This window comes from Neomonachus schauinslandi, chromosome X (assembly GCF_002201575.2).
Source record: "Neomonachus schauinslandi chromosome X, ASM220157v2, whole genome shotgun sequence".
Lineage (NCBI taxonomy): Eukaryota > Metazoa > Chordata > Mammalia > Carnivora > Phocidae > Neomonachus > Neomonachus schauinslandi.
Window position 1 is genome coordinate 72114095 of NC_058419.1, and position 70952 is coordinate 72185046.

A 70952-nucleotide genomic window follows, 5' to 3' on the forward strand; every position below is an offset into this window, starting at 1 on the left:
GTGCTAGAAGGATGGTCAGAGATCATCTAGTCCCCTCTACACTCTCGTCAACTCCCACCCATATTCAGATAAAGAGACTGAAGCCCGGAGAGGTTATTAACCCCATGTATACATATACACATCTATAGAGCAGACGAAGCTCTTTAGCACATGTTTCCACATGGAGTACTTGGAATAATCCTGAAGTAAGGGATACTTACTCTGCCCAGCTGAGAGAAGAGGAGATTGAGGGTCAGAGCTGCTTAAGAACTTGTCCAAGATCTCGGAGCAAAGATGTGGCTGAGGAGGACTCTAACCCAAGCCTTCTCTCAAAAGCACTTTCAGGCTTTGGAGCCAGAGACCTGGGATTGAATCCCAGTTACACCACCTCCTAGTGGGCAGCCTAGAACTTTCAGTGAGCTCCCTAAGGCTCAGCTTCCTGCTCTGAAAGCTGGGGGTGATAAAAACCACTCTCGCGGTGTTGCTGTCGGGATGAAGGCAGCTGACGCATTATAAAGTGCTTGTTGATTCGCTCCACAAATACCTGGTGAGCATCTACTATGTGCCAGGCACTGTTCTAGGCCACAGGGATCCGGCAGTAAATAAACACAGATGACAACGCTTGTCTTCATGGAACTTGCAGTTTGGCATAGTGGGGAAGCATGTAAATAAGTAAGTGAACAAGACGGCTTCAGCAAGTGATGAGTGCAGGGAAGGAAATGAAATAGGGTGTGAGATGGAGCATGCCTGGGGTGAGAGGCAATGTTTGAGCTGCGACATAAATGAGGACAGTGTTAGACAGAGGGAAGAACAAGTTCAAAGGCCCCAGGTAAAAACTCTGATCACTTCCACCTTTATACCTCTTGCCCTGACCATTCCCCTGGGCTCCAGACAATTGCCCATTTAACACCCCCACTTGGATGTCGAATAGGATCTTGAAGTTAACATAGCCAAAGCAGAGTTCTTGAGTTTCCCCCAAACCTTCCTTCTCCCCATGTTCCCCGGCTCCATAGATGGTATCACCATCTAGCCAGTTGCTCCAGCCCCAGATGCTTGAATCTTTTCTTTTTCTCACCTCCTACACCCACTCCATCAGCCAGTCTAGCCGCCCTACCCCCAGAATATATCTTAATCCATCCACTCTTCAGCACCTCTCCTCTCACCAGCCTGACTCAAGCCACCACCCTCACTCACCCCAGTGGACCTCCTCTCACCTCCCATGTATTCTCAACACAGAGACCAGAATGAGTCTTTTAAAAATGCAAAGTAGATCAAGTCACTCTCATGCTCACAACCCCCCACTGGCCTTCTCATTTGCCTTGGAACAAAGCCCCAAGTCCTCCCCATGGCCTACAGGGCCCTGCGGGCTCTGGCCCTGCCTGGCTCTCCCACTCAGTCCTCACCATTCTTCCCCATGCTCACTCACCTCCGATGCCACCAACCTCCTCCTTGCTGAGCCCTCCAACATGACAAAGCTCTTAGAACGTAGTGAGCACTCAGAAGATGTTAGGTGGTGGGTAAGAAAGAAAGAGAAGAAAGGTGGACAGGGCAGGGAGGAAAGAGAGGGGGAGGAGGATTACTGGAAACTCAGATACAGCAGTTCACTGACATCACAGACTCCAGCCTGGAGGAGCTCAGAGTCGGTCTCCTCTTCAGCACTCATCTCTCCTTCCTGAGGCGACAGGACTCCCCTTCCTGGTCCAGCCTCACATGCCCAATCTTCCTCTGTCAGGGGAGACAGTTGAGGCCAAAGGAATAGATGAGTCTCCCAAGGTAAGATATTAGAGGAAGAGAAGGAATCCAAGGGAAAGCATGCAGAATCCTGAGGAGGACTAGGAGAGAGAAAGGAGGATTCAGAGAGCACAGTCCCATAGAAAGCCGGGAAAGGACAACAGCAAGGAGAGGCTGCACAACGGTGTCAAAAACGAACGGGTGTTGTCGAGGCCAAGTTGGGAGGAGATGACCTCGAGTCCTACAGACATCAATGGCTTTTGCGGTGAGAGTAGAGTGGAAGGCCGTCCAGGCCAGGAAACAGTGCAGGTAGATGCTTGGCTACCACCGGGTAGACAAGCAGGAGCGTGGGAGCTTGAGGGGGTATATAGCATGGAGGAGAGCATATTTTCAGGTGGGAAAAACTGGAATGTATTTGCAGGCTGGGGGGCAGGGAAGCAGCAGAGGGGAGAAAATGACTGGAGCGTGGTCCCCTAAGGGATGGGTTAGTCGGACTTCGGAGGAGAAGGGCCAGTCCTTTCTTTCAGGAGGGTAGGGGTAAGGAACGGAGGAGGGCCACTGAGAAGAGGGACGAGGGGAAAGAGGAATCAAGCCCGTGACCATCGGCCTCCTGCTTTGTTTCCCTGTTCTGCTATGTCTTACCCACCAAGGACAATGTCAGCAGCTCTTCCTCAGCTCTGGCCTTCACATTTAAGGGATGACTTGGGGGTGCAGGCGGGAAGAACAATGAAATGGGGTTTTGCAACCACCCCTTTGATCTGCCCTGGGGCCTATGGGAGCCTCCCAACATTGGGCTCAGGTGAACGGGACAAGTGGAGCTCATACCTGGTATGGCCTCTCTCCCTGGCTCCCTTGCCAGATTTCCTCAAGACCCAGACCAGCTCCCTCAACGACCAATTCCCATGCCCACCACCTGAACTCACACTCCAGCCTCAATGTGCAAGGGGAGCTAAGCACGGCGGGACTGGGACCACTGTCAGCGATGCTACCCTAAGGCCCGGCCCAATGGCCTCACGCTGCTCTCAGCCCACAGGCTCTGGGTCAGGACTTCGGTACACATGGGCACCCACGGTTAATGCCTCCAAAGATCTTCTGAGGAAGGTAGTTTTATTATGCCCTCTTTACAGTTGAGGAGATGAAGCGTAAAGAGATGCCGAGATGCCATCAAATTGCCTAAGGCTGCCCAGAGCCATGGGCCAAGGGAAAAATTCCCCAGGAATTGTCAGCACTGGGATCTTACAGCATCTGTCCAAAGGCAAGAACAGTGACTGAAGCAGGAAAGACCCTCTGAGTCCATCACAGGGCATCCAGTCCCAGTATAAATGGGAAAACAAAGGATCTGGCAGGGACAGTGGCAAGGTCACATGGGGAATGTCAGGTTCTGTGTCTTCTGGCTCCCTGGCTTGTCAAGCTACCAAAGTGAACTGCCGATGCAAGGGTTGGCCACCTGCCTCTCGGAGCCATGAAGGAGGCAACCTATGTGAAGTCATGGAGAAGTATGGCTAAGAATGCACTAGATTCCATGGTCTTGGGGGCAAGGACCTATCTGCCTGATCAATGTCCTGACAAAATCCCTGGCAACAAGAGGCAAGGCTCAGTGAATAAGTGTTGAATGGATGGATGGAAGAATGGCTAGGTGGACACATGTTTGGAGCAAACCCAGAAGGAGGCCCAGGCAGGATACCCAACACTGGTCCTAAATTCTCTCCCAGATCCAGGACCTCACTCCTTACCCCAGCCACCTGGAGGCTGGGCCCTGGGGACCTGACTCCTGCTGGGGCAGAGAAGAGTGGAGAAGAAACTCTGCCAAAATTGGCCTGGGTCTCTTATTGAAAGCTGGAGCCCCAAACCCATAGAGGCACCATCAATCAGCCTCTCATTCTCTTCCCCAACCCTCACTCCAGGAACGTCCCCTGAAGCCCTCCTTGACCATGCTAACGAAACTCCTGCTCTTTGTACAAACGCACATGCACACAATCTCTTGCCCTCCTGAGTCGGAGACACTAAGGGAGCAAACTCCTTCTCGGTTCCCAGGGCCCGCAGGGAACAGCTTTGTGGCTGGGGCTTGCTTCTAGGGCCCAGAGCCTGCTCAGTTCCCTGGGGCCTGCTCTCCTTTCCATGCTTCCCATTTCCCTCTTACCCGCCTTCGCTGTTGCGCTTGCCCTTTGGCACGCACTCGGGAAGGGCTTGTTTTTGTTCAGAAGCAGGGAGTGGTAGGAACAAGGACTGTCACCCATGGGCACCATCCCACATCCTGCTCTGTCTCTCACACACACACACCCTGGTTATGGACACTCACGCACATGGCACTATTACACACTGGTACGTGTAGACACGCACACACAGAGATGTGTGCCAGAGATAGACCAGATTACACGGAGGCACACATCTCTCCTGCCAGGGCCAGTCTCTGAGGTCTCTTTGCTGGGCGGACCTGTCTTTGCTGAGGTGGGACTGGTAAGAAAAGGTGGAGGGGCGCCTGGGTGGCTCAGTCGTTAAGCGTCTGCCTTCGGCTCAGGTCATGATCCCAGGGTCCTGGGATCGAGCCCCGCATCGGGCTCCCTGCTCCGCGGGAAGCCTGCTTCTCCCTCTCCCACTCCCCCTGCTTGTGTTCCCTCTCTCGCTGTCTCTCTCTGTCAAATAAATAAAATCTTAAAAAAAAAAAAAAAGAAAAGAAAAGAAAAGGTGGAGGCTAAGCCGGCCAGTGAATGCAATTGTGTCTCTTTTATGTGGAAAAGGGTCTAGGGTCCAAAGAACATGAGCCAGGGTTTGGACCTCATTCCCCCAGGCCCCCCAGGCCCCAACCTCCCTGTTGTACTTCTTCCCAAAACTCAGCCCTCTGCCCAGTGACCAGCCTGGTGGTCTGGCCTGGCCAGTCCTCTGGGTGCCAAATACGTGGCCAGGGCTCAAGTAACAGGCCTCGTCTTGCCCAACCTGGGAAGCTGCTGAGTGGTGGAAGAGGGCCCCCTGGGCCAGAGGTTATCTACTGCTCCCACTCCTCTGAGGGAATGCAGCCCAGGTCCTCTGAGGCCTTCTCCAAAGAGAAGGCAGGAGGCTTCCTCAGAGGGGAAGCCATCTTTCTCAGTATTGACAGGCCTGGCATGGATCCTGCTAAGAGGAAGTGGGAAAAGAAGAGGGCGCTGGGGCCATCAGAGCTTCGGGTAAGGGGGAGGCGGCCCTTCCTGACTCCTGCTCTGCTGAGCCCCCATGAGGGATTTCCCCAAGCCCTTCACTGCCCACTGTCCCCACCCCCTCTTGTCTCCCCCATCCTGCCTCTCCTCTCTGCACCATCCTTCTCCTGATCCCCTCATGAAAAATGGATAGAGCTTTTATTAAACTGTTTTCTCTTCAAAGGAGCTTTCAATTTTTAATGCTTTGCTGGGGTTGGGGAGACAGACTGGCCCAGACAGACTGTCAGGGAGGGGGCTAAAGAGGTCTTCCCTGGACTGGGGGAGGGGGCAGGGAGAAGAGGGGCTCTAGACCTGCCTGAGGGTCAAGGGAGCTGAAGGCAAGAGAAGAGATACCTGCCTAGACAGGTCGTTAGTCTTTGGGGTGGAAATACTTTCCTGCCTTAAATGGTGCGGTCCTATCCCAACTGGGTCTCTGTGTACTATGTGTCCCCTTACATTAATCACTTCACTCCCCTGGTGACAGAGACCTGAGTACCCTACCTCCTTCCTTGGCTCTCTTGGCAGATGAAGCCACCGTGGAGGTTTGAGAGGAGCCCAGTTACTAGCTGAGAGAGTAAGCCTCCAGTAGGACCAGTCGGCACAGGACAGGGACCCACAGTCCCAATCCCAAAGTACCCATCACAGTGTTTGGTACGTGGTTTGGTTCTGCACTTTGAATATGTGCGTTCAGCTTCTTATTGTGGGATTTATGTTTGTTCGTTACAAAAGTAATACATGGTCATTGTAGGAAATTCAGAAAACACAGAAAAACCCGTTAAAAAAAGGAAGAAATCTACTTTGAATCCGTACTAGCTATAGGGTTGATTTAACCTCGATTTGTCCACATGCATCTCTTCTCTGAATTCTGAGGCCAGAGGATCTACTTCAAGACAGATATTGCAGTGCAAGAGTGTAGAAAAAGGAGGCATGAGGCCCAACTGAATGCAATTCAAGCATGGGCCCAGTGGTGCTCTAGGCAACTCCAGGGAGAACGAGATGAGGACTTTTGTTCCAACCCGTCTGGTCTGGTTCCAAGTGAAATGATGAAAAAAAAAAAAATTGGTTCTGAACGATAAACTAGAGAAAAAAAGATCATACTCCTTTAGTGATTGTTTTTCCAGTTATTGGTCATTTTGACATACTGTGCAATGCTTCAGCAAATTTTCTGACAATTTTAAGAATTTTTAGGGCATTGTTCACTTCAAAGGGAGGGGCTCGTTCTTTACTTGTGGGGCATTATTTCTAATTCACTGAAACTCCCATTCTTCCTGGTCAGATGCACTGAAGGGTATTTGTTTCATTTCGGTGGAAGGATCAACACGTGCAAGGCCAGTGGGGCAACCACTCCGAGCCTAGACTCCGCTCTGCTGCTACCCGGGAGAGGGGCCCAGCTCAGTTTTTGAGGGAGAGCCAGGGTTGGGAGCACCGAGGCTCAGACAATGTGGATCAACACTGAGGCAGCGGTACGTGGGCCACAATGAACCCCACGCCCTGATCCTTTTCACTGCCTTCCGATGCTTCCCTCACCTCACACCCCGCCTGGTGTGCTGTGTGTGTGGACAATGTGCCCGCTGGCATTTTCCTTGCCAATACTTTCAAGCACCATTACACCAACAAAGCTCAGCCCAAGTCTGTCCCTGTCCCAGAAACCATACAGCACTTCAATCCTGACAGCAAGCAGCATTCCCAGTGGGAACAAATGATTGCCGTGGCGCAGTTGAAAAGATGCTAAGCAAAAGCCGCTTAGGTTGAAAAGGGGTGTATGTTGAAACCAGTGAGAGCGTAGGTTAAAGATAAAGAAGGTGGGCATCACCTGTTAAAAAAAAAAAAAATTCAATTTGCAAAACTTAAAGGCAAATCACTTGAAAAGCAGATTGTGTTGCATTGAAAGGTTGTATATTCATCCTAGCTTACACAAACTTCTGGAAGCTGGGACTAGCAGATGGAAACATTTCAGTTTCAACTTACTTGCTTTTGGGGCGATTTATTTAGAATCTGAGGTACAATTTCAAAGTTTGTGCAAATCTTGTTGAACGACCAGAGCAGGAAGAATGAGTTGAAAATGAATCCCCGAATTACTCTCCCCTAAAAAATAAAAACTGAAAAATTCAGAAAATAGGCCAACACGCTCCAAGTGCAAAAAAACAACAAACAAACAAACAAAAACTTCCCCATAGTGCCTAGAAATTATTATTACATGGGAAAACCTTTGGCTAGACAGATCTATTTTCAACCAATTTATGATCTTAATGAATTTGCGGTCGCCACCGGTTTTTTACTGGTTTGTTTCTGACATGCCACCAGATCCGCAAAGATCTCACCGTCTCGGGTCTCCGATGGGACAGCCTAAGGCTAGTGAGCAGATACTACATCAGGAAGCAGACCGAATAGTTCCTAGCTTCATACCCTGGGGCCCAACCGTTCCCCCTCTCTGAGCCGCAGATTCCTCTTCTGTGAAATGGGGAGAAATGACCCACCCAGGCCCATTTCCAGGGCTGTTACAAGGATCACATGAGACAGGGAAAGGTTAAGAAAATGTGCCCAGGAATCGGCCCGCCTGGCTCTGCCACCTAGAAGCAGTTTACTTAACCTTTCGGGATCTCATTTTCCCCATCTACAAAAGGGGGCCACAGCTTCTTCAATGACATCTCAACATCTTATAGGTAAAGAAGTACCTGGCATATGGTAAATGTTCGGTAAGTGTCTGCCGGCCAGAGGGATGGGAGAGTCCGCTTGGAAGAGTTGGAGGCATTGCCGTGATCTTTGCACCTGCCTCCCCAGACCGTGCTGGAGCAGGGAGAAAGCAGGGGCTACATTTGGCCCATCCGTGTGTGCCTCACAGAATGGAGACACCACAGTCACCGTGGCATGAAAATTTGAGTCCTACTTCTCCCCCGTTTGTCCTCTGGCTGGCCGCATCTCTTGAAGAGATCCAAATGGCCATGCAGGTCCCACGAACAGAAGGAGGACCAGACGAATCTTAATGGAACTATCTGAGGCACACACTTCTGCCACCCTGCCTGCCCCTGCCATGGCCTGAGCTACCACCCTACAAGTGTGACAGGAAGAGTTCTGGGCCAGGTTGTGGTCTCAGCCCCGCTCCTGACTTCCTGGAAGACTTCAAGCAAGTGCTCAGCCCTCCATAGGCCTCAGTGTCCTCACCTGAAACATGAAGGGGCTGAACCAAATCAGTGCTTCTCAGCCGTGGAGTGGAATCCACAGCTCTTCCCCTTATTGGATGAACATTCCAGCAGAACCAGCCCCTGAAATGATATCTTTGAACAGCTACAACTCCCACCCCCAGATCTGCATGTCCCTCATTTGAGAAATGTCTTCAGAATTGAACAGAGGCTATGAAAATGTCTTCCAGTGTGAATTATAGCTGTTGTTGTAAGTGTAAGAAAAATCATGTTTAGATTACCATCAAAACAAGAACATAAAAGTTCGATTCTCAAAGAACCCGTGACCCCTGAGAGTAGACCACCACCTCCCCCCTCCTCCCAGAAATCACGCAAATCGCAGGCTGAGAATCACTGGGCCAGATGTTTGCCAACATGCTCTGGACCTATGCCTACTTTTATGGTCTCTTGGCTGTGTATATACCTTAATTCCATGGACCCAGACATGCCCCCTCTCTCCGTCTCTTCTTGTTACCCCCAGCCCCTCTGGCAGACTAGATAAGCTTCTCACTTTCCTGCCAGGGCCCCCAGAGCAGTCGTGTGGTCAGAATGGGAGACGGGCCTGGGCAGAAATCAGCTCGAGGCCCCACCTTTCACCTTCCACTGGGGCTGGGCCAGCTCCAGTGGAGCTCCCATATCCAGAGGAAGAAATGGAGAGCAGACTCTGAGCCCAAACTTTTCTGCTGCCCCCAGATCCACTTTTAGGTACCCCCTAGAAAATAGCCGCTGGGCCCTGGAGCCCCTTTTACTTCTGTGGACACTGTTGTCCTTCCTTGTCAGGTCAAGTCACCTGTGTAAGAGGGAACTTGTTCTATAGGTGCTGCTGACAAGAGGAAGAGGGGGTGGGGCGGGGTGGGCAGAAAGCCAAGGTCGACGATCTCTCTGCTCTCTTTCCTCTGGGAGGTTGCTGTGGGCAGGAAGAGCCCTGGACCAGCATGGGGGGCAAGGGTAGGAGGATCCAAGACTGGCCCTGGGCGAAAGGAGAAGACTGCCATGCTTGGCATCCATCAGGGACTTGCTGCTGCATGACCTCACCTCCCTGGAAGTCAGTTTACTCATCTGGGAAGTGGGCGGGATCCCCGTTGTTAAGAGGATCGGAGGAAGTTATAGGTGAGAAGGCCCTTGGTAAACTGTAAAGTGCTGGGCCCTGGGCACGTGTGTACATGTACGTGGAAGCATGCATCCCAGCAGGCTTTGGGCCCCTCCCGCCTGTATCTAATGCTTACACTTAGGCTGCATCAGAATCACCTGGAGGGCTTATTAAAACACAGATTGCTGGGCCCCACCCCGAGTCTCTGATTCAGTAGGACTGGGGTAGTGCCCAGGAATTTGCATTTCTTTTTTTTTTTTAAGAGTTTATTTATTTATTTATTTATTTATATTTTTTAAAAGATTTTATTTATTTGTCAGAGAGAGAGAGAGAGAGGGAACACAAGCAGGGGGAGCAGCAGGCAGAGGGAGAAGCAGGCTCCCCGTTGAGCAGGGAGCCCGATGCAGGACTCGATCCCAGGACCCTGGGATCATGACCTGAGCCGAAGGCAGACGCTTAACCAACTGAGCCACCCAGGCAATCCAGATTTTATTTATTTATTTGAGAGAGAGAGAGCAGGAGGGAGAGGGAGAGAGAGAACCCGAACAGACTCCATGCTGAGAGCAGAGCCCAATGCAGAGCTCGATCCCACCATGGCAAGATCATGACCCGAGCTGAAACCGAGAGTCAGATGCTTAACCGACCGAGCCACCCAGGTGTCCCAGGAATTAACATTTCTGACAAGTTCCCAGGTGATGCTGATGCTGCTGGTCCGGGGACCACAGTTTGGAGAACCGCAAGCAAGTGGTTTCACATCCATCATGGTATCTGTGCATGTTCTTGCTAATGTGTGCTGCTCTTATAACAGAGGGTTAGGGGACCCAGACGTCAGGTCACAGCTATCTTGAACCACAGGCCCCCAACCCCCAGGCTTGGTTTGCCCTGTGCGGCAGACAGCCCCTGTGCAGAGCATGACAGAGCAATTGGGAGTTAGCCAAGAACTCCTCCCAACTCACAACCAACCACACACAACCATTATGTGCGCGCACACACACACACACACATACACACACACACAAAATCATCATGCACACACACTCATCTCACACCTGTATACCTAGTGGCCAAGTACAAAGACTCATAAACACAAACGCCAAAATTGTTCAGCTCCCCCATTTCTTTTTTTTTTAGATTTTATTTATTTATTTGAGAGAGAGAGAGAGAGAACAAGCGGGGTGAGGGGCAGAGGGAGAAGCAGACTCCCCGCTGAGCAGAGAGCCCCATATGGGACTCGATCCCAGGACCCCGGGATCATGACCTGAGCCGAAGGCAGACGCTTAACCGACTGAGCCACCCAGCTCCCCCACTTCTAACTTGTAACCTTGGACAAGTCACTCAACTGCTCTGAGCTTTGGCTTCCTCACCAATAAAAATAGGGTTAATACTACTTCATAGGGTTATTGACTCAGTGAGATCATGAATGGAAATCTCTTGGAAGAATGCTAAATGTTAGCTATTCTTCTAATTTTTAGCAGTGGGCTCCAGGTCCCCAAAGGAAGCCTCAGTAGAAGAAAAAAAGAAAAAAAAAGCAGGGGCAGGCCCTCACTATTAACAAATTCACTCAGGTCACAGGAGCCTCCCAGCTCAGCCATGACCCACTTGGGAGGCAGGAGACCTAGAGCCCAGCTCCAGGTGTTTCTGACTTACTCACCGTGTGCCCGTGGGTCAGTCCCTTGCCGGCCCTGGGCTCAGCACCCCCATCGATCCCGTAGGGGCTGAGCTGGATTGGTTGGCAGGGCTTTCTTCCAGCTCTGCCACATGGCGGGTTCATGCCCAGTGGTGCATGGCCCAGCCCGTGGCCCAGCTTCATCCTGACTGGAGCTGAGAGAAGCGGCTCCCCGTCCCCTGAGCAAGAGGCTGTCAGCAAGTCTCCCACGGCCTTCTCTCTCACTGGCTCCTCAGGCGCAAAGAGCCTTGGGGCTGCCAGAGGCCTGGAAAGGGATGCCAGAGAAGATTCGTAATAACCCCTTTACCCTGGGCTCTGCCTGTCAGATTAGAAAGCACCGTTGTGTTCAGGCTCTTCCCGCAGCCTCACAAGGCAGGATGCACAGGAGAAATAGAGGCTCGGAGGGGCGGTTTCCTGCCCAAGGTGCTAGGACTTGAACCCAGGCCTCTCAGATCCCAAGTCCCCTGGCCTGGGCTGCGAACGTCTGTTGGAACCAGACATGGAAAGAGTCCTTCATATGGCCTCTGCTTTCTTCACATTTTTGACTTAAATGTCACCTTCTCGAAAAGGTCTCAGGCCAGCCCCGACCTCACAATTCCAATTCTCCATATTGTGCTCTATTTTGTCTTTTTCTGTAGCTCTTCCTCACCTTCTCACGTCATATAGAAATTTCCTGTTTATTACGTCTATTGTTTATTGTGTGTCCCCGAGGGCAAGGAGCTTGGTCCATGTTGTTTCTTGCCGTGTCTCCAGTGCCGACCACCGTGCCTGGTGCTTAATAGTTGCTCAATAGATACTTGTTGAAGCAGGGACACATACAGTAGCAGGCTCAGAACTGGGTGGCGGAAACTGCCTCTTACCTGGTCTCCTTGCCTCCACACTCCACGCTGCTCTGACTACGTGGCTGACTTCTCAAACCCAGGTCCCTGCCCTGCCTTCGACATTGCCAGGACTCCCCATCTGCTGTATGATGAACTCCAAATGCCTTTGGCCCTTCAGGAATTGGCGTCCTTACCCGTCCAGCTTCATCTCTTAGGCCACCCAACACATCCCCTGCCTTTCAACCAGAACAGATTATTTGCAGCTTCTCCAACGTGCCCTGGTCTCCCCCGCCTTTGTGCTTTTGCCCATGTGATTCCGCCTGTCCTCCGCCGGCCTAGCAAACCCGTAATCGTCCTCTACTCTTTGCTCAACTCCCCCTCTTGGAAGCATTTCCCAATGAGATGATGACTTAAAGCATTTCCTGATCCTCGCTGACCTTCTGCTCCCCACCCCTGGCTGCCTCTGTGTTTCCCAAACACCCTGAAGAGGCCCAAGTTCCAGCATCTGCACTGTGATCTCTAGTCCTCATGCATGTCTCACTCAGTGAGTCAGGAGCCCCTCGAGGGTGGGGACACATCATGTCTTAGTTATCTCTGTGTCCCCCGTGCCCAGCCACATAGTAATTGCATGATGGATGAATGCATGAATGAATAGGGGTCCACAAAGGCATTAATGAACATCCACAAGGATCTCAATTTTCAAAAGCCCTAAGGGAGAATGAACATTTCTTTATGGTAGGATTGTTCAAGCTAAGGCATCAAGTTCTTTCGCCTTGGGCTAGAATTCTATCACCCCTACGAGGCAACTCTGCTTATCTTACGGAAAAACAAATCATATCTTTCATCTCACTGTCCGTCTGCCATCTATGCCTATCATATCTGCCTACATCTATTTATCTAATCTGCCATCTATAGACACGTATCCCCTAGATACCCACCTGTGTACCTACCTTCCATTTATCAGAGGCACACTGTAGAGTGAGGGTACAGCTCTCGAGTCAGATGGCACGGGTCCCTACCCAGATCTACCAAGCCATATGACCTGGCGTGAGTAACTTAGCCTTTCGGAACCTCAACTGCCTCGTCTGTAAAAGTTGAATAATAATAACAGCCCCTGGGGCGCCTGGGTGGCTCAGTCAGTTAAGCGGTTAAGCGGCTGCCTTCAGCTCAGGTCATGATCCCAGGGTCCTGGGATCGAGTCCCACATGGGGTTCCCTGCTCAGCGGGGTGTCTGCTTCTCCCTCTGCCCCTCACCCCGCTCATGCTCTCTCTCAATCTCTCTCTCAAATAAATAAAGAAAAATATTTAAAAAAATAAAAGGTAAAAAAAAATAATAACAACCCCTTTCTCATATGGTTGTTGTGTGATTAAATAGGCTAATTCATGGTGGCTCTTACAACAGTCATTTATATCACAAGTTAGTCATTAAAGGATTTGGGACAACTGAACAAATGCTATAAAATATAAAATGATAAACTATGTACTTGAGTGAAATCAAGATAAAGAAAAACAAGGTCAGGAAAATAATAAAGCCAGAAGTAAGATTCACACACACACACACACACACACACACACACACACACACACGCACACACACACACACACGCACACACAAGGCCTTCTCTAAAGTTCTATACCGATATCGGAGCCTGCTCCTCTGATAGCCTCATAAAAGAGGGAAACATCATCAGTTTTAAGCTTCATGGCATCCGTAACATAAAGATAAAGCAAGTATTCCAGAGAAGCATGGCTTTCCCTAGTCAGAAAAGAAAGCACATCTTTTCCTTGGCCCTTCACAAAGAGAACCCCGGGAGAAATGACCACACAATGTCTTTGACATCCCTGCAGCCAGTGAATTCCAGGCTGACTTTCTCACAATGTTCCCTCTAGCCACCTACCACAAGGACCCAAAGCAATTTTCCCCAGGATAACAATAAATAACGACTGCCGCCATTTACTACGTGCCAGGGATTGAATCCCCCCAAATAAATTCAGGAGGTGAGCAATGTTATTATGCCCATTTTACAGATGAGGCAACTGAGAGTCAGGTGAAATCATTTGTTCAAGGGCACACAGGCAGGACGGTGGGAGGGCTAGACACAAACCCAGACCAGTCTGTCGCTGGAACCCAGATTCGTAATCGCTATACTCTCCTGCCTTCAGAAGGGCCACGGTGCTGTGCTCCAAATACCCAGCCTTCTGATGAGCTGCCTTAAGTTAAGGATAATATGAGACTCCAGGAGATAGGCTGGACACTCTGCTCTGCGGACTGCCCACCATAAATATTGGTTCTCCCAACTGAGCTCTTGATAAGGCTGGGGCATCAGGGGCTTCAAGGCTGAGTTATCTGGAGGAAGATCCTGGAGTGTCACAATTGTGAGTCGCTGACGCAGGGCAGAGCCCCACGCTTGGCTGGAGAGCTAGGCAGAGGGGAGGGCTTACATGGATCAAAAGGGCCTAGGAGCGATTCTCACAGAGAGGCCTGGAGGGGTACCCATGTGCAAGGGCAATGTTCTCCTGAAAACAGTTCTGAATCCCCTCCAACGTGCAAAGTTCTCTGCCATCGAGCCAGGCCTGTAGCCATTTCTGTCTGGAATGCTTTCAAAGCAGGCGTTACCAATTGCCACTGTGGCCATTTAAAAACTCAATAAAACACCCCTAGAACATCTAATTTAGGCAATATAGCTTCCTGGTGAACCCTCCAAGATGAATTAGTTGCAAATTGCACCCCCAGGTAACTAAATGATTTGACCTGCTGTATTAAATTGTTGGAGAGAAACCAGCTGAATGCTGGGGGCTGTCTGCCAACGCTGATGATCTGGGTTTTCGGCTAGTTGATCTTAAGGTCTGCTTTCTGATAATAATTGGGCAGTCGGATCAATTGTCTGTTGCAGTCAGTCCTACAGCATGACAATAAAGCCGTATCAACAGCAGAGCGAAAAATACTGATCTTTCTATTCTCATTTGCAGGGGGCCCAGCCCCGGCCCCGGCTTTGCCCGGAACTCACGTGGACTCATTCAAACTCAAGTTCAGAAGAAGCGGGGTGTGTGGAGAAGGCAAAACCCATACACCTCTCAAAGGTAGTATCTGATTTCCCGGGAGACCTGCCTTCCCCAACCCTGCTTTATATTTTTTAAATGCAGAGGGTTTGGTAGACAAGACCCTTCAAAGCTGTGGTATTGAGGGCAGGGAGAAGAGGCGTGGGGAAGACGAATTCCAAAGGACAGCCCTAGGTGGTGAAATGGTTAAGGACCACAGGCACTGAGCACCCTATATAGCTTCGGGAGGGTGGTCACACCTGAAGTGTCCCTCTAAGTCTCCCCTCCCCCACCCAAAATACTTCCCCAAACCCTGCCTCTCCGGGTGCTTGCTTTGAACCATTAGCTTTGGAGATGGGTTCAGAATAAATACCTGGAAAGACAGGGTTTGTGTTCGTATATGCACGGATCTTTTGCGTGTGTGTGTGGAGGGTGGGGAGAGGGTCATTCCAAGCTGAAGAAACTGACTAAACCAGGGCTGTCAAGCAGGTAAGTGCCCTTGATGTTCTGGAAGCAGTCACTTTGAACCACTCAGCTACTTTCCCTCCCTAGAAACAGTGTATGACTCCCCAGTACCGACAGGATAAAGTCTCAATTCTTTAAGTGGCCACTCAATGCTCTCTTACCCCTCCTTCTCCTCACACCACGGATCACCTATAGGTACTGGGGAGTCATAGACTGTTTCTAGGGAGGGAAGATAGCTGAGTGGTTAAGAGGCCAAACTCTGGAGTCAAACGATGTGGATTCCAATGCTTGATCAGCAGGTTAGTGGCAGCGTGAGGTTTGGCAAGTTGCACAATATTGCTGTGCCTCAGTATACCCATCTGTGAAATGGGAACGATAGCGGGGATTCCATGTAAAACTGTCGTGGAGATTAAAGAAACCATCGCACAGGGAAGCACTTAGAACAGTGCCTGGCACACAGTAACCACTCAGCTGGTGTTAGGCTTCGTCATTATTAGCAGAAGAGATGACAATACGGGGTGCTCCCTCTTCCTCCGGGCATGGAGCTAAGTGCTTTACATCATGCTCTCAGTTCATCCCCACGACCCCACGAGCTAGGTCTGCTTTTTATCCCCACTTCACAGAGGAGGAAGCTGGGGCCTAGCAAAGGAGGGCACATAACCTGGACCTGGAGTTTAAGAAGGTCAGCCTGGCTTCAGTGTGCAGAAGGTGAATTAGAGGGGCCATGGGAAGGCAAAGTGGGACAAGGAAGGATGTGGGGCAGGGGCTCAAGTGAGAGGCTGTGGGGCCGGGGTAACACAAGCAGGAGCAGGAAGACAACATAGGGATGAGGGAGACCTGGGCCTCTGCTCCCCAGGCAGGGATCAAGATCCCACAAGACCTGTGCAGACCTCCATCTTGAGGTAGTTGGGTGCCAGAAGCCTCATGGCTTCCTACAAAGCCCAGTGGGTCTCAGACCTCACCAAAGGGCAGAACACAAGGACTGAGCAGCCCCAGGTTTTAGCCCTTTGGCCAGGACCATCTCAGCCATGAAAGGGCAGGCGTGGGAAGAGCCATTGAAGCCCGGGCCACTGACGGAGTCAAGCCTTAGTCAGTCCCCTCATCTGGGGCCCAGTTGACCCAACTGTGAAGTAAGGAGGTGGTTCCAGGGTGTTTCCGAATAACAATAACGTTGGGCAAAGGAGCACACAAAGGAGGAACGAGCAGGGTGAGAGGCCAAGGAAAGTGCCAGGTGAGAGTGGGAGGGATGGGAGGCACACTCCACGGCCCTGCCCTTCCTTAGCACAATCAAACTGCTGTCTGGCCGTGGGCACTCACAGAGCCTGTGTGCACCCCGCCACTGAGGGGGGAGGGAAAACAGGGGAGAACTGTGCCCCTGACACACGAGGGCCTGCCCCTTCTTCTGGCTACTAAGAATCCTGGTGGGAAAGGAGGGGGCAGCCGCCAGAGGGGCACACAGCCTAGGGGAGAGCTGGTGGAAAGCAACTCCTTTCTGCCCTTCAGTGGCGACCACATCCCCTTGTCCTGTGCTCCTACCGCACTCCAAGCAGAGACTGCTTTCTGCCCAGGCTCGTTGGTGAAGACTGAACAAACACAAGCAGCTATGCCCTTGTCTGGGAGTGTGGGGGTCAGGTCAGAGGATGCTGGCATCTGGGAAACCTCTCTCTCGGAGCCCCCCACAAGACGGCAAATGGAAGGGGCTTTCATCCGCATGTTAGAAGACCTGGGGCCAAGTCCCATATTTACCACACCCTCCCCGCACGAATGAGGGCGAGTCTTTTCTCCTGTCTGGCCTGTGGAATTCGACTGCAAGGTCTCAGCTCATTGTTTCCTGAAAATCCAACTCGAATCCAATGGAAGCCTGGGGGTCTGGTGTCCCGGGCACTGACTCTGTGTCATGTCAGTGGGTCCCATCTTAATCCAAGCATCCAGAGACTGCAACCATCCTCAGCAGATCAGGGCGGGGACTGCAGGGAGAAGAGGAGCCTTGGAAGCAGAAAGCTCTGAGGTTGAAGTCTCAGCTCTGTCAGGTACCGCCTGTGTGATGTGGGCAAGTCCAGAGGCTTCTCAGAGGCACTGTGCCCCTGGCAATAAGCAGGGATAATGTGACCGCCTTGTAGGAGATGGTAATGAGGGTTTGATGACATGAGACATTCAGAGCACCCACGATCACTCAGAAACTGCCCTCCCCGCTCAGCCTGCCACACCCAGCATAAGATGCTCCCTGGCCAAAGAGCCAGACTAGCAAAGCAGGGGTCGATAATGACCAGGGGGCCTGCCCAAGGCTGGGAAGGTGACTTCCGCCTCCACAGAGGGCAGAGGGCAAAGCAGGGAACTTGGATGGGGTTGGAGAGGGGCAGAAAAGGGCTGGGGAAGGGGAGGTAGAAGAAAAGGGGAGCCTCTGAATGGGAAGGAAGGGAAAGGGGGGCAGGATAAAGGAAGTTTATTATTCTTCCTGCAGACCAATCATGGGGCTCCTGGAGTGTCGAATTCCAACTCCTGCAGCCAGATGTGACCTGTTCCTGTTATCATGGAATATTAATCAGAGGGGCCCTTGGGTAATTGGGGAGTTTTGATTAGAGAAATAGCCCTTACAATAATAAGCAGGCAGGAGCCTAGGGAAACCCACCCCCACTCCTGGTTGCCCACCTCTGAAGCTCCATACTTCTGAGGCTCGGAAAGCTGGACTAAGGGGTTGGGGAGCATGGAGAGGGGGATGGTACCAAAGCTGGCATGGGGACCAGGGTCAAACCTGGGTGGGGGGGGTGCAGGGAGAGATGGCTACAAATGGGACTAGAGACTGGGCGTTCCAAGGGCCTGGCGCTGGCCTGGCTTCACTCACCTCCCCATCAATCATCACATTAGCTGTTCCAGGGCCTTCCCCCTTGCTGGGCCCCTCCCAGCCAGCCCTCTGCCTGCACCACTGCCTCAGGCTCTGGCCCTGCTGGGACCCCAGCTCTGTTGCAGGCTGCACATGGCCCCTGGGCTCTGTATATTTAGACGGTTAATGAATCTTCCTGTTTGGCTGGGCCAGGCTAGAGCCTGAGATAGAAAGAATGAGGGCAAGAATGGGGAGGAGAGTCAACACAACTGCCCCCAGCCTTGGAGACTCTCTCAACATAGGCTCCCAGACCCAAAGCATCGAAAGAGCCTGGACAGCTCAGCTCAAGGAATCCAGAAGTTTGCTCCCAACCCCCACCCTCACCCCCAAATCCCCAGGGCACCACAATCTATGGACAGAAGACCCAAGTTCTAGGCCTAACTAACCCTTGACTCGCCCCCTCCTTGGGCCTCAGCTGCCTCTTCTCCACGTTGAGGCCACTGGACTAAATTTCTTCTCTCATCAAACTCCCTCAGCGCCTACTCTGTGCCAAACTCCATACGGGCCCTGTAGATTCAGAGAGTAAAAAGATATATAGTATAGTCTTCACCCTCAAAGACATCGTGGTGTAACTGACAGAGGGAGTCATGCAACTATCTCGCACTGAGATAGTAATCGTCATAATAAAATGAATTGAGTGATGATGGCCCTGCGTTGAGGGCTTGACATGGCATCTCTTTAACAACCCAACACTTTTAGTGGTATCAGCAGTCCCATTTCACAGATGAGAAAACGGAATTACTGAGGGGCAAGAACTCAGTAATTGTGATCCAACGTGTTAGATCCCAGGGACACCCACAGAGCTCAGAAAAAGAACCTGGAAGGTTTCTTAATGGAGACGACAGCTAATATATGCTACCTCAAACCATTTGCATCATTCCCAGAGGGGTGTGTGTGTGTGTGTGTGTGTGTGTGTGTGTGTGTAGATGATGAAAACTTACCAGAGAAGGTGGCTTTTGAAGTTTCTCCAATTTTCCGATTTTAGAAAAACCCTAAAACTATGTACAATTGCAACAAAAATCCTTTGCACAGGCCTTTAATCCACAGTGGAATTGCTAGGTCAGAGGCTCTGCACCTTTTGGGGGGCTTTTGATATGTATATTATTATCTAAGTGACCTCCAGAAAGACTGCACTGGCTTACACTTCACCAGCTGAGTAAGTATAGAAAGAAGCCATCTAGCGTAGCGGCTTTCTTTTCAAGGGTACCCGGAAGCTCCAGTGATCCTGCTGAGGAAGGGAACAAGAAAGTCTCTGGATGTCAGGTTTTGGTCAGTGCGCTTCTCCTGAATAGGGCAGCCTATGCTTCTTGATTTCCCAGAAGCACTGCAGACCACTACCGGAGCACTCCTGCTTTGGAGCTGGACCTCTGGCTGCTGGAGCCTGGTGGGGGGTGGGCACGGAGAGACACTCGCTTACTTATTCATTCATCAGCCCTTTGCTGACTGCCAGGTTCACTGGCCCAAAGGAACCCACGTTCTTTTTTTTTTTTTTTTTTTTAGATTTTATTTTTTTCCATTTGAGAGAGAGAGAGCACAAGTGGGGGAGTGGGAGAAGCAGGCTCTCCGCCGAGCAGGGAGCCGGATGCGGAACTCGATCCCAGGACCCCAGAATCATGACCTGAGCCGAAGGCAGCTGCCTAACCAACTGAGTCACCCAGGCGCCCCAGAAACCCACATTCTGGTGAGAAGTGGTGGCTCCTTACATCGAAGTTCAGTGGATGCTTTTTACCAAGCAGTTTTGCTTACACCATTCCTTTCCCAACCAATGATGAAGAAAGCCAGGCCCCAAGAGATAAATTATTCAAGTATTAGTGGCAGAGTCAGGCCTCAAACGCAGGCCTCCCAACGCTGAGTCCCAGCTCGGGGGCGGGGGGTGGGGCACAACAGACTGGATGTTCTTTCGTCTGGGCCTGAAGTAGCCGGCAGCCTACCACCGCTGGACTCCCACCGGAACCATAGTGACCCAGGCTGAGGCTGAGGCCAGAGATTCTCTGGCTGCTGAGGCCCTGATTCCAGTGGCCACACAGAGACCAGCCTGGAGCAGACCTGGCGGCCTACAGCGGGGTGAGAAGCACCGAAGGCCGCTCCGGGACTCCGGGGCTAGTAAACGGCACGCACCGAGCAGTTACCAGGGCACTGTTCCCAGGGCTTGTTAGGCGGGCCTTCACGTAATCCTCGCTGCAATCTCATGAGGACGGCCGCTACTCTCAGCCCCATCTTCCGGAGCAAAAACCAAAGGCACAGAGGGGTTTCAGGAACTTGCTAGAGAATTCAGAGCCAGAAAGCGGTAGAGCTGGGGTGCCAACCCTGGCAGCCTGACTCCGGAGTCTGGGCTCTGAACTACCACCGGCAACCGGCCTCTGAGGCCACGTGGCTGAACATCAACAGCGCAGGCTGCGGGGCCCAGCTTCACCCTCTCCTCTGGCCGGCACTACCCCCTCACCTCAGCACCGTGGCAAAGTGCCTAAGCATTTGGACTCTGGAGTCAGGCCTCTGGGGTTCAAATCCTTGCTCTGCCACTTCCTAGCCACGTGCTCGCGGACAAGGTACTTTCCCTTTCTGAGCCTCCGCTTCCGTACCTGGGGCACAGTGTTAATCATAGCCCTACCTCAGATAAGGCCCCCTCTGGAACCTCACTGAGACCTGAGGTGTCAAAGGAGGAATGCGCGTCAAGTGTTGAGCACAGTGCCTGGCCCATAGTAAGGGTTCAGTCAATGTTCCCTGTTATTGTAGGGTAATATAATAACATGTCGGCGCTCCAGATTGGCTGGACAGTAATGTAAGCAGGTAGAGGGGCAGGGACAGGGCCCTGGGATGACTGTCCCAGCCCATCCAAGCCCCTTCAATTCGACAAACATTTCAAAAGGGTACTGACACTGCCTCTGTACTAAACTCTGTTCTGGGCCTCAATCTAGGTGAGATACGGAGATGAACTAGACAGGGTTTCCGGCCTCCGGAAGCTCACAGTCTAGTGGGGGAAACAGACACAGGCCACGTAGCGTGAGCAGAAGCGCTGTGAGAGCTGAGAAGAGAACCCTACCCTGGCCTGGATTTGCGGATGAGAACGTTCATGAAGGAGTAATAGGAGTTTGCCAGGCCAAGGGCAAGTGGGTGGGCATTTCTGGCCAATGGAAGGGCATCCGGAAAGGCTCAGAGGCTTAAGGGTGCCTGTCCCGGTCAGGGACCAGAGATTAGGTTTGTGTCGTTAAGGTGAGTATGGCGTGGAAGGATGAAAGGTTCAAAGCTTAAAATACAGGCAGGGATCAGATCACCCAGGGCCCCGATACCCATGCTGAGGAGTTGATGGATGATTGACACATTTGAAAGGTAAACAGAGATTGGCCATATCAGGATTGAGTTTGGGCAAGATCATTTTGGCTGCTGTTTTGCAAGAGAGGGGGACGGGATGGAAGCAGGGAGACCAGGTGGGAGGCTATTGCCATCGTCCAGGCAGGAGATGAAAGGCAGCTTGAACCAGAGCGGTGGTGTTAGGGGTGGTCAGCAATGGGCAGAGTCAAGAGCTGTTTCAGAGGCAGAGACTACAGGATTAATCCTAAAGTTTCTAGCTTAGGCCCATCTGTGCAAGACCACGGCTGAGGTGGGAGCAGACACCTGTGCTCTGTAAACTGGTCTCTTTTTCCCCTTTGGTGTTTATTTTTGTTTCCTTGTAAAGTTCATTGCAGAAAATTCTGATCTTGTTTCAGCTGAACTGAAAGAAAGGGAGATTTTTCCATCCCGCAGCTGGGACCTGGGTTCCCGCACCTCCTAGGGCCCGGGTCTTACCGGTGGCAACTCCAGCAGAGTGATTATACACAAAGCTAGAAAGATCTGGTGAGGCTAGGGCCCAGGAGAAGGTTTGGCGTGGTTTGGCAGGCCTGCTGGGGCGGATTGGGGGGTAGCCGGGGTGGAGGGTAGGGGGTAGGGTAGTGAGAGCAGTTTGGCCTGTATCAGGGGAGGGGGTTGGGGGGGGGGTGCTGTGTAGAGCGAGAAATGTGCAAATCCTGCCTACTGGCTTTTTCAAAGGAGAATGGCTCCCTTCCCTGGGCAATGTCCGTAGGTCATAGATACCTCTGGCCTTTTCTTCTCTGGATTTGACCCTCCCAGGCCCTACTGGGAGGTGCCTCAGTTGAGCATCTGTGCTAGAGGGAGGGATCCCAGAGTACACAGTAAACAACCCGTGGCGGTGGGGGGTGGGGGCGGGAGTATTGGGAGGCTGTGTGGTGGTTTGAAGAGGCAATGGGCTGGAAGTCAGAAGACCTGGGTGAAGGCCAGTCGTGGTGAACTTTCTGTGTGACTCTGGGCAGTTCCTTCTTCCCCTCCCTGGGCCTCAGTTTTCCCAACCATCCAACAAGGGGGCTGGACTAGAAGGTCTCTAAACGCCCTAACAACTTGAAAGATTCCATTCTCTTCTCTGAATCTGCCCAGGGGGAGGCCTTCGGGGCTGGGGCGCCGGCAGGGGCTGAGAATTCCATAGCAATTTGCATGTGAAAGCATGTTACTGCCATGGCTATTAGTGTGTGCAGGGGGGCTGAAGACAGGGCAAGGACAGCTAACTGTCAGGCTGGCCTGAGAGGCCCAGGCTGGCTGCCTGGGTGGGGGAGGGAGGGAGGGAGGGAGGAAGGTCCCGGAGGTGTGCACAGGAGGCTGGACCACCTCACTTGTCTCCCTTTAAGGCCCCGCCCAACGGAGATGCCCAGTTCTGGGTCCGGGCCATGAACCAGCGGGTCTGGCCTCCACAGTCGCTCCCAATCTATTGTACCTAGTGACTTCAGAGCTGTGTGAGGTGCCACAGGAGAGGGGCGGACCCAGGGAACAGGGCAAACTATTAGTGCATTTTCCAAGTCGGCTGTGACCAGGCCTAAACCTCCCAGGGCCATGTTTCCCTCAGCGTTATATATAATGTGTCGTTTTGGTAATTACCTTGTGTAAACTTACATAGTTTGTCAATATAAATACCGTGTATATATGGATTTGTTTGGTTCACTCACAGGCACAGACTTCTGGGGATTCTGAGAGATCAACAATGCATAAGAAAGAGCAGGCGACTGTGGCCTGTGAGGCAAAGGAGCTGGTTCTGAGGCCTGGCTCGGCCGGTCCTCCCTGTGTGTCCTTGGGTAATAAGTCCCTTCTTGTGTCTGGGCCTCAGTTTCCCCCTAAGGGGCTTGGTCTGGAAAGGAGCTCTCGGGAAAGTCCTAGCTCTACCATTTCCTGGCCTCTGGCCTCTCAGATTCTACTGAACAGGCCTGAGGGCAGCCAGGGAAATCTGGCTCATCCCCCTGAGAGCGAGGGCTCTGCCCAGTAGAATCCAGCCGGCGTGAAATCCCCGTGATGCAGGGTGGATTCCAGGATCTCCTTGGCTTCTCCTGGTCATCTGGAAGCTAAGGAGCCACCTGGAGCCTCTCCCTAGGGCCCTGGCCGGAGAAAAGGGGCAGCTCCTCTCTCAGAAGCCAGTTCCTCAAGTGCTGCCCCTAGGGAGGCTGGGAGAGACAAACCCATGGAGCCACGGGGGTAGCAAGGGCTATGGACACACATCTCTTCTACTTTGGCTTTGGAAGAGTTTATTATGGGTATATTGTGCCCAGCCCCCAGCCCAGGAACCTGGGACTGGGGCTAAGGGAGGCAGCCTGGTGACTGGAGCCTCAGGGTAACTTCTGATGGGGATGTTCAGGAACTTTACAAAAGGCCAGCTTTGATCAGTGATGATGGGAACAGCCAGGGGCTTGGGGTCCCCAAGAAGCCCAGCCGAACTGCCCATTCCCCGCCTCATGAGAAAAGCAACAGGTACCATTTATTGGTGCTTACTACGTGCCCAGCATTCGACAATTCATGGGGAAAAAAATGGATGAGCGAATGCATGAAAGGCTACCTTTAGAACCCAAGTTTCTAATCTGTGTACCTTCTATTCTGCCTCTCACATTCCCACGACCCATCACCACACAAACCCTTAAGAGCTAACCAGGCACTTAAGGGCCTTTCTAGAATGTGAGGTCCCTGGTAGCAGGGACCTTGTCTATTCTGTGCATCACTGTACCCCAGTGCCCAGACCACCAGCTGGTATATGGGAGGTGCTCAGTAAATAGTTTCTGAATAGATGACGAAATCTTGTTCTACTCCTCATTACCCAGACAGGGAAACTGAGGCCCAAAGCAACGGGGGCCTGCCTGCCTCTGGTCAAAAAGAGTCAGGCTGGAGCTGGGATGGGCCCTCAGTCTGGAGCCTCTCGGGGCGGGGCTCTTTCCCCTTTATCAAAGGGCCCTCCGGCAAACTACTCCCACCCTCCCCTATCCCTTCACACATTCCTTATTCCCCCCGCCCCCCAGCTTTTCCTCTTTTCTTTCTCTTTGCCAGCTGGGTAATTAACCATTGGAAACAGAACCTATAATTACTGTCTCCCCCATGCCCTTCCATTGCTTTCAGTTTGGGATCCGTGACCCCTGTCCTGGGTGGAGGTTGGTCTCCCCCTCAGCAGCCAACCTAACAAACACCAGCTGGGGCTCCAGGCCCCCCACCCCAGGTCTAATGGCCAGCTGTACAGGAGACCAGCAGCAGATGGGCAAGGAGGGTCCCCAGGCCGGCTGGGGCTGACTCAGCTGGGGTGTCAGAGGGCCTGTGACGTGCCTGGGCAGGACAGGAGGGGAGGCAGGCAAGGCTGGATTTCGGAGAGCGAACGGTGCCAGGTGGCCAAAGGGCCGCTGGCTCAGCAGGGGCAAAGCTAGGATGGTCCCAGTGGGGCCCGTATCTCTCCTTGGGTTCTTTGGCCCACCCTCAGGCCCCTGCCTAGAGTGCGCCAGGCCATCCCCATCCGCGGGGAGGCCTCCTGTGAGCATAAAATGGACCAGAGCAATACATCACCAGAGCCCCGGTTTTCCAGCTCCGCGAGGCCCGTCCCTTCAAGGGAAACTGAGGCCTGGTTAGCACCTGCCCAGCTTGCCTCATTGGTGATCTGGGCTCAGCCTGCAGAGGAAGCCAGGCAGCCGCACCCTCACCTGGAAAGCATCCTCTATCCCTGACTCACCAGGAGCTTGGGCCCAGCTGGGACAGGAAGGAGAGCTGAGGGTGGGGCTGGTCTGGGCCCTACCACGCGAGGCTCACACCTCCTGCCTCCACCTAGCTCAGCTTGGTCTCTCTCTGACCCACACCGCTGGGAAGGCAGGGTGGGGGAGGCCTCCTGTTCTTGAAGGTCCCTAAGGAAGCACGCTTGCTTGGTCTCACGGGAGACAGGGCAAAGGGCAAGGGGGTGGGGAGAAGGAGAATCACCTTCAAGGAACTTCCATTTGCTCACAGCGTAGAAAAAGGCCTGGGCTCCAATCCTAGTGCTCTGGATCCCTTGCTATGTGTTCCTGGGGCAAGTCACTGCCCCTGATAGGGTCTCAGCTTCCTCATCTCAAATATGAGGCAAACGATTGCCCACCGTCCACCCTCACAGGAAGGTTTATGAGACGCGGTGACAACTATGTGCGTAAGGTAAGTGTTTGAAGCAAGCGGCAGGCACTGTCCAAGCGAAGGACACTCTGCCACAGGGAGCTACTGAGCACCACTGTGGGGCCAGCCCAGCTTGGGCACTGAGCCCAAACCAGCACCAGCCGCGGCACCCGGGCCAGGGCAAGTGGGAACGGCCAGTCCCAGATCTGGGCTGTTGGAGAGACGGCCCCACACTTTCCCCTGCTCTCTCCCGCAGATTTTACTTCACACCCCCATAGCTACCCCCAAGGGGCCCCCGGGAACTCGACCCCCCCACCGGTAGGGTGAGGGCAGCTGATGTCATGGGCTGGGCGGGGGACCACCCAAGGACACTGAGTTGCAGGAGTGCATGAAGGGCTCACCCAACCTGGGTCAGGCTCCACCTCAGTTAGAGACATCAACCTGGCCTGAACCAGCCCTGGTTAAAGACCCCCCGACCCAGGCTGGGGGCCCCACTCTGGGCATGCAGTCAAGTAGCAGAGGCCCCATCTGATCCAGGCACTTCCTTTGGTTAATGAGAAACCAAATAAACAGCCTCTGCCCCAGCTGGCTCCAGGAGCACCCCAGCCGGGCCCAGCCCTGCTCCAGCCCTGCTCCAGCCCAGCCTCCCTTCCCTTCACCCTACAGGTCCCGTGGCTCTCCTCCCCCTTCCTTCTCCCAGCGCTTCCCACTTCCCTCACAGCCCTGCCTGCCCCTTGGCTGGTTCTCTGAAGCTTCCTGCTCTGGATCACTAGCTAGCCCTCCCCTTCCTTCCTCCTCCTTCTTCTTTCCTCTAGTGCCTTCTTACCCATTTCTAGCTACTGGGATCTCATTCGCCTCCTCTCCTGACATCTGCCTTGGCCGTCTCTACAGGGAGCTCCCCACCCCCAGACAGGAGCAGGAAGGCCCCGGGCCCTTGCCAGTCTGCCTCTCTGTTGTGGGATTGAGGCCAGACCCTCTTCAGGGCCCCCCGCCACCCTCCTGGACCATCGGCCTGTGGGAGGGAGACCGGGTGCTCACGGCTGCTCACGGCTGCCTAGCTCTAGGGCTTCGCCTGCCAGCCAGAAGCCCCTAAGTATGCCCTGGTGAGGAGTCTGGTGTGGCCCACCTCTGAAGACAAGAGAGGCTAAGAAGTGAACTGGGCGGCCTGAGGCAACCCCAGTACCCAGTGGGCCACAGCTGAGGCCCAGCTCTCGGAAAGTTATTTCTATCCACCTTTAGGTGTCTTGAGGCAGGGCAGGGCCGGGCCTGCCAGCAGGTCCCAGACGTAGCTCCAGCCAGGTGGTGGCAGTGCTGGCGGACACACCCAGGGCCCCATGGGAACACCCCCTCCCCCATCAACTCTCTCTAGCAGAGCCTGATGGCAGACTGGGCAGATGCTCATGGCCTGTGCCACTGAGGTGACAGGATGGGCAGGGAGAAAGGGTCGCAGGCTCCAGCAGAACAAGAGAGCAGAGGCACTTGGGGGCGGGGGGAGAGACGAGGACAGGCATAGAACACCCAGAAACATCTTGCTCCACTAGGAAAGCCACCCTCTTCCCATACTTGCCCAGATCTTCAGTGATTTGGGCACAGGAAATCTCTCTCTCTCTCACACACACACACATGCACACACTCACATACTCACACCTCATTCCCCAACATCATGACACCATTTTACACCCATTTCTCCATGTGGTTAATTTTTTTTTTTTAGTTCTCATTTTTTTTTCTAAGAAAAAAGCAACAAGAAAATAATTCAGAGTTTATACAAAACATCTTTACATTATTTCTTCCAAAAAAGACTAGTATTTACACAAATGGCAACAGAAACAAAACCAAAAAACCCTTCCGACTGCCACCTGGAAGGGGCTGGCTGTTTGGCTCCCTCTCCCACCTGGCAATGGGGTGCGCAGCGGGCCAGGAGCCAGTGTGGAGGTGGGGGGCATAAAGGCCCAGCTCCTTCCATGTCCACTCTGGGAGCGCCTGCAAAGCGCACTCAAGTGGCCGTCTGTACGCAGCCGTGCTGGCAAGGAGCCGGGGTCAAAGTGCACGGCGTGCTGGCCCAGCCCTGGGCAGCCTCTTCCTCTTTCCAGGCCCCGGCCCAAGACTGGAGGGGCCAGTGGAAGCTGGGTTGAGGGGGCACCCACCTGTGCTAGAGCCCAGAAAAGGAGCAGGCCGCCTGGCCTTATACCCGCTTAGGTCTCTGCCCTGGGCCTCCGTTTCCCCACCAGGCCAAAGGATGCCAAAGGTGAGGAGAGAACAGGGCGGGGAGGGGGAGGGGCAACTCCCAGCTCTGCAGGGCAAATAGCCACCTGGGCACCTCACCTCCCTCCACCCCCATGAGGTCATCTGCCTGCAGCAGCTCTCCTGTTCCCCAGGCAACAGCCAATTAAGACGTTAATTACCGTGAGAGTGAGGGAGGCAGGAGATGCCCAAGAATCCCACAAGGAAGAGATTTTTTTTTTTCTTTCTGTTTGTTTGGTGGAAGGGTGGCAGCCACTACCCCATTGCCAAGATCAGCTTTGTAGAAGGAGGGTCAGGAGGGCAGGGCGAGACACTTTGCCCAACGGCCCTCCCGTCTTCCCTCCTGGGCAGGAACAGCTCTGGCCTGCCACCCCTCCCCCAAATACCAAGGCGTTTATAAAAGAAATGCCATCCTATGCTTCCTGGCTGGCCACATCCTGCCCCAGTTCCCTTAAACCGGGCTAGGCCAGGCTCAGAAAGCCGAAGGAGGGGCTGCCTTTTACATTTTTCCATTTTTCTTTAAAAAACAGATGAAAATGAGGTGACAGCTAAAAAATGAACACAAAAACATTAAAAACAGTGATGATAGCGGACAAACAGTCCTGGGGGGGAGGGGGGAGGGGGGGCAGGGCCAGGGGAGCATCTTCCTGCCTGCTGTCCATCAGCGTCCAACCCTGCCCTCCAAGAAGGGGCGCCCCTGCAGAGCCCAGAGGCCTGGCCAGAGGGGGAAGGCACAAGAGCATGGGGGCTGGGGGCACAAGCACCCCCTCCGAAGCCCAGGGGGCAGGGCAAAAGGGGGGTTATAAAAGCCAAGAAACTACAAAACTAAATACAAAGGTGGGCACAGCTGGTCAGGGGAGGGAGCGTGGGGGAGAAAGGAGAGGTGCAGTCCTGGCCGACTGTCCCTCGGGGGCCCGAGGCCGCGCTGGGCCCTCAGACCTTGTAGTAGATGTTCGCTGGGCTCTGGGGCGGCATCTCCTGGACGATGTAGACGGGGTGCCCGTAGTCCCCACTCACCTTCTCGTAGTGGGGGCAGTAGTTGTTCTCTGTAGTCCGTAAGGGGATGATGATGTCGCTGGGCTCGGTGCCCGCCGTGCCACTGCCCCCCTTGGGACTGGCCAGGGTACTGAGCGAGAGGGCGGGCGCCCGCTGCTGGGTGTGCTTCCGGTGCCGCTTGCGCAGCTTGAGCAGCAGAACTGTCAGGAAGATGATGATGAGCAGGAAGATGACACAGCCAGCGCCGACAGCCGCGAACAACGCCACCTTGGAGTTGAAGAAGCTGTCGGGGTCCCCACTGCCACCTCCGCTTGCCCCTGGGCCACTTTTCTCTTCCTGGTTCACAGTCTCTGAGGACAGAGGAGGGAGGGAGACGAGGTCGGCCACGGGTCCCAGGGACACGCTGCCCGCTTCAGGCTGGGCCCCGTGCCGCCGCCCTTCAGAGACCAGGGCCTGAAAAGGCAGCGAGTGCTGGCAAGGAGCCGGGGTCAGCGGAAGCTGGCTTGGGGGGGCACCCACCTGTGCTAGAGCCCAGAAAAGGAGCAGGTCGCCCGGCCTTATACCCGCTTAGGTCTCTGCCCTGGGCCTCCGTTTCCCCACCAGGCCAAAGGATGCCAATGGCTTCCGCCCTTCGGGAGACACCTATAGCACTCACCATGCTTGCCATCGGAGTCACCCAGGGAGCCCCGGCCGCTGGGGGCCTGTGTGGCCATCTTGATGGTGTTGCCTGCCTCCTTGCTGGGCCGGCTGGTGGTCAGCTGCTCAGGCGTCACAGCGTTGGGGTCTGGGGGCGGGGAGAGGACAGGTGAGCGGGGGAGCCCACGAGCATAGGTGCCTCAGTCATCTAGCACGAGCCAACAGTGACCTGTAAGTCAGACCCCAGACACTCTGACCCTCTTGCCCCTCCCCTACTCCCAAGCGCAGCCATACCCAGCCAGGGACATCTGTTGCAAAGGCTCAACTGGGGAGCCCCCACACCGGGCACTCACCTTGCCCAACCTTCATGACGATCTTCATGGTGCGTGTGCGGCACACGCCTCCCTCCCGGTTTTCCAGGCCCTCCAGGCTTCCATTGGATGTAGCTGTATAGCAAGAGGCCAGAGAAATCAGGGGGAGAGAGAAGTCTGCCCATACTACCTAGACATCCTAGTGCTGTCTCAGCCCGTAGGAACAGACCTGGGAGCTGGGACGAGGGGGTGACAAGCAGCTCCCGCCTACCTGCGAACCTTTCCGCTCGGCTCCCTCGTGCTGGGAAGAGAGTAGCCGGCCGGGCCCAGCCCACGTCGGAAACTAGCGCTTCCCCCAAGGGGGCCGCTCCCTTATCATGACCGGGCCTTAGCCCTTCTTTCTCAGTGGACACTGAGGTATCTTCTCTCTGGGCGATGTTGCTCAGAGGCCAAACAATTAGAAGTAGAATCATGGGGGAGGCTCCTATATAGACTGGAAGGAAGCCAGTCAGGTAAACTGGGCTGCAGTCCCAGTGCTATTCCCGGCTCCCCGAGTGACATGGCGCTGGAAGTTCCTTCACCTCTTGGGGCCAGTTTCCCACAAAGAGAAAGGCCCAACAGCCAGCTGAGGCCAAAGGGTTCTGCCAACTCTGCCATTCCCGAGATTAGACCCGAGGTAGGCCAAGAAAATGAGAGAGGGCGCCGCGAATTGGAGTCTCCTCCCACCCAACTCCTAGAGCCAAGGTGAGCGGGCAGCCAGCCCCTTGGCGAACGTTAGGGCCAGAAATCCCAGGCCAGGCTGGAAGGAGAGCATGCCAGTCTTCAGAGGGGACCGGATCAGGACAGGCCGTGTGCGGTGTCAGCGTACTACTTAGAAGCTCCTGCTGCTACCAGATAAGAGAGAGCCCTACGATGGGAAGGGACTCACAGGTAATGTAGTAATCATGGTGCTTCTTAAACTCCAGGCCCATGTAGTTGGGGCTGAACTCCTGGAACTTAATGGTGAAGCGGATCTCGTGCTCCGGCCGATTGCAGGTGACCAGCACGTTGGGGTCCAGCACAGTGCTGCAAGCGGCCGCCTGCTCAGGCCGCACCAGGTATAGCTTGTAGTACTCGTAGGGCCGCCCTGCTTCCGCGCGGGGGCAGATGATGTCCAGCTTGTCGCCGATCTTCGGGTAGATCACCAGGCCCTTCCCACGCAGGAACCTGCCCAGGACGGAAGACACGGTCAGCCTTGGGGGCGGGCGTCCCGGGCCATCCCCCGGATCAGGGGCGCACACGATGAGGGCCACAGGCTGAGCCTACTGGGGGCAGATGGCAAGGACAGGCATTCTGTCCTTCCTCCATCCTCAGGCTGGCGCTGAGGAGAGCCGATCACACTGTGTGTGTGATCCACACACAGCAGGGCGTGGAAGGGGTGGCCCACGGGCAATGCTGCCAGGCTTTGACTGCTCGGCAGGGTGGGGCACTGCCTAGCTGGGGGAGCCCGTTGTCCTAATGTGGCATTTCCGCAGGCGGGCTGACGTGGCCAATGGTGTCAGGCTTGGGCTGCCTGGAGGTGGCAGCCCTGTTCTCCTCCCACCCCCATCACACTCACGTTCCTTCAGAGCCACTGCTGCCATCTCCCCAGCACACATGCGTGTGTGTGTGTGCACACATGCACCCAAATACATGGTGCGCGTGCGCACACACACACACACCAAGCCCACACATGCCTTAGCCACCACCCCTGTGGCTCCCAGGCTACAACTGGGGGAGCTCAACCTGTCTGGGACCCAAGCCTTCTCTCCCATCCTTGCTAATCTTGGGCAGGATGGGGAGATAGGAATAGGCATCGCCTGGAACCAAGGGGTAATGGACACAGTCTCTGGCCAGCTGCGACTCCACACGGCTCTCCCCACTCCCCACACCCACAGCACAGTGTCTTAGAGGGGGGACCCATCCAACCCCCATAACGTGAGAACCTGAGTCCCTAAACTTGACCAGTCTCAGTCCTAAAAAGAGCAGAGGGAGGGGAGAAGGGGCCCAAACACGGACAACAGATCATGTAAGACAGGGCCCCAGGAACCTCACACATCTGTGTTCTAATCCTCCCACCTCCACATCTGCCTTTGTTCCAGATCCTGAGGGAGACGGGCAAATGCCTTCTGAGCCAGGTTCATCTTCTAATCTTGAAGGCCAGACACAGGGAATAGCAGAGGGAGGGCAGCTGCCCAAGCCCATCTATTCATATCACTCTGTCCTTACCTAGGCACACAGTAAAACAGTGCTGCTATCTTGGCCATTTCTGAGCCTGCGCAGGCTGGAGCCAGGAGCAAGGCAATAGCACGGAGGAAGGAGAAAGCAGACAGACTTTGGAACCAGACAGACACGGCCCTTCCTAGCTCCGCAACCTTGGATGAGCTGCCTGATCTCCCTGAGTCTCAGTTTCCTCACTTACAAACAGGCAGTGGTAAGAGCCCTGCGCCCCCGGGATTGGGGACGGGGTGCAATGGCGCATGCAGAGTGCCTAGCGTGCAGTAGGCACTCCCCATGTTTGACTCTCGCTTAGAAACAGTCTAGTCTGCCAAAGAGGCAAGACACTAACAGCAAGTACCTACGAGGCCAGTCTTCGGGGTGGCTGGCTAGGAAGAGAAGCTATGGCCCCATCCTCGAGGATTTTACTGTCTGCTGTGGGTCAGAAAAGTAAAAATGGTCCGTGCTTTAGCAACAGACAGTACCAGGCTATCTGTAGGTTATGTGGGAGGACAATGGTTCAAGCCGCAAGGGCTGGAGGCCGTGAGAGGAAGGAGAGAATTCATCTGACAGGAGATGGTTCCTCAGAAGGAGCAGAATGAAAGTGAGTCCCGGGGGGCGGCGGATAAGAAGTTAACACAGAGCAAGAGTGGACAGGAGTGGCTGGAACACAAACCCCAGGCCAGTGACTGGCCCCACAACGGGTAGAGAGAAGCAGAAGAAGAGGTGGAAAAGCTCAGCTGGGGCCGGACCGAAAGGCCTCAAGGGTCACAACAAGCAGGGTGGCTTTCGTCCCACTGGGGACAGACCTTCTAGCAAGGACAACGAAGGGTTGAAAGCAGTGCTTCAGGAGAACAGAGCTGACAGCAGAAGAGCATGGCTCCACTTCCCGGGGGCCCGTTGCGCACTGGGGACCACAAGGTACAAGGGCCTACCGGGAGCTCAGGGCCCTCACTCGAGGGAGGCAAATGATACCCCAGGAGGTGAGTCTAGACCAAGTAGATGAAGAAAGGCAGCCCTCCCTCCATGTTAAATGAGGCTTCAACAAGCTGAGACCTGCCATCTTGCTGTACAGGAGGGTAAAAACCACAAGAGGGTCTTTCCCTTAGTACCTAGCTTTACTGCACTCCAGAGGGCCATGGGATGAAGGTCCCTACAAACATGTGAGAGCGAACACCCTCACCCCATGCCCCCCATGATTCCCAAGGCAGTTTTCACTTCCCCAGCCTCACACTGGGTCCACCCAGACAGCAGGATTAGATGACTTGTAACTTCTTAGAGCCAGAGGAACCTTCGAGACCCACTGAGTCCAGGCCCCTCATGTGAGGGAGGGAGGGATCAGAGGAACATTTCCTATGGAAGAGAGGTGCTCAAAGCCAACTGGAGGAGGCTACCCTCACCCAGGACGTTAACCCCTAGGGGTCTAAGAAGCCTTGGCTGAATCCTTGCACAGCTGCACTTCAACGAGACCCTCCCTGGAGGGGACGGCAGGGTACACAGAGGGCATGCGAAGGGGCACAGGCCAGCTCACCCCTCGAACCACTCGGCCCGGGCTTCCTCACCGGGGAGGCTTGGCTGTTCTGAGCACATCTACGGCCGCTCAGGCTCTGGAGCTCCGGAACTGAAACACAGGGCTTCCAGCTACTGGGGGCTCTACCTTGAATCCAGAGACATCCAGAAAACATATGTCTACACAGTGGATGGAGGAGGGGGAAGAAAAGAGGACTATTGCCCCTAACACCCCTCAGCCTCTCTTCCACCTCGGCGACGACTTCATAAATATTCATCAGTTCATTTGCATAGCAGCTGGCAGAGGGAAACTCACCTTCCCCTAAAGTGCAGAAGGGAGAGGAGCCTGATGAGACCTGCCTCCCCTGACCCTGATCCCCCATAATGGTGCCTCCTCAGCATCTTCTCCAACCTCAGGAGAACTGCTTCTTGGCCTATGAGAAGCCCAGGAAAGTGGCAAGGGGACAGAAGGGGCAGGTGTGTAGCCAGTGAGAGCGAAGCCTGAAGCCAGGTACAACACTGGTCGTACTATACAGGGGGGACCCTGCAGGTCTTCCCTCATACATGTCAGGTTAGGAGTAGGGGCAAGAGAGGAGGAGGAAGAGATTGTCCCCAAGTTAAACTCTTTATCCCCCACTTTTCAAAAACTACCACTCCCCCATTATGAAGCCAAGCTTTCTTGCCTGGGGCCACCCCCAGACAAAGCCCTTTTCTGGAAAATAAGGGGATTGACAAGGCCCAGCAGGAAGCCTGAAGCAGGTCGCCATGGTAACCCCTGAGGCCTTCCCTCCTTAGCCTCTGATAGCCCCAGGACCCCAGTGAGCCACCCCAGGGAGTAAAGGGACTTGGCGGCAGCCGCAGCCGGAGCATTCCAGCTCCTTCTTATGGCCTGCTTCTTCCCTTCCACCCTAGCCCAAGTCTCCCTCAGCCTTTCTACTGAGTCGAGAAGTGCCACCATGACTGCTAGTAAGAATCCCGGGACACAAGAAGCCTGAAGGGTCTGGGGCAGTAGCCCAGTCAGAGGCCAACTGCCCGCCTGCTTCTGGCGTCCAGCTGAGCCCCTCTCTGCCCAAACACCTACAATCTGCAGGGGGGCCAGCTTGCAGCTGTAGGGGTCATGCCCAGAAAGGTGCCCACACTTGCTTCCCTCTCGCCCTTCCCACAGGCTCTGGGAACCTGTGGTCAGCGAGCGGCTGAAGGGACAGCCCGGTCCCAGGCCGTGCCGGGCCAAGCTTGGCAGAAGACTCCAGCCATGGCCTTGACTCGGGGACCCTGGTGGCACTGCGCCTGCACCCACGGAGTGGCAGGACGAGTGGAGGACAGACCCCAAGCCAGAGCTCAAGTCTGCTCTCATCCCAGCAAGGGTGGGGAGCCCCCAAATTAAAGGCTCCTCTTTCATTCGCCCAGCTCCACCCAGCCCCCGAGGCGGCAGGAGCAGGCCTGGCGTGTCCCAGCAGTGCCCGCCCAGGCGTGGGTGGGCAGGAACAGCAGCTGGGTCCTGGCACACACACACACACAGCACTGTCGGAGACAGGGAAGCCAGGAGAGTCCCAGAGGAAGTCACCCTCCCCACCTACACTGAACTCTGCCCTCCCCTCTACCCCATCAGGCTCATACTTGGGTCCACTGGGGGGCCTAACACCCCTTTTCTTGTTGTCTGCTTTCTGTGGGATCCCTGAGAGGAAGTGAGGTTCCTGGCCTAGAGAGGAACCAAAGGTGCTGTTCAGAGCTCGGGAGGGAGAGTGCCAGGCAGTGAGCTGACTACCTCTAGTTCAGGTCACCCAAGCAGGCAGACCTAGCAAAATCGAACGAGGAAGCCAGGGCACTGCTCATCCCACGCAGGCAGGGCCTGAGTCACAAGGACAGATGCGCACACACCTGTGAGGTAAGAGGGGAACCCAGGGGCAGGGAGCCGGCACCTTTTTCCAAACCCCACCTTGAATTCCTATCTCTCCTAGATTCCAAGGTAGCAGGATGGCATGGAAAGAATGGCACACAGCAAGCTCTACCCCCTGTGAGCTGAGTCTAGACAAGTCACTTCCCTCTTCCAGGCACAGGCCTTCTCATCTGGAAATGGGGGCAATTCCTACTCCCTGGGGCTGTTGGGAACCAGCAATGAACTTACAGATGAGGATGCTTTGTAAGTAGCAAGGTGCCGCCTGATTGTTAAGGTAGCCTGCCAAACACAGTACCATTTAGAAGTAAGAAGCTTCAGGAGCTTCCACGCCTGGCTGCAGGCATCCCCACGCCCCGAAATGACCACTACGAGACCACACACAGGAGGGGCCGCTATGGTGCCCAGGGCCAGGAGCCCAGGATGTGGCTGGTGAGCATCCCCCCACCTCAGCTCCCCTAATAATCACAGAGTGGACCCTCCCCCAAACCTGGTGTTCTCTTCGCAACAAGCAGCCTCCCGGCTGGCCCACCCCTCCCACACTCCCAACCCCAGAAAACAGTGGTATCCAGGGCCTGCCCATCCCCATCCACCTGAGCTGATGAGGCAGTGGAGAACCTGAGGGGAAACAGGGAACCCTCCAGTTAGCCCCCACCCCAGCCTCACAGGCCCTTCTTGCCCCGGGGCCCCGGCTGCCTGGGGTGGGGGTGGGGAGGGAGGGGAATGGGAAACTTTAGGAGCCCCTGGGTTCCCATCACTCTCAAGCCCCCACCTGTGGCCAATCAGCCACAGAGTAGAAGAGGTCAGGTCCCTAGCCGCCCCGGAAAGGGGCCCCCTGAGCTGGCCTCCCCAGGACTGTGAGCTGGAACAGCTGTGAGGGGGCTGGGACCAACGTTTCGGCTTGTAGCGGGCAAGCCTGGGTTGGGGTCTGCAGCTGCCCCCACCCATGCTGGATGGAGTCAAGGGTCCTGGACACCAAGCCGAACCCCCCCACCCCCACCCCCTTATAGGGAAGGTGTAATGTGATCTCAGGCACATTCCCACTCCCTGGAGGTGGGGGAACCTGAGTGGGGGGCAGGAAGGGGTCAGAATGGGACTGAGAGACTGAACTGCAGCAGCTGGACTTGGCTGAGGACTCAAGTGTGAGGCCTGCCGGCTGCCCCAAGCTCTCTGGGGAAGAGGCTGGGGGAGGGGGCCGCTCTGGGACCTTCCATCACAGCCCCCATCCCACCCAAGCACATGCATACACTCTGGTTGCTCCCAACCTGGAGTGGGACTGAACCTGCTTCCCCACCCCGTGCTCATCAGGCAAATCTGACAAGAGGGGCGAAGGAGAGGCAGAAGCTCTCGCCACCCAGGGACTTCCATGCTGAAAGACCCCCTGCACCAATTCGGGAAAGAGCCTGGAAGTCTTTAAGTTGGCCCTTCCTGCTCTCCTCTTCCAGTCAGGGCTAGGGTTGCACGCACCCTGGAACCTGGAAACATACCCCCAGCCCCACCACTTCTTTATTTTGATTTTTTTTTTCCCCAAGAAGGAAGCAATTAAGCAAGGTTTATGGGCACTGGGAGATTTGACCGGGGGGGGGGGGGGGCGGCGGGTGCCGGTTCCTGACAAGGTTGAGGAAAGACACCAAAAGCAGGGAGGAAGAGGGGAGGGAAGAGAAAATGAGCCTGTGAGGGAGAGCACGGGCATGTGCGAGAAACAAAAGGACTTGAGAAAAAGAGGCAGAGAGTGACTAAGAGTGAGAGGGAGTGTGAGAAAGAGGGAGAGCAGGCGAGCCTAGCTGGAGAGGGGAGGTGAGCACAGCTCACAGAGGGTGTGAGAAGGCGAACCGACACAGACCTGAGAGGGAGAACTCGGGCAGGAGGCAGAGAGGGAGAGACAGACAGAGAGACACTGTTTATTTGAAAGGCTGGGGCAGCCTGAGGGTTGGGCGCGGTGGTAGAGGCAGCCCCCAGAGCTCTAGCGGAGCTGAGGGCAGGGCCTCCCTCCTGTCCTCCTGCCCACCCCCCATGCACCAACACACACAGACCCTTGGGCGGGGATGGAACTGGGGTGGGGGGTGGTGTGCAGGGGCACCAGGATCAGTCCCCCACCACTCTCAGGATCTGCTCAATTACAGGGCAGAATTTGTGCGGGTGCTACTGAGTCCTGCTGAGTCCTCCCCCGCCCCCCCGTGCCGGATGCCTGCCCCCTCAGCCTGAAGTGGATGGTGGGGTGGGTAGAACTCAAAAACCTGTAAACTGGTCCAGAGCACTAAAGGCTCAAAACACAAAAAGGGAGAAGCTCAGAGGGATCTTGTTTCTCCCAGCGCCCCCCCCCCCCAACTCTGCAGGAGGGCTCCTTTCCAGCTGTGGAGCTGCCTGCTATCTCTGGTTAGAGACCCGAGAGAGCAATTAGGTCACTCCCATGAGCCCCTATAATGGGCTACCCCAGGCGGATTTCAGCTATCCTGGCTCAAGAGAGAGCATTTCCAGCCTCCACCTCCCCTGTAAGCAGGGGGTGGAGGGGAGGAACTGGGCTCTTCACAACCTTTCCCCTTGAGCTAAGCAGCTCAGGGCCCCCAGACTATCTTGACTCCCTGCTGTTAGGAGAGCGCTGCACCCAGTTTAGCTTCTGGGTGGGGGAGAAATTCTCGTCAATCCCTTTCCTTGTACCTTGTTCCCTTTCCGGAACCCTCTACACTGACCTTGTTTTAGGCCATCCCACAAACCAGTAAATAAGACCCTACCTTAACCCCAGGAGAATAGAACTAGAGAAGGTGCCTTCTCCCCACTCCAGGGCTGAGAGATGCACTGTCCCTGGAACCTAAGAGACCAAGGCAGGCAGGAGCCCGGGAAGTTAGCCGGGGAGCCCAGGAGAGTGGAGAGAAAGAGATTCCAGATACAAAAAATCAGAGAGCACAGAGGGCAGGCCAAAGCCCCCCAGTTTCCCACTAAGTAGGGGTATCCGCATATTGCCAGTACCTCCACAAAACAGGAAGAGCAATCTTGACCCTGGATTCCAACCCCAGTCCCGAATGCCAAAAGAGTAAAAGGTCCAGAGGTCACTACACAGCCCCAGCGACTCTTCACTAACAGCCTCCCAGAAACCACTGAGCCACCGCCCTAAAAGGTGTGCGTGTTGTTTGGGGGTGGGGGGGGGATTGTGAAGGGAAAGGAGGAGGAAGAAAAGAAAGGATCTCCTCTATGTAGCTACATCCCCAACCCCTTGGGAAAAGCAAAGCATAGATAGCTCCCCAATCTGAGGGACAGAGGGTGGGGGGGGGCACTGGGACCCGCCTGGGCAGGAATCCTTCGACCCCAACCCACCTCCCTCGCCAGCTCGGACGCCACTCTCTGCCTGGGCTGACCCTCGAAGCTCTGCCGCCGGCTCCATTGGACCCCCGACGGGCGCCGGATCGAACCCCCCCTTCGCCAACAAATCCCTCTCCCACTCCGCCCCTCTCCACCCGCCGCCTTTGTGAGCCTGGGAGCGGCGCCCGCCCTTCCACGGCCCCCGCAGGGAGAAAAGAGGGGCCAGAAGAGACGGCAAAGCGAAAAGCTGGGGAGGCAAAGAGGGAAGAAAGAGAAATGGAAATAGGAGAAGCCCGAATGGGGATACAGGCGCTGCCCCCCGCCCGAAGCGCGGAGTCCCGAGCCGTGGTCCCTTCCCAGCTGAACAAACGAGAAACCTGTGTTCCGGCCTCGTCCCCCGCCCAGGTCAAGCTCGCCCCTCGAGCGGCTCTCGGAGAAAACCTCCACGTTCCCAGGGGCCCCACAGGGGAATGCGTTCTCTCCCCCACCCAGCTCTCGGGTGCGCCCTCGAGCGCCCGGACTCCCAGCTCCACCAGGCGCGACCATCCCGACTTGAACCGGGACGTGAGGAGGAGAGGGCGGGGAAGCCAAGGGGTCACAACCCAGCCGAGTGCCCCCCACCCCACCCCGCCGCACCCTGCCCCGCCCGCCCGCAGGAAAACACACTCGAAAACGCCCGAGACAAAATGGGGCACCGCTCCTCCTAGAAACACCTCCCCGCACGCACTCGGGGGCGCGTGGCCTCACCCTGCAGGAGTGCCTCCCACCCCCAGGGACCAGAGCCAATAAGTTACTCACTTGGGGTTGAGGGAGCTCCAGGACACGGGCTCCAGGTTCTTGGCCAGCGGCGTGGCGAGCCGGCACAGTGCCAATACGACCATCGCCACAAGCCACTTGCCGAGCCAACGCTGCCCAGGCCGGGCCATCTTCCCGGGAGCAGGCTGCACTTGGGATCCCCTGGCGCCTCCTCAGCAAACTGGCCTCGCCTTCCCGTGCTGCGCTGCGCTCTGAACCGCTCAGGCGCCCATCCTCCGCAGTCGCCGGCCTTGAAGTGCTCCCCTCCTGCCGGCTTCGGTGTCGCTCTTCTCCGCCCGGCGGGCCAGGAGGACTCACTGGGCAGCCGTCCCCAACCCGGGCATGGGCCGCGGCCTCCGAGGACTCGCTCCCCTGGTCTCTCCGCCGCACGAGGCGCGACGGGGGCTCTGCGCCCCCGGGTGATCCGGCCCGATTCCGCTTGGCTCCCCGAGACTGTTCGGGACTGCGCGCCCTCTCCCTGACTGGGTCTCCCCACTGAGGACTCGGCGGCCGCCCCGACGCCTCGGCCGTCCCGGGATCGACGCCCCTCGGGAGAAATGGGAGTCTCCCCCCAACGCGAGCTCAGTCCGGGGGCTCCCGGCTGGGTCGCCCTGGCACGGTCTCCGTTCCTCCAGGCCACACTGGGACTCTGGGCTGCGCGCCCCCCGACAGCTTCTACTTCAGCGGGGGCCCCGTTCAGTGTACTCAGAAGAGCGGGAAGACGCTGCCGAGCGAGCTAGTCCCATCAGTTTGCGCTTCTGGAGCCTCGGCCCGGTAGCCCCGCAGCCCCGTCGCCGAGTCCTAGCTCCCCCGCGATTGCGCCCGAAGGTCTGCGGCCAGTGCGAGCCTCGCACACCTCCCACTGCTGTCCAGCGCGCATAGACTCCCTCCGCCGCCGCTGAGCTGTCTACTCCCCTGCTCAGGCGAACGCAAGGCCAACCCTACTCCTCTTAGCCAATAGCAAGCTCCGTCTCGGGGTCCTTGTCCCGTGCCACGCCCCCAGAACAGGAAGGGGGCGGGGCTTCTGGGAGCTCTTAAGGACGCCGTGCTCGCGATGGCACCAATCTGAGAGTGCGGCTCGTGCGGTTAGGGGTGGGTCCGGTTTAGTCCCGTTCCCAGAGCGCTCAGCCCGTGGGAAGTTGGCGCTCCTCTAGGTCTGTCGGCCTGCTCTCCTCCCGCGCGCCTAGTCAACACTCTGGCCCACTGACCGGGGCCAGACAGGCCCTGTCACAAGTACCCCGGGAAAGTACTTCCATTCTCTTTACACAGGAGCCCCGAAGTCCTGCTCTGTGGCAAAAGTAGCCGCTTTGCTCCCCGTCCCATCTCACGTAGGGTTCTGGTGGGCCTTCCTCCTTCTTACCTCGCAGTGCAGTGTCTGCTTGCACATGGACCTGGAGTCCTAAACATACGGATAGCGGTAGGTGATGGAGACTCAGAGAGGTCAAGTACCGGATGGAGGTGGATGGGAGGTGCGTTCTTTGCCCCTGGGGACCAGGCCTTCGGATTCTCAGCTTCGGGGGAGAGCCTTGTGGGACCCGGGAGCCCAGACCTAGAGTCTTGTCCTGTCTGAAGGGGCAGGCAAGGCCCCAGAATAGGCCAGCGGGAATGAGAGGGCACCTCGATAAAGAAACACACCTCGAGGGCAAAGAGGAAAAGGCGCAGGCAGACGCCTTTTGAAAAAGCAAAAGCGGGCGTTCTGGCCCCAAGACGCCAGACTCTAGCCCCTCCCGGCCTCGCCATCTGGGTCTTTGTCTCCCAGCCCGGGCCCATTCTCCCCGCCCCTCCTCGCTTCCTTGCTTATAACTTTGGCTCCATCCCATAGCTCAGACCCTCCCGGTCCGGCCCGCTCTCCTGGTCGGACCCCAACAGGCATACCCACGTGCTAATGTCTCCCCCTACTGGTCTTCCGTAGCACTGCGGGAGCCCCGGACAAACTGGAAGCTCCCACCCAGGAGCCTGGCCCACAGAAACCTAGCGCTTGACTTGAACACGAGACTTGGGACTGGCGTGGTGGTCTTGGCAAGAACCGCGGCCCAGTATGGGGGTGGGGGTAAGGGAAAGCACTAGGAGGAAGATCTGGGTTTGGGGTTAGCTTTGGGATATAGTCTCGCCGCGTCTTGATGGAGACAGTTAGGTGAGCAACATTCCCAAAGGGCTCTACCATTTGCACAGGTCCGTGTCCTTATCGCACTCAAGTAGGAGTTTCTCACTATGATGATCTCTTTGGCTGTAGAGTGGACCTGGATTTGGGGGGCGGAATAAGAAAGGAGAAGCTAGGCCCCTCCTCCTTTTAGGGACAGGGCCTGGAGGGTAAGAGGGATCTGGGTGGGCAGGGACCAGGAGGAGCTATGTCCGGTCTCTCAGCCGACAGCTGGACCCCTTATTGGGGTGTGAACAAGGAGAGATGAGAACAAGGGCACACCAATAGTCCAGCTTGGGGACTAGGATCCCTTGAAGTGTGTGCATGGCACCTGAGTATGGAAAGAAGCCTGCTGCTTACTGAGTGCCGAGTCCATGCCAAAAACCGAGTTAGATGGGTTTCCTCTCAGAGTCCCTTGAGCTAAGTTCCACTCCCCACATTTCACATAAGAGGGAAGATAAGGCTCAGGGAAGAGGAGTCACTCTGCTGAGGTCACTGGGCTAATCGGTGGTAGAAGCAGGACGTTCCCCCAGGCTTATCTGTCGCCAAAGCCTATGCCAATTGCAAGTACCATACCGACTTGCCACATGTTCAGCCCCTTCTCGCCTACTTGCTTACTTAATTCGTTCCTGGCCAAAAGCTGGCTCAAGCTTGGAAGGCAGCAGCCGTCGGGATAGCCAGGACTTTACTCTTCATTCACAGGTTACTAGGCCTGGGAAAGTTCGGCCACATCTCGACGTTCCCACCTAAAATCACCACCAACCCCAGAACCAGCCTCAGATTCTGCTGCCAACATGCCCCCAGGGCCCTTTGGGAGGCAAGCCCAAGACCAGGTGGGGGATGGGGGAGATGAGGCTATGGTGCCAGACTTGGGAACCCTGAGCGACTCCTGAGTGTGCATTGGCACACCCTAATTCTGGGTGGGGAGGGCAGCAGAGGAAAGAGGAGAAGACTCCTTATGTTGAGGCCCGCTTTACATGATGGGCACCCTGGTCACAGCACAACCTTTCTGCCTCGACCTGCCCACTCCAGCCCTAGGGGCCTCAGTAGCAGGACCGGGCCCACTCTCGGCCACAGCCAGGGCCAGTGACTCCAGGCCCCCACCGCCTGTGCCACCCTAGAGGGGCCTCAGATGTAACGATTCAGGCCCCTGGGGTAGGGAGAAATTACTCCCCAGGGGAGCCTGAGAAGAAGTTGGGATCTGTGCGGCAGGCGGGCCCTCTCTTATCCAAGCGCTCCCTACTCCAGTAGCAGTCACACCCCTCCCCAAGCCTCCCAGATCAGCGTCATCTCACACACACACACACACACACACACACACACACACACCACACCCGTCAGGGTTCAAGTCCACCAGAGTTTCCTGAGCACTGATGCTGTGCTAACCTCTGAGCTGGGCCTATCCTGGTGACCCAAACAAGAGCCCCGCCAAGCCCTACCTTTGAGGAGCTCCAAGCACACCGAAGTCAGCATGTGGGGACCTCCCAGGCCAGGGATCATGCAGCCCCCAGAGAACTACAGAGAAGTTCCTTCTGAGCTCAGCTTCCCACACCCATGGGAGGCAGGGAGATAGAAACTTCCGAGTCCCAGACTTCACCGCTTATCAGCTCTGTCTCCTCGGGCAAGCTACTTTGCTTCTGGGTGTGCATCTATAATCTGGAGATCATCCCTCCTTCCCAGAGCGGTGGTGAGGGGTGAATGAGATAATGTACAACAGGGCCTTTAGCATTATGCCTGGCCCACCATGGTGCTCACTATACGGAACCTCATTCTTCCAGAGACACCCTCATTCCTAGTCATACAGGTTCTCGCTTTTGCCTGTTCACACGTTTCGTGTGCACATGCACAGTTTTTAGCCCCTCTTGTATTTTCACATACAGGTGCATAGTCACACAAGAACACTTGGTGTCTCTCACCTATCGATTCATGCAGCCCCACGTGGCAGGCTTGGTTCCCACTCCTGTGGAACCTAGAGTCTAGCCTCCACATTTTTCTCTTGTCACTGTTACATACACATGCACAAACACACACATACGCACACACAATTTCTGTGGCCCTTGTCCTCGACCTGTCCTTGCCTGCCTTGGACTCTGAGACAAGAGAGGTGAATTAGTTTACCTAAGGCCACACAGCCAGGAAGTAGAAAAGTCACGATCTTAACCTAGGCTACTGAGCTACACAACTTGTGTTGTAACCGATGACTCTCATGAGTCTACACTGATATCCCAAGGCTCTGGAAAGGAGTGTGTGCCAAGGGGTGAGCCTTGCATACCAAAGGGTCAGAGCACAGGAAGCTTACCCCGGTGCCCAGGGCAATGTAAGCTGGGAGAGCCCAGTGAGGCTAGCAACCCTCTATTGTACCTACAGTCATCCCCAGCCTGCCCTAGGTCTCCTGTCTGTGCCCTCAAAGGCGCACACAGCCATTCCCTACAGGGAGAGGGAGAGCTTCGTTTCTTGAACACCCACTGTATGCCGGGCACTTACCTGGGTACTTTCACTTTGGCTGCTGCGTTATCTGAGTTTAATTCTCGCAACATCCCGGAGGTAGACATTGATAGGCCTACTCTAGAGATGAGAAAAACTGAGGCCCCAGACTCAAACGGTCTGCATCCCCTGCCCCCAACCTCCGCTTGTGAGGCCCTCTCGTGCCGGCTGGCTCATTCCGGCTGTCCATTTCTCTCCTGTTCTTCCCTCTGCCCTCAGGGCCCTCCTAGCTGAGATTTGCTGGGGTCTATGTTGGGCCCAGGCTGTCCTCCCTCCCCCACAAATACCTGGTTTTTCCCAAATCACTCTCTCTCTCTGGGTTAGTCTCAGGGCAAACCCAGGGTGGGGCCGGAGCCCTCCCGTTCTTCCTCCTCCCCTTTCCTGGATGCACCGCACCCCAGCACTAGGTCAGATGGAGCTCCAGGGAGGTAAACCTTGCAAGTCTAGTTCCACTGCAGCCATGACAATTTTCAGTGGCTGGTGAAGGAGGGGTTGGTCCCAAACGCCCAAGGTTCAACCAGACTCTCAACCCCCAGTCCCTGCCCCAGCTTCACGCCTGGTTTACAGGTGTTTGTGGTGAGATCACCTTGATCTTCCAGGTGTCAGCCTGGCCCCTGCTCAAGCTGTCGGCAGGATACTGGGGATAGGAGGAGCCCGTCTTCTTGAGATGGTCCTGCCCCCTCCCTCTCTCTTAATCCCCTCCTTATTCCACTTTACCCTACCCTGGACTTCTAGAAGTCTGTCCCAAACCCTCAGGCCCCATACAGGCAAATGACCTGCCCCCGTCCCTGAAAAGAGCCTGGAACAGGACATCTGAAAGACAGAGTACGGCTCGGTGTGGCAGACTAGGTGGTACAAGGCTCTGAACTGCAGCTGGAACCTTGGGTTCCTTAGAAGCCTCATCTTTGGACATCCCTGCCCTCCTGTCCCCTCTAGCAGTCCCTCCTGTCTTGCGCTCTCTAGCCCAGCAGGGGGCAGTCTTGGTGGGGGGGGAAGTCCCACAGCACTCTGGCCCAGCCCTCCCGTTGTTCTCTCACTCCCCCGTGACTTGGAGAGTATGCAAAGCAGGACTGGGCCATTCATCACGGTCAAGGTCTCAGGAATTTGGGGAAGCGGAAGTGGTAGCTGTCCCCACCTGTCACTGGCCCCAGCCTAGCTCCCCATCTCAGAAGGCCAGTAGGCCTGGGGGAGGATGATGCTGGCTAGAGAAATAACATCTTTGTCCAGTCCTGCTCCTGGCTCGTTAGAGAACACACTGGACATGTCAGGCCCCATAAACACAGGGAATAATGTTCCCCTGGAGGAACACCCCAAGCAGAGCAAGCATCTGGACAACCCAAGGAGCGCAGGGAAGGGTAGCTGCTTCCTCATCTCTCCAGCCCTCCTAGATCTGACTTCTTACCAGCCTATGAGCTAACTTCCTACATCCTATCCTGCCATGAAGGCTAAAGGGTCAGGTCCTGGGCTTCCTTGACTGATAAACCAAGGCCTACTGGTAGAGAGGTCATGAGCCTCTGGGGGCATCCTGAGGAGAGACAAAGGACTGAACCCAGCTGGCCAGATACCCACTGGCAGATAGATATATGGCACCCAGGCTCACCAGCCTCCAGCTGCCCCTAAACCAACCCAGCCAGGATCTCTGATATTGAAACCTCCTGTCCCCACTCACAACATAGTCCAGCTTGGTTTCCAGACCTTCCGTCCTACCTTCAGGCAGGAGGGCCCCAGTGCTCCCTCCTGGACTCAGTGTACCTCCCAGTGAGAGCCCAGTTTCCTTCTAAGCCATTAGTCTCCTCACCTAGCCTCTCCCATCCTGCCCCCACCACCTCTACTTGGGGTTGGGGTAAGACCTCCATTAAGGAACCACCCAGCATCTTCCTTATGGGAAGCCAGCTCCTCAGGGGAACAGAAATTTCCTTGGCCTGGCTGGTTTTTCTTTCCCAGACCCTCTCCAGGACACAAAGTAGAGCCCCCAACCTCAGGAGGAATTTTCCTCCTTGGACTGGTGTCCTGGGAAGGAGTGAGGAAGTCAAGAAGCTGGGGGCTTCTGAACTAAGAGCACCATAGGGCATTAAGGCTCTGAAGACATGGGAGGGAGGAGGTGGGATTTCAGCGATGGGGAAATGAGGCATTAGGTAGGTTGTTGAATCAAAGCGGTAGAGTCCCCAAGGAAATCCCCCCCTCTCCCCGTAGCCTCCCTATTCCTCAATCTCTGTCGACCCCCAGTGGCCAGCCTAGTATTTGCATTCCCAAAGCTGACCTAGCCCTAAACCTGGCCACTGACAGCCAGCAGGAAGTAGGGGACACTGCCAGCTCTGGGTGCTGGCCTGGACTGGGCTAAGCCAAGAACATCCTTCCTTCTCCTCCTCATCCTCCCTCCCGGTACTATCAATCCAATCTATCCAGGCCCACATTAGAATCCACCTCCTCTGGGCAGCCTTACTGGCAGGTCCTAGAAACTTTCCTTCCTTTGAGCTCCATATCATGACTGTACTGTCTGTGATTGGCACTTGAATTTTCATTATTTGTGTACATCCTAGCTCTCCACTACATACTAACCTGGCGCAGAAATCACTGACTGCTTCTCCTTTACCCTCTGCGTCAAGGCCAAGCATAAGGCTGGACATACAATAAATGTTAATGGTGATGATGATGGTGGTGACAGCTGCCATCTACTGAGCACCTATGACATCCCACGTACTTCGTATGCATTTTCTCATTCAAAAGTCATTTTATGTACAGACCAGGGAACTAATGTTATCAGAAGTCAGTTGATCTAAGTAACACTTCACATGTAGTAAGTGGCAGACTCCGAGGCTTGATGCGGGTTTCTCTGGCTCCAAGCTATAGGTATCTCCATCTCCTACGGGCCAATACACTGCCTTTACCACTGGAAGGGATGTGGGGATGACTACGACTCAGGCCCTGACGACGAGGCATGGTGTGGGCCACGGCAAAGACGATATGCTCCATAGAGCATGGAGGAACTGGCTCCACATCCTTCCAAGTTTTCTCTAGTTTGCTCTTTGACAGAGCAGATTGCCAAGCCCAGACGCAAGTCTCCCGGGTCCCATCACACAAGGAGACTGGGGCCAACAAGAAGACTTCTATGGACAATGAGTGCTTAAAAGAGTCAAGAATCCAGTGCCACAGAGGACGAGTCCATCAGAGATTGCTCTCAGTGGGATACCCAGACCCTCCCGAGAACCAACATGGGTCAGTTCAGTTCACCAGGCTCTGGGAGCCTGACAGGAGCTGGAATCTGAGGTTTAAAGAGATGAGCGAGATGCGCCAGTTACTTCCCCTTTCTCCATGCTGTGCCCAGTTAGCTAACAGTCCCAGGCCAATAAGCACCACTGAGTAGAGCACGCACTGATCTGAACCTTACTCTTGTCCATGACTGCCCTGAACCATTTTGCCTTTTTCCAACCTGGTGACCTAAGAGGAAACTGAGTCATCTCACGCCTGCCCTCCCTCCTTTCCCAAGTAAAGCATTCACCTGAGACTCTCCGTCACTCCATTCTTACTAGTCCTTGGTGCAAAGAGTACCTGCTTGGGCTGAAAAGGAAAAGAGCCCATTGTGGGTGTCTGAGGTGGTTCAAGCTCCCCCTCCCGTGCCTGCCCCCACCACAAAGGTCCCAACAAGGCCTTGGCTTAGAGTTGACAACCCTGGAAAGCAGGAAGCTCAGTTCCCCAGGCACACGCTACAAGGAGCAGACCTTTCAGGTTTCGGGTTGGACTTTCCACGGACAGTTCACTAAGGGCTTTTTTTGGTTTGTTGTTTTTGTTTTTGTTTTTGTTTTGTTTTGTTTTTTGTTTTTTTGCCAAAGTGGATGAGTGGTAACACCCGCTTTTGTTTTTGTTTTTGTTTTTTTAATATTCATTTATTTATTTTAAGGTACTGTTCAATGATTCATTAGTTAGGTATAACACCCAGTGCTCATCACAACACGTAACACCTGCTTTTGAAAATGTCCAATCTGAGACGCCTGGGTGGCTCAGTCAGTTGAGTGTCTGACTTTGGCTCAGGTCATGATCTCAGAGTCCTGGGATCGAGTCCCATGTCTGGCTTTGCGTTCCAGTGTGGAGTCTGCTTGTCTCTCCCCCTCTCCTTCTGCCTCTCCTCTCTCTTGTGCTTTGTCTCTCTCTCAAATAAATAACTAAATAAAATCTTTTAAAAAATAAGAAGTCCAGTCTGAAATGACCAGGCACAAGCCTCTGACTCTGGAACCCGTTTTTGTTTTTTGGTTTTTTTCTCACATGGGTACAAAACAGAACTGCTTCCCATAGGAAATCTCAGCCCTGCTAGCAGGGCCTCTCAGGGCCACTGCTGGGCAGAAGCATAGTGATCTTCCTCTAGGAGCAAACGTGCCCTCACCGGGCAACCCACCTTCCATTAGCAGCGAACAACCTCACTCCCAGCCTAGCTGATTGCTAAGACTGATGGGTGTGCACGTACCCTGCCACAAAGAATATTTGCACTCCAGGAGTTCATTAGGGAAGTTGGGCTCACACACTGCCATCTAGCACTTAGCAAAACGTGTACTTTCAAAAATAATGACTCCAGGAGCCTTGTCTGAAGGCGTGCAGTCCAGCAAGCTATCCTGACACCCTAAATGATCCCAGGGATGAAATCAGATCCCCAGGGTCAGTGGCCCTCAGATGGAGATTGTGGGGGCACACATCACTGCACACAAGTCAGCAGACCACTGTGGATGGGGCAGGTATGTCACACAGTATTGGGTAGCCTGGTGGCATTCACTGTGAGGGGCTGGGGGTCTATTTCATAGAGTTGTTGTGAGGGTTAAATGGGTAATATATGTGAAGCATTTATATAGCATGTACCATGGATGTGTTAGCCCTTATTAACTGTCTTTTTGCCCTCTTCAAATATTTATTAGCCAATTTGTATTTCTTCTCAGCTTTACATATTCCTCTCATTTGCCTTTGCGTTTTTTTATTAACACGTAAGAACAATCTATCTGTTAAGAATATTAATTATTTGTTGAAACTCTCTTGAACTTGGAGCCCAAATTATTTTATTATGTTTTTGCTTTTCAGATTATCCCTGATAACAGCTTTATTGAGATATAATTTACATACCATAAAATTCACCCCTTTAAAATGTACAAATCAGTAGGTTTTAGTATATTTGCATAGTTGTGCGAACATCATTATTATCTAATTTCAGAATATTTCATCATGCCCCACAATACCATATCCATTAGCATCCACTCCCCACTCCCCATTCCTTTCTCCCCCCAGCTCCCGGCAACTACTAATAGACTTTCTGTCTTGGTGGATTTGCCTATTCTAAACATTTCATATAAATGGAATCATATAATACATACATCTTTTGTGATTGGCTCCTTTCACGTAGCATAGTGTTTTTGAGGTTCATCCATGTTGTAGTACATGTCAGTAGCTTTCCTGTTTTTATTGCCACACAATATGTCATTGCATGGATATACCACACAATTTTTAGGCGTTCATCAGTTGATGGACTTTTGGGTTGTTTCTACTTCTTAGATATTATGAATAATGTTGCTATGAACATGGATGCACAGATTTTTGTGTGGACGTATATTTACATTTTTCTTGGTTACATATACCTGGGAGTGGAATTGCTGGGTCATGTGGTAATTCTATCTGTAACTTTTTTTAGGAACTGCCATATTGTTTTCCAAAGCAGCTGTACCATTTTACATTCTCACCAGCAATGTACGAGGGTTTCGATTTCTCCACATCCTCCCCAACATCTATTTCCTTTCTTTTTGATTATAGTTATCCTAGCGGGTGTGAAGTGGCATCTCACTTCGGTTTTGGTGTGCATTTCCCTGATAACTGGTAATCTTGAGAACATTTTCATGTGCTTATTGGACGTTTGCACATCTTCTTTGGAGAAATGTCTATTCAGATACTTCACTCATTTTTACTTGGGTTATCTGTCTTTTTAATGTTGAGTCCTAAGTACACTTTATATATTTTGGACACAAGTCCCTTACCAGGTATATGATCTGCAATTATTTTCTCCTATTCTGTGGGTTGTCATTTCGCTTTCTTGATATGGTCTTTAATGCACATTGTTTTCTTTTGTTGCTTATGTTTCTGGCATCACATCAAGAAACCACTGCATAACCCAAGGTCTCAAAGATTTACTCCTAAGGTACTTCTAAGAGTTTTATAGTTGTAGCTCTTACATCTAGATCTTTGATCCATTTTGAGTTCATTTTAGTGTCTGGTGTGTGGTAGGGGTCCAACCTCATTTCTTTCTTTCTTTTTTTTTTTTTTTTTTTTGCAAGGGGATATTCAGGTATCCTAGCACTTTTGTTGAAAAGACTTTTCTGTCCCCATTGAATTGTCCTGGCACCCTTGCTGAAAATCAATTGACTATATGTGGGAATATTTATTTAGGGGCTCTCAGTCATATTCCATTGATCTACATGTCTATTCTTATGCCCATATGGTACTGTCTTGATTAGTAATGTACTAGCTTTGTAGTACATTTTGAAATTGGAAAGTGTGAATCCTCTAACTTTGTTTCTCTCTTTCAAAATTGTTTTGCCTTTTCAGGGTCCCTTGCCTTCCATATATGAATTTTAGGATCTGCCTGTCAAATCTGCAAAACAAAGCCAGCTGGGATTTTCATGGGAATTGCACTGAAACTATAGATCAATTTAAGAATGAAATTTAAAATATTAAGTTTTCCATTTCATGAACACAGAGTATGACTTTCCACATATTTAGATCTTCTTTAATTTCTGACAATAACACTTTGTAGTTTTCCGATTACAAGTCTTGTACTTCTTTTGTTAACTTGATTCCTAAGTATTTTATTCTTTTGATGTTATCATACATGAGATTGTTTTCTTAATTTTATTTCAGATTATTCATTGTTAGTATAGAGAAATACACATTTTTGTACATTGATCTTGTATCCTGAAACTTTGCTAAATTCGTTTGTTATTTTTATAGGCTTTTAGTAGACTTGTTATGCTTTTCTATACATAAGATTATGTATTCTATAAGTAGAGATAAATATTTACTTTTTCTTTCATTATCTGGATACCTTTTATTTATTTTTTCTAGCTATATTGCCCTGGCTAGAGCCTCCAGTAAAAATGTTGAAAAGAAGTGGCAAAAACAGACATCCTTGTCTTACTCCTGAACTTAGGGAAGAAGAACTCAGTCTTTCCCCATTTAGTAAGATGTTAGCTGTGAGTTTTTTTGGTAAATGCTCTTTATCTGGTTGAAGAAGTTCCTTCTCATTCTAGTTTGTTGAGTTTGGGGGATTTCATTTATCATGAAAGAATGACAAATTTTACCAAGCACTTCTGTGTCTAACGAGAAGATTGTGCAGGTTTTGTCCTTAATTAATATGGGTGTTAAATAAGCCTTTTATTCCAGGGATAAATTCCACTGATTGATAGAGCTTAATCGTTTTTATTTATATGTTACTGGATATGGTTTGGTCTGTAGTTTTCTTATGATGTCTTTGTCTAGCTTTAGTATCAGTAATATTTACTTCATTTGAATGAGTTGAAAAAGGATTCTCTCCTTGTATTAGGATTTTCCAAAGAAATAGAACCAATAGTATATATATGAATTGGCTTATTCACTTCTGCAATAATGGAGGCTGGCAAGGCCAAAATCTGTAGAGCTGGGATGCCAGTTCAAGTCGGGAGGTTGATAGCTGCTGTAGAACCAGGAAGAGCTAATGTCCCAGTTCAAAGGCCTTCAGGCAGGAAGAGCTGATGTTCTAGCTTGAAGGCTGGCAAGCAGGAAAATTATTTGGGGCAAAATCAAGTAAGATTGGGGGGATCAACCCTTTTATTCTATTCAGGTCTTCAACTGATTGGGTGAGGCCCATCCATATTATGGAAGGCAATCGGCTTTACTCAGTCTGCCGATTTAAATGTTAATCTCATCCAAAAAACACCTTCACAGACATTCCCAGAATAATGTTTGACCAAATATCTAGGCACCCCACGACCCCATAAAGCTGGCACATAAAATTATCTATCACAAGTCCACCCCTTATCAACTTGACACCCATATCCATCTCCTTAAACCATACTTAATCTCCAAATAAAGACTGTAACAAGGTTATAATTCCACCAACATGATGCAATTATCCTGCCTACAACCAAAAGCACACTAACCCCTTTCCCAGACCAAGGGGTAAAGTCCTTGAGTGATGTTTACTCTCCCCATGATACCCCATAACTTAAATAATATGATGTACAGTTAACAATACTTGAATACTGATACTCAAATCTTCCTGTGCCTTTCTGTTGTAAGAACACTTGTCACTGAACTTAGAATGCACCCAGATAATCCAGGATGATCTCCTCATGTCGAGCTCATTAACTTAATCATACCTGCAGAGATAGATCCTTTTTCCAAATAAGATAACATTCGTAGTTTACATAGTATTAGGGCGTGGGCATATATTTTTGGTGGCTACCATTCAGGGAATGGGGTGAGGATCAAGTGCAGAGAGGGTATAAAAAGGGGTTGTCATGTTGTGTTTGTCTCAGTCACCATCATCACCATCACAAACATTTATTGAGTGATAACCATGTGTCAAGCTCCATGCTAAGCCCTTTATGTACATTATCTCATTAAAGTGGCCCAACCCTCTGAGTTGTTACTATTATTACCCCCATTTGCCAGTGAGGAAGCTGTGGTACAGAGAAGTTAAGCAACTTGACCACACTCACATAGCCAGGAAATGGTGTGCCTGCTTACTAACTAGCTGCCTGACTTCACATCCAGTATCCCTAACCACAACTCTCAGCTTCCCCCTCACACAGGCCTGGGGATTGGCATTCAATGCATTGGCAGTGGTTTTAGAAGCATCCTGATGTGATTTTGGGGACCCTGGGCTCTGAGTCAAACAGACTTAGGTTCCCATTCTGTCTATGCCTCTTATTACTTGTGTGATCTCCCTGAGCTTCTGTTTGCCCTATGATAAACTGGGGAGAAATCATTTATTCATTCATTAAATGCCTACTATCTGCCAATAAAATAACACCTACCCATCAGCAAGCTGTGCAGATTGAATGAGTTCATGTATGTAAATATCCCGGCACATACTACAGGTTTAACAAATAGTGGCTATTTTTATTACTGTATAGTTACAGCTGAGAGCGAGAAAGAGGGGGAAATGACCGGAAGGACTTACATTTGGAGTGAGACCAGATGGAGTCCCCAAGACCTAGGCTGATTCAAATGCCAAGAAGGCAATGGTACAAACAGGCAGAGATAGCCTAGGACCCTTGGCTAGGCCCTGGAGAAAGAAAACTCTCCCAGGAGGGTTACAGGTTGTCATCTCAGCCTGAATTTATATGAGGTGAACACACGAGGGCGTGTGATTCTCACAACAGGCTGGCTCAGAGACTCCCAGAGAAGCCCCGGGTTCATTCTCCCTTGTTTCTACCTCTAGGGCAGCAGGCCCAGGCCCTGTGACTGAGAAAGAGGCTGAGGGAGGGAGGGAGGGGGCTGGAGATTAACAGGGTCCTCTCTGGGCCACAAAAGATACCTTATGTCAACCCACGGAAGGGAGTAAAAGGGAAAGTAGAACTGGCTCAGCACATTTAGGGTTTGAGCGGGGAGGGAAGAAGTCACAATACAAGGGACTGAAATGACCTCATAGCCTCCAGGCTAGGCAAGTAAACAACATTAGTGTATTACACACACACACACACACACACACACACACATGAGAGAGAGAAATTACGAGGGAGTGCCAGATTTCTGGAAGGGAGCATGAGTGAGGCATGAGAATGTCCAGTTGGGAGCATTTGGGGTCATACTACATCTCAGTCTTCATGTTATAATTATAAAAAATAAAGGCAGCAAAGCTTCATGTCTCTATAGGGTTAGTATGTGGAACAGCTTAGTGAGAAATCAAGCCTGTTCTGAGGTTAGAAATCTCAAAGAACTTTTAGCCTGAGCAGGATGGTTGAAACTTCAGAATTAAAGGAGCAAGGAATGGTAGCAAGATGCACCAGTTTTGGAGTCAGGCACGTTCACTGCACACTTGCTGGCTGTGTGGCCTTGGGCAAGTTTATAAGCTCTCTGATTTGGTCAATCTTTCAAATGGGCATAATAATAGTAATAGTACTACTAGGTAAGAGTCAAGCAAGATACTGGGTATGGAAGTGTCTGGTGCACAGCAGGTACCTAGAAAATGCTCAATCTGCAGCTATCCGTGAGGGAATCTTGAGAAACAACCTCAGTGTGAAACTTTGGGGACCCTGAGGCAGGTTGTCTTACTTGGGAGCAGTAACCTACTGTTGGAAGATAAAACCCATGTAGGATTGGACCTTCTCCAGATAATCTTTAGGAACATTCCACTCCTGAGACAAGGAATTATGGGAGGTGCAGAAAGATATCTAGTTCTCATCAGCCGAATCTCAGCTCAATTGCCACCTCCTTGGAGAACCTTCTCCAACCATCCAGACTAAGTTAGTGCCGCTTCCCCAACCCTAGCCATTGCCTAAGCAATTATCTTGTTTATTTCTTCATAACAGTTATCACAGTCTAAAATTACCATTTTCTTTATTGGCTTACTCTCTGGCATGCACACACACACACACACACAAGCCCAGTAAAATTTGTTGCTGTGATGTATAAAAAACGGACCCTAGCATCAAAGGACTTATGATACAGGTGTAAAAGTAGTTGAGGGCTCATGTGTCAAGGTCAGGAGCTCACTTCCAGCCAAGGGGTATGAGTTCTGGGAGTTATTGGGGTCTTGAGCAAGGCTTTGAAGGATGAATAGCATTTGAAAAAGTGGAGGTAAGTGAAGAGAGAGGAGTCAATGAATGACAACAGCAACAGCAGTTCTTATTTTCTGAACACCACCATGGCAACAGACCTGGTTCTCAGCCCTGCAGCAGAGCAGTGAACAAGCCAGAGGAGACCCTGGCTCTGGAAAGACATTCACACTGCAGCTGAGAGGAGACAGGACGCTTTCAAATAGTAATCAATACAATGTGGAGGATAATGCAGGGTAATGGGGTGGAAGGAGATGGACATAGATGTGGGTGGGGTTCCTATAGAGGTAGGTAATCAAGGGGTCTTTGAAGAGGCCATGTCTGAGCTAAGATCAGAATGATAAAAAAAAAAAAAAAAAAGCCAGGCACCCAGATTCCAGTCCACTGTTCTACACACAAGGCTCATTTCCCCTGCATTCAGCCCTTGCCACCTCTTCTCTTTGTCCTCTGATCTTTCCCCAGAGCCTTTCTTTGCTTCCTCTGGCCACTCTCTCCTCCTTTTACTGTAAATCACTCTAGCCTTTCAAAGCCTCTTTCGATTTTCCTTTATTTAGTACCAATTCAACAAACCAAAAGGCCCCAAATCCAGCCAGAAAACCCAAGAAGCTTCTTAGAAAGGGAAAAAGACTGGGAGAAGACAATGAATCCTCATGCCTCATTTTTTCCTGTCACACTGGTGAACTCAAAATAAAAACAGTAACCTGACAGGGATGCTGTGGGGATTGTCCCACCTAGCACATAGTAGGTACTCAAGACATGTTAATTCCCTTCTCTCCCCCACTCCTTGATATTTTCAAATGCGAAGTGTCTGTTTTTAATGTTATGTGTTCATCATAGAAGAAATGAAAGACACCATGAAGAAGAAAAGAAGAATAGCAATCACCCTCATAAATTTCTCAGGACTCAGAAGTAACAACCAAGTAACCTTTCGGTGTATTTTTTTCCAGGATTTTTTCTAGGTTTTTTCTATTTAAAAAAAAAAAACAGATTTATTGAGATATAATTTGACTACCATAAAGTCCACCTCTTTGAAGTGTATAATTTCTTATCATATTCCCAAAGTTGTGTGATAATCATCACTATCTAATTTTGGAACATTTCATCACTCCGAAGAGAAACTTTGTGCTCATTAGCAGTCACTCCTATTTACCCCCGCCTCATGTCCAGCCCTAACTAAACCATTACTTTATTTTCTGTTTCTATAGACATGCCTATCCTGAACATTTTATAAAAATGAAGTATTTTGTGTCTGGCTTCACTTAGCATGATTTCAAGGTTCATCCATGTTGTAGTATATATTGGTAATTCATTCCTTATGAATTCCTTATTCCAACAAATAACATTTTGTTGTATGGATATGCCACATTTTGTTTATACAGTCTTCAGTTGATAGACATTTGCGTTATTTCCATTTTTTACTATTATGAATAATGCTACTATTCATTTTTTATGTGGACATGTATTTTCTTTTTTCTTGAATATTGTATATACCTAGAAGTGGACTTGCCAGATCATATGGTAACTGTTTAACATTTTGAGGAACTACCAGACTATCAATGTTTCTTTCTTCATGTTATGGTGATGCTGTAATACAATCACCTGTACTAGCTTTCTGAGACTTTATTTTTTCTCCTAGTTTCTTAGTAAAACTTATTTTTTCAAGCTTCCTTTTAAAAATGCATTTGAGTCAATAAGGCATGGACTAAGCCCTGGGAATACAAACATAAATAAAAGCTGGTCCTTGCTGTCAATGAGCCCACAATCTAGCAGGGAAAGCAAACACATCAAGTTCAATTCCATGTGGTCTGTGCTATAGTAGAGAGAGATTTACAAACTGCTGAGAGAGCTTGGACGAAGAGACCAAAACTCTTCCCGTGGGGTGGTAGGGAAGGCTTCCTGGGGGAGGTGACATTTGCCGAGTCTGAAAAGATGAGTATGGGTTCATCAGGTTGATGAGGAAGGAGGGGAGGAGGAGAGGGAGGAGGAGGAGAAGAATGCCAAGCAGAGGCAATAAAATGTGAAAAAGCATGTAAACACGAACAAAAATGGCACCCAAGATGCTACAAATAAACTGGTGTGGTCAGAGTCCCATCGAGTTGTGATACTGGTAATGTAGGTCAGGGCCAGATTTTGAAGGGCTTTGGATGACATGTAAAGAATTCATAATTTAACCTGTATCTCTGGAGAGCTTTAGAAAGATTTAAGGCTAGGAGTTGGCATGGTTAAAATTACAGAATTTAAAAAGTAATTGTAGGGGTGCCTGGATGGCTCAGTTGGTTAAGCACCTGCCTTCGGCTCAGGTCATGATCTCAAGGTCCTGGGATCGAGCCCCGAGCCCCGGGTTGGGCTCCGCTCCCTGCTCAGCGGGGAGTCTGTGTCTCTCCCTCTCCCTCTGCCCCTCCCCCCACTCATGCTCTCTCTCGAATAAATAAATAAATAAATAAATAAATAATATTTTTAAAGAGTATTTTTAAATCAAAATAGTATACATGTATATGGTTAAAAATCAAGGAGCAGAAGTGTTTATTATAACAACCAGCAGTCTCTTGCTCCATTTGTCCCACGTCAGACCCTCTCCTCTTTTGTTTCTCCTGACAATTAGTTCCTTCATTTATTCCTACTAATATACATAAGCAGCTATTTCTTGACCTATCAGTTTAAGACACAACCTCCTTATTTTTATCTTTGCAATATACACCGTATCTTTGTATATCGTACTCCTATCTATGTACTCCCATCTTTCAATGGACACCACACCATTTTACATTCCCACCAGCAATGTATAAGAGTTTCAATCACCCCCTTGCTTTTCTGTGTAGCTTTAGACAATATACTTGTATCTGTATTTCTTGTTTTATCAACACTAAATATCTCTTGACCCTCCATTCTGTGAGATAAGGATATTAGTGGCCCTGCTTTTCCCTAATGCTCTTCTCTCCTTTCTACATCCCATTTTCTGTCGCCTGTATTTTTAACTTTGCATTGTCAAGACTGATGATATTTGCATTCTCTTCTATAAGCATAATTAACTCTTCCATGTTTTCTCTATACGTTGATTCAAAATAAACAATGGTTGCATTAATTATTGTGACTTGTACATTTTGTTCCTTTTATAACCAAGTACTTTAGTGCCCCCATTTCCCTTTCTTATATAGCTTTTTGTGTATTCTGCTGCTGCTGGGTGGAGGATTCTGTATATGTCTGTTAGGTCTAGTTGGCTTATAGTGTCATTTAAGGTCTCTATCTCCTTATTGATCTTTTATCTGGTTGTTCTATCCATTATTGAAGGTGGGATATTAGAGTCTCCAAAAATTATTGTAAAATCATTTATTCCTCCCTTTAATTCTGTCAGTTTTTGCTTCATATATTTGGGGATCTGAGTTCAGTCACAAATGCCATTCAGATGGTCTCAACACCACATTACTATCTCAAAGCTATACCCTTGGGACAGCTTCTAGGAGCAGGAAAGGCAAGTAGAATGCACATTCCAAGGACAGAGGAGTGGGTGAGGAGCTTCTGATTGCCCTGGTCCAGCTCACCAGTCAATTGGTGGTCATGTCCTCTCCATGACATCCCTTAACCTCGGATTTGGCAATGGGTTCTCACATACGACACCAAAACACAAGAAAAACAATTCAAATAGACAAATTTGAATTTGAATTCATCAAAATGAAAAACTTTTATGACATAAAGGGCTATCAAGAAAGTGAAAAAACAATCCCTAGTATGGGAGAAATATTTGCAGATCAAAAACTCTTAAAACTCCATAATAGATGATCCAATTTTTAAAAATGGGCAAAGTATCTGGGCAGACATTTCTCCAAAGAAGATATACAAATGTCCAATAAGAACATGGAAAGATTCTCAAAATCATTAGTCAATCGTCAAAACCACAATGAGATACCACTTCACATCTACTAGGCTGGCTACAATCAAAAACAGATAATAACAAGTGTTGGTGAAGATGTGGAGAAATCAGAACCCTCATATATTGATGGAGGGAATGTAAAATAGTGCAGCCACTTTGGAAAGCAGTCTGGCAGTTCCTCAAATGGTTAAACATTAAGCTACCATATGACCCAGCCACTTCAATCCTAGGCATACACTCAAAATAATAATAATAATAAAAACACACATTCACAGAAAAACTTGTTTATGAATGCTTATAGCAGCATTATTCATAATAGCCAAAAGGTGGAAACAACTCAAATATCTATCAACTGATGAATAGATAAATTAAATACGCTCTATCTGTATAGTGAAAATTTATTTCACAATACAAAGAAATAAAATTCAGACACATGCTACAACACAGGTAAACTTTGAAAACATTACATTAAGTGAAAGGAGCCAGTCACAGAAGGAAATGTATTGTATGATTCTAATTATATGAAATGTCTGTAATAGGCAAGTCCACAGATACTCCCGGTTGTCAGGAGTTGGAGAAAAGGAGGAAGGGGGGATGACTGCTAATACAGGTACAGGATTTCTTTTTGAGGTGATGAAAATGTCCTAAAGTTGACTGTGGTGGTAGTTGCACATACACTAAAAACCATTGCATTGTATACTCAGTAATGGATGAATTGTATAGTATGTGAATTACATCTCAATAAAGCTGTTCTTAAAAAAAAAAAAAAAAAAAAAAAAGCTCCACTTGGACCATTAAAAAAAAAAAAGAAGAAGAAGCTGTGATGCATTCAGACCTGCTCAGCGGAGGTTTCATGTACAGAGCAATAAGGAAATAAATATGGGACTTGAAGAGACAGAACCTTAAAATGATCTGGCCTCATGGAGGCTGGAACTGGATTCTAAGCTACTCCAGAGATCCCAGCAGCAGGAGTTTAAAATACTCACTCTTAGCCTCTCTTTTCATCTTTCAGATCCAACTTTCAGTGCTGACTGCTTGATGATTTTCTCTAGTTCCTGTATCAGAATTCCTTTTGCATAGAGTTTTCTGCCAGACCACCTTTAAGGTACCACCAAGTGGGCTGCCCTTTGGTCAGATAACCAACTTGATTCAACTAACCATGCTCACTTCTACTCTACCTCACCAGATTCAATTACTTCCTCTTCTCTTCCTTGCTCCCACAGCACTCTGAGCCTCTCCCTATTATAGTCCTCAGCCTCTTGGATTCTTCAAATGTAAGTATACATTTCTCTCCCAGAAACCTGGCCCAATTCTTCCCTGCTTCTCCCAGGGCATCTGGCACAGTCAGGCACAATATAGGTACTAAGTCAAAATGCATTCAACACTAATGATAATAGCATTTATCAAGCGCTTAGAATATAGCAGGCATTGAGACCTTTTCATGCATTAACTTATTTAATCCTCACATCAACCTTATAGGGTAAATACTATTATATTCTGATAATACTGATGAGGAAACTGTGACTTTAAAGAAGTTAAGTAGCTTGCCCAAGATCACACAGCTAATAAGTGGTAGAGCTAAGAATTAAACACAGCAGCCTAGCTCTTGAGACTTTGCAAATTGCATGAAATCCAGAGGACTAGTAGTGATGACAGTGAATCAAGCATCAGAGAGTTCTTTGCAGGCTGGAATAATGAGCTGAGAAGGACAAGGTGAAACATTAAAGTGCCAGATGTAACCTGTAACTAGCCCCACGCCTCACCCCTCAGTCCAACTGCACGAGTCTAAGAAAGGGAAGGTGGGTCGTAGCAGCAGTGAATTTGGAAGCCCTTTGAACTTGCCCCTTTCCCTTTATTCCCTCTAATCAACCATTTGCCAAGTAAGGCTGCAGTCATTTCCACCCATGCCCTCCTCTCCATTCTCACTCATTCTGCCTTAGTTTAAGACACTAACATCCCTTCCCTAGACCACAGCAAAAGTCTCTTAGATGACCTTGCCTCCAGCCACCCCTTCCTCACACCTGAGGTGAATCTAAAACCCTACCTGGCAGACTTCCCCTTCAAGACTCCCTATCTCTCCCCCCTTACTAAAATGTGAGCCCTTGAGATAGAGGTCAGACCTTGTTTATCTTTCTATTTATCCCTACCATCACTCACACACACACACACACACACACAGACACACACACACACACACACACTGTGCTCAGTGCAGTTCCTGGTGTGACAAATGCTTCTTAAATATCCTGGGTCTACCAAAGAGAAATTTCAATTTCTTCACTAAAGATAGTATGCAAGTGAGGAGAAAGGCCTATATCACCGCCACCCTCGCATACTTCTGTGCCCCTGGGCTACCATGACCCTGGGCACTCTCCATTACCAGCTGATGAAGCAGTATCCTTTCCTTCCTTGCCATCGGCCACCAGCAGCTCTCTCTGGCATATATAGACCCATCTGATCATCAATTAAGTGAAACCACCCAAAGGTTTATCCAAGGTCCAGGCATGTGTGGATAGCTAGAGGAGCTTGGACATCTCTACCTCTCAGCAAAGAGTGAATGAGGGTGGCATCCACCAAAGATTTTTATATCTTGCCTTAAGATTTTCACATCATTTTCATCCTTAAGTATCCTGCAAAGGAGGTAGGGCAGGAGCTTCATATTTCAGATGGGGAAACTGAGACTCAGAGAAGGAACAGGAACTTCCCAGGGTCACTGAGGCTGCACATGAAATTCCAACTCCAACACGCACACATAGTACCCAGAGCACATTGTGGATACATAAGTGGTGGTGTCTTACTCATATTCATTACTGCCATCCTGATAAATACAGGGATCTGAGATAGCACGTACAGTCTGCATTGGTTAATCAGACTTGTTAGTCACACTGTCAGGGTTTCAGTTTCAGCTGAAAGGAAGTAGCCACCAAGAATCAGTTCTGGGGGTGCCTGGGTGGCTCAGTTGGTTAAGCAACTGCCTTCGGCTCAGGTCATGATCCTGGAGTCCCTGGATTGAGTCCCGCATCGGGCTCCCTGCTCAGCAGGGAGTCTGCTTCTTCCTCTGACCCTCTTCCCTCTCGTGCTCTCTGTCTCTCATTCTATCTCAAATAAATAAATAAAATCTTAAAAAAAAAAGAATCCGTTCTGGACTGTGAGGGTTGAGGTGCTATTACTCTGTGTATGTGTGGTGAGGCAGGGTGGAGATAGGGGGTGATGTAGTGGGAAATGAGAAGAAATTAGAATGCAGGCACCATGAAATTCCAGGCTCACACCAGTCTCTAGGGAGCCCACTTAGGTCTCTGGCTCCTCACTGTGACTTCCACTTATAGGCCTGGTAGTGAGCTCACCTCTCCCTGGCCTTGCCCTTCCCCTGTTCAACATCCCCCTGCAGGAGAGGCTTCTCAGTTTCTGCAGGCCTTTGACCTCCCTACTTATAAATAAAACATACACCTCCGCTAGCAACTTCTTAGATCCCTTTGATCCTTACTTTTTCTTCTAACATTCTATAAATTTTTATTTATTTTGTTTGTCTGTCTCCCTTCACAAATGTGAGCTCCACAAGGAAAGGGATTTTTATATGTTTTTGCCTCTCATAGTCACTGCTGTGTTCCTCAGTGTCAAGAACAGTACCTGGCATATCATGGGTGCTCAGCAAATATTTGTGGGATGGATGGCGTCTCACAGTACAAATCTTCCACTGTCAGCCATCCAGCCTATAAAACAGCACTGTGTGCACAACATGCTACAAGCCCATGAAGTATGGAATGGGGAGTGTAGTTACAGAGACTCCTTGGTCCCCTTGAAGGGCTAAAGCTGGTATCTTTCCTTCTGGTTTCCATGTCATGGCATGTACCTCACACCCACCCACCCAGCCCTGCAGCCTGGACAGACTTCCCCTTCTCTCAACTTACCTAGTCCTTCCTAGCAGAAACATCAGGTGTTAGCCAAAACTCTGTCTGACTACCTCAAATTCAATCCCAGTTCTATCCCCTTTCATCGACATCTACATCTACCACCTCTTCCCTGGGTAGTAATTCAATCCAATAAACATTGGTTTACGGTGCACAAGATACCAGGCTGTTTCCAGAATGTTCATTCAACACACAATTATTAAGCACCTACAAGGTGCCATATGAGGACAAATAAGACTTGGTTCCTGTCCTCAAATTGATCCCAGTAGAGTAAAGGAGTCTGAAATGTAACTAGATTCATACTAATTAGTGTAATTAATTTTGTGACAAAGAGAAGCAAGGGGTTGTGGGAGCCCAGAAGGGGAACCTCCAACCCAGACTGGCTTTCAAAAAAAGAAGTTGGGCAAGCTGAGGCTAAAAGGATGAGGAGTTTGCCAAGTGATGAAGTAGGAAAGAAGATGTTTCAGGCAGAGGAAGAAGTGTGTGCCAAAATCTGAGATGGGCAAGAGTGGTTTGTAAGATAGAAGTGTTGCCATCTACTAGGAAGTGAAAGAGATGAAGCTGGGAAGAAAGCATATATCGGACTATGGGGGGCCTTGTAGGCCAAGGTGAGGAGTTTGGATTTTACCTAAAGAGCAATGGGGAACCAGTGAAGGGTATTTCAGGGATGTGGAGAATGGTTTGGAGAGGCAAGAGTGAACTCAAGGAAATCAGTTAGGAGGCACTCTGGTATTCCAGGTGGTAAAAGATGATGATGACCTTGTGTAGATATGGAGGACAAGGCAGATTCAAACTTGAGATGTAAGGAGGAGACAAAAATCAAGAACAAAAACAAAAACCGACAACACTGGACTTGGAGACTGGTTCACTGGAGGATCTGATTTGGGAGGAGAGAGATGCTGAGTTGGGTTAGGGCCAACAAAAGCCATTGTGGCTTCGAGTTGTTGGTGGGACTTCCGAGGGAAGATGTCCGGTAGGCAGATAAACTTATAAGTGCTGACATTTTTCTCAAATAGCTCAGTCTTGCCCGTCTTTGGATTCTCCATTCTCTTCATTATTTTCATCCAGTGCCTTGTCATTTTTACTAGATTTCTATGTCCATACCTCTCTTCAGTCTTCTTTCTGAGGCCATCAGTTTGCCCACCTCCATCCCATTATGTTCTTCTCTGTTCCATCCCAACTAAATATCTCTAAGTACATCTGAGTATAACTGCATATTTCCAAATAATACATTATTCTATTTTCCATCAGTCAATTTTTCCCCATAGTGAATTTTTAATTGCAGACATGTACATTAACTCTTGACATAGCATCATCTGATCAGAGGCTTTTGAGCTACTAAATAGAAATACCCTTAGAATGTGAATCCCAGAGAGGAAGTGAGTTGTCAAGAAGATCACACAGTGAGTTCATAGTTGAAAGGGGACCAGAACCTAGTACTTCTGCACCCCAAGCTGGTGCTTGAGTGCATACAGTGGGTTCTTCTTAGCATGAAAAGGGCTGTTTAATATATTGAGCAAACAGAGAGGGTGCTTACTTGCCATGAAGACATAAAGAGGAGCTATGAAATTTCCTCTTCCAAACTCTCTCAGCAGAGAGCTGCTATTCAACTGACTCTGGCTTTTCTGCTTCAAAATAGGCATTTTACTAGGCTGACCTCTGCCTCGTATACATTCTCACTGGGTCAAATACCACCTAACAAGTAGTAAGTAAGTTATTGGGACCAGCCCATGGGGAGAGAATGGAGACAGGTATTTCTACTCCAAGTACCCCGTTACAGCAGAGATGTAGGTGCCTATCGGCCAATCCAGAAATCATCCAGGGATGACACACTTGTTCAAACAGTGGCTTCTGAGAGCTGGGAGCCCAATGGAGAACAATAAATGTAAATTACCCACAAGGACTGGGGTCCATCTCTTCCAGACCTTCCTTAGGGAGAAGGAAAACATCACAATGGGGGTAAGTGAACTTCTGAGGCCTCCAACCCACTTGGTGGCCTCTCTGAGACCTGAAATCTGTGCCAGCATCCATCCAACTGACCCAGAATGACCTATAATTATCACTGAGGGGCAGGAGACCTAAAATCCAATCTCTACTCCACTACTTAGTAGCTGTGTGATCTTAAGCAAGTTACTTAATCTCTCTGAGCTCCAACTGCTAATTCTGTAAAATAGAGGTAATTAGTATCCACCTCACAGTGTTGTGAGATGCTTACAGAAGAGTGTGAATATGAAAGAACTCTATAAACTGTAAACCAGTGCACAAATGGGAGGAAGTTTTATTGCCAGGAATTCTTCCTGCTGTCTGACCGGCAGTCCCACCTCTAGCATCGTCTCCTCTTGCTGTAGTGTCAGCCCATGCCCTCTTATGAGTCCTTATTCTTCAAAGGTGCATGAGGTAGCTTCCAAAGACTACAACTGCTTTCCTGAATCTTGTGGAGCCCCCACTCTCATTTTACTGAAAAGTAGAGACTCAGGGGTACATGATCTCTGACTTCAGACCTCAGAGGTATCGTCACAAGCAGAGGTTGTAGATGGGATCTGGATGGCCCCCAGGGTGGGAGAGATTAGGACCCATGCTCAAAACTTGCTCCTTCCCTTCCCCTAGCAGCCCTTCTTCCAATAGCAGATGACAAGCCCCACGAAGCCACCTGAGAAATCTGCATTTTTAACATACACCTCAGATGATTCCAATGAAGAGTTCCCCAGACCAGACAGCTACCTTAATTAATCTACATGGACAGGGCCAATAGCCTTCCAAGGTTCCTCGCAAAGCAATACCTTATCTTAAATGATGGCAGTGAGACATTGTGAGTGACAGGTGGGAGTGACATTTGGGGTCCAGCCTCTCCACTTCTCTCAGATGGTACCTCATGAGTGTGACCACGGGGTCCCATAAGGTGCAAATATGCTTTGATCTTCCCATGTTTGAGCCAAACAAGCTTTGTTTGTCCCCAGCCTCTGCTACAATTCAGCCTAGGGGGCTGTGAACACCACAGGAACCACAAATAATGGAGAGGCACAAAGCCAATTTTTGTGAGTCTGGGAAGAATACACACAGTGGCTTGATGGAGGAAGACAGAAGGAGGCCCCTTTCAAAGAGGACATAAGAGGAAAGGAGACAGAGCAACTGAGGGATTTGGTCAGAGCCCAGGATGCATGTTCTAGGAGGTGTCTTTGAGGGAAATCCAATGACAGCATGGGGCAGAGGACTGTGTGGGGGTAGGGATGATATGATTTCCAAGCAGCTTGAGAGGAAAGTCCCCCAGCTCCTTTTGTCCATGGCTATATCACTAACAGCAGAAACTGGTGCCCTGCATTTTGTTAGTGTCATAAAACACACACCAGACAAGGAAGCAGGAATCCCTGCCACCCCTAATACAGATGCACGAGGAGTGGGGAGAGAGGAAGTATCTATGGACAGGTTGCAGCTCTGCATCTGCTACTAGTACTAGGACCCCCAGAAGTTCCGGACAGCACTTGACAAGGATGCTGCACAGAAAGCCCCAACACAAAATAAGGGTGGAACCAGAAAACTGTGAAGTCTCTGTCATCCCTAATTGTCTGTTTCTTTATCTCTCTACTTAATCCAATCAAGATGAAGAGATTTTCCAGGTGGAGATCATAGTAATAAAGCTAACATTGATTAGATGCTTTATTATATGTCCCAGACTGTTCTAAGCCCTTATGTACCACCCACGTAATCCTTCTAGAAGATGGGAATTTTTATGACTCTAATTTTTTTTTAAAGATTTTATTTATTTATTTGAGAGAGAGAATGAGATAGAGAGAGCATGAGAGGGGGGAGAGTCAGAGGGAGAAGCAGACTCCCCGCTGAACGGGGAGCCCGATGCGGGACTCGATCCCGGGACTCCAGGATCATGACCTGAGCCGAAGGCAGTCGCTTAACCAACTGAGCCACCCAGGCGCCCTTTATGACTCTAATTTTACAGATGAGGAAACTGAGGTGCAGGGAGGTTGAGTAACTTGCCCATAATTCCGTTTTGGGCAATACAGGCCAGGTTATGCTGCATTAATAAACATCACTTAAATCTCAGGGACTTAAAAAGAAATCTTACTCTCACTCATCTTATATGTTCATTGTGGGTCAACAGGAGGGTTCTAGGACCCAGGCTAGGGGAGCAATCACCATCTTATGACAGTGACACCACCATCTCAGCCTGGGCTTCTACCATTGTCAAAATTATGGAAGACAAAGGTGGACAGCTGAAGATGTGCCATTAAATGTTTAGATCCAGATGTGACCCTTGTCAGTTCTGTCCTCACTTCTTTGGCCAGAACTAGTCCTATGTCCACATCTGACTTCAAGCCAGTGGGGACATATAATCCTCTGTGTACCTAGAAATGCAAACAGAGCCTACTATTGATGAATGTCAGTGATGCCTATCACAGTCCCACACCTGGCCCAGATTTAACCTCTGGCTGCCTAGTTCTCAAGCCTCCACTCTCTACTACAGAGCTTGACTTCTCTCCTCCTGTGCCCCCCCAGGAAGAATGACTGACACTCTTCCTGTGAGAGAGCTAGCGATTGATATGGTTTGGGGTGGGAGGGGTGGGAGGGGTGGGCCTCTCTCTGCCTGTTCAGTGTCTGTCTGTGACTCTTGCCACCAAATCCCTCAGGATCCCAGGGTGTTTTCTACCTGCACTCCTGGAATAAGTCCAAGTCCAGTATCCCCTTCTATTCTCTGATCTTGGAGGGGTAGGAGTGCATAGGCTTCTGGTGAACCTTATCATACCTCCCCCCTTCCACTAGCTCAGGCTCACATAAATACTTTCTTGTTGAGTTTTGGGTGCTGGGAGATAGAACAGTGGAGACAGAAAAGCCAGAGGGAAATTGGAAGTCCTCATCCCGGTGAGCAGAGAACAGTACAGAAGTTTAACTTGATGGCTGAAGCTTCTACCACAGCCTACCAAGGTGATGTTAGGAAACTGAGGGGAGGCTCGTATAAAGGAATCTGGGGTGGCATCATCACAGAATGCAGCAGGAGAGATTAAAGTTAGCTACTGAAGACTTCCTGATGATAAATGTAATTGTTTCTGTATGCCTGTCTCCCCATTCATTGAGGGAGAAACTATTAAGTTCATCTCTAGATCCTCAGCACCCAGCATAGGCCTGGCACAGTGCAAGCACTCAGAAAATATTTGGGGCGGGGGCACTAGAAGCAGACATTTAAGAAGGTAGAGATAGCCAGGCTGGCTTAGGCCCCTTCCAGGTTAAAGAATGCCGCCACTAAGCCTTCCTATACCATGCTGGGTTGCTTGATGAAAGGCAAAGCTGGGCTCAGGCCTGGGGAAGCTTAACAGACTACTGTTTCCACAGGAACTGAGCAACCAGTTTCCTCCACAGGCCTCATTCCTCCTTTCAAGTGGGGCCCACAGTCCCTGACCCTTGGGTACCTGGAAGGGGATTAAGAAGGAACAAACCCCACAGGGTGGCTCAACCTCTTTGCCCCAGTCATACCAGTCTCCTTCTAATTCTTTAAGCAATCTGATATCTTCCCCATTTTGAGGCCCTAGCTTAAAGTAGTCCCTTGACTCTTGATTTGGCAATTCCTACTCACCCTTTAGTTCTCATTTTAGGGCCTTTTCCTCATAGGGGATTTCTTTGACACTCCCCTCCCCACCAGTCTGAATTTTGCTTCCCTTGCTATATACTCTCAAAGCCTCTTTATTTTTTTTTTTCAGACCATTTATCACACTTTGTAATTTGGAATCAATTGGGGGAATGATTTGCTTTATGTCTGTTTCTCCCAGTAGACTGTAGTTCCATGAGGTCAGAGATCATGTTTTTTCACTGTATAACCCCAGTATTTAGCATGATGCCTGATGCATAGTAGGTTCAATAAATGTCTGTTAGGGGCGCCTGGGTGGCTCAGTTGGTTAAGCGACTGCCTTCGGCTCGGGTCATGATCCTGGAGTCCCGGGATCGAGTCCCGCATCGGGCTCCCTGCTCGGCGGGGAGTCTGCTTCTCCCTCTGACCCTCCTCCCTCTCATGCTCTCTGTCTCTCATTTTCTCTGTCTCAAATAAATAAATAAATAAAATCTTTAAAAAAAATAAATGTCTGTTAAATAAATGGATAAAATTATGAATGAATGTTGGGGCACCTGGGTGGCTCAGTCGTTGGGCGTCTGCCTTCGGCTCAGGTCATGGTCCCATGGTCCTGGGATCGAGCCCCGCATCGGGCTCCCTGCTCCGCGGGAAGCCTGCTTCTCCCTCTCCCACTGCCCCTGCTTGTGTTCCCTCTTCTCGCTGTGTCTCTCTCTGTCAAATAAATAAAATCTTAAAAAAAAAAATTATGAATGAATGTCTAACTCTAAAGTCTTTGCTCTTTCCGTTAAACCATGTTTCCTTTGGTGTCTATTATGGCACCTGGACCATAAGTGAAGTTCGATTAAAGTTTCTTCTCTCCCTCCTCCTTCCCTTTCTCCCTCTGTCCCTCCCTCCCCTCCTCCTTTCTTCCTTCCTTCTCTCACTAGTCCTTTCCCTGGGAAACTCCTGCCTAGATATAGATCTTCTACTGAGAACTTCAGACGCTAAGACTCCAGATGGGTCAGCAGGAGTGAGGAGCATGGCTGAGCCACACCATGCTCAGAGTAAGCATGCATTAGGAGGCAGAAAATACGCTACCTGATCCCCAGCATCTCCCATCTCCAGGCAGATGCCAAACCACAGTGGGACCTGGGTTTGGTGTCCAAGGCCCACCTGTTACCTAGCAACTAAGATTACATTGAGGTGGGGACTCAAGTGCAGGGGGAAAATAAGAAGAATGGCAGGGATACCAAGGGGTCTCTCAGAGACTACTCACTAGCTCCAGGGGAACTTTGTTGACCTGGCTGGGTAACTGTGCCCCACTTCTGTCTATGGCAGAACTCTATGGGGTCATCTTTGGAAAACAACTGGGCAGAATCTCCAAATTTCGGCTCTCAAAGCAGGAAAAGATATGGAAGTCTACCTGGTTCCACTCCATGCCCACTGCCACTGGCCCCTGATGCCCCATGCTGTAGCATCCCCAGCAGGTGTTCTCAGAGCTTCTGCTTGCACATTCCCAGTCACAGGGAGCTTACTACTCCTGAAAGAGGAAAAACCTGAACCCTCTGCTATATCATTTGGGTACCCCCATCCACTGGATTGTGCTGTCATAGCTCAGATCCCATCTCAAGGGGATGGTATTGGTCCAGGGGAATGGTCCGTCACTCAGTCTGGGAACATAGAGGTATGGAGGGCTAGAATCCTCTGTCAGGGCTCCAAAAGTCCTAGGGACCCTACTTAGCACGCTCATATACAGTCCATGCCAGAGACTGTGCCGAGCAGCCTGTACAAGCAGCTAACCTGAGGGTCAAGGTGCTCACAGGCAAAAGAGCTTCTTCTTGAGGGTGGGGATCACATCTCTCTGGTTTACCGCTTCTGTCACATGGCTGTTGCCCAGTAAAGGACAAGGATTGAGCTGTATTCATCTTCGTGACCAGCACAGTTCCTGACCTTGTTCATCAAGTGAATAGGTGGATGGGTTCTCCTCCCTGCGTAAGTTACTTCACTTCTCTGAGCCTCATTTTCCTTTTGCTTCAAATGAGCCCCATGACCCTTGCCCTCTCTAGCTCCTAATGACAGTTGTTGGGAAGGGGAAGGCAATATCAGTTGGTATACTTTGGAAAGAGTGTGAGAAATCATTGGTATTCTCAGTTTTTGTTTCCACCTTTTATTTCCACCTTGCAGAGGAACATGCACCTCTCCTGACTGGTTCTCCAGTCTCTGCCTCCCCCAAGTTTTCTCCACCAGAAGCTCACAGGGCTCCCCCACTCATGAACAAAAGACTCCACAGGTTAGGCCACCCACTTCACAGGCACCCTTCATGCCTTCAGACATTCTTATCCCTATAGTCCCTGGCTTCAATTGTCCCCACCCTTCTCCCACTTCTAGAAAGATCTTGGTTGCTCTAGTTGCCCACTGGACCCTGGAAGATACCCTTAAAGCTAACTTTGTGGGCCCTGGCAAAGACTGCTTCTTGGCAGCTGCCACAGTGGGTGGATAAGCCAGGAATAGGGATTTATCACCAAGAAGGCCAAAGCTATAAGCAGCCTGGATTTGGTTGAAGAGCCACTTGAGAACTTGGAGGAATAGTGTGTCAGTTCAGAGAGCAAACAAAAATAATCCAAACTATTGCTGAAATAAATTTCCCAGGGAGAACAGAAAAGAAGACATTCCCTCAGAGAGGGTATTTAGCACAAGAGGAACTTTAAGAGTACATCTCAGCCATTCCCCTGCCTCTGTTCTGGGCTACCCTGAAGCCATCTCACACTAAGGAGACTTTCTTTCTTTCTTTTTTTTTTTTTTTAAGATTTTATTTATTTGACAGAGAGAGACACAGCAAGAGAGGGAACACAAGCAG

At 51.1% G+C, this 70952-nt stretch overlaps 1 protein-coding gene across 3 annotated transcripts; it reads right to left on the reverse strand.

Moving 5' to 3' along the window:
* Nucleotides 1–27198: 27198 nt before the first annotated feature.
* On the reverse strand, nt 27199–40276 carry EFNB1 (ephrin B1). Of its 3 annotated transcripts, none has more exons than XM_021680111.2 (5): nt 39364–40273; nt 30559–30836; nt 29673–29765; nt 29339–29467; nt 27199–29033 (listed from the first exon to the last, which is right to left on the reverse strand). In XM_021680111.2, the coding sequence occupies exons 1-5, from the start codon at nt 39489–39491 to the stop codon at nt 28621–28623; spliced, it is 1041 nt and encodes a 346-aa protein (XP_021535786.1). In that variant the 5' UTR covers nt 39492–40273; the 3' UTR covers nt 27199–28620. The 3 variants fall into 3 exon arrangements, with proteins under 3 accessions (XP_021535786.1, XP_044767519.1, XP_044767520.1); XM_044911584.1 differs by lacking the exon at nt 39364–40273 and adding an exon at nt 31878–31933; XM_044911585.1 differs by lacking the exon at nt 29339–29467 and having other exon boundaries at nt 27199–29015; nt 39364–40276.
* Between the last annotated feature and the right edge of the window lie 30676 nt (nt 40277–70952).

What these genes read in the sequence shown, in the direction of transcription:
- EFNB1 (XM_021680111.2), bottom strand. Translation starts at nt 39,491, where the DNA reads ATGGCCCGGCCTGGGCAGCGTTGGCTCGGCAAGTGGCTTGTGGCGATG. An exon ending in TGGAGCTCCCTCAACCCCAA is followed by an intron (nt 30,837 to 39,363) that starts GTGAGTAACTTA and finishes CGTCCTGGGCAG; the next exon opens with GTTCCTGCGTGGGAAGGGCC. An exon ending in TGACTCCGATGGCAAGCATG is followed by an intron (nt 29,034 to 29,338) that starts GTGAGTGCTATA and finishes CTCTGTCCTCAG; the next exon opens with AGACTGTGAACCAGGAAGAG.